This window comes from Ovis canadensis, chromosome 11, assembly GCF_042477335.2.
Source record: "Ovis canadensis isolate MfBH-ARS-UI-01 breed Bighorn chromosome 11, ARS-UI_OviCan_v2, whole genome shotgun sequence".
NCBI lineage: Eukaryota > Metazoa > Chordata > Mammalia > Artiodactyla > Bovidae > Ovis > Ovis canadensis.
This window is the reverse complement of record NC_091255.1, coordinates 69825445-69894611: the sequence shown is the minus strand read 5'-3', so window position 1 is coordinate 69894611 and position 69167 is coordinate 69825445. Positions and strand designations below refer to the sequence as shown.

General features: G+C 51.9%; 2 protein-coding genes across 2 annotated transcripts; one reads left to right on the top strand and one right to left on the bottom strand.

Annotated features, from left to right (window-relative positions):
* Positions 1 to 3579: 3579 nt before the first annotated feature.
* Positions 3580 to 6113, bottom strand: LOC138414596 (WW domain-binding protein 11-like). Its single transcript, XM_069542353.1, has 3 exons — positions 5520 to 6113; positions 5053 to 5125; positions 3580 to 4335 (listed from the first exon to the last, which is right to left on the bottom strand). Exons 1-3 carry the CDS (start codon positions 5938 to 5940, stop codon positions 4329 to 4331), a joined length of 501 nt encoding a protein of 166 aa, XP_069398454.1. The 5' UTR covers positions 5941 to 6113; the 3' UTR covers positions 3580 to 4328.
* A 22694-nt stretch (positions 6114 to 28807) lies between these two features.
* On the top strand, positions 28808 to 62262 carry GNA13 (G protein subunit alpha 13). Its single transcript, XM_069542352.1, has 4 exons — positions 28808 to 29404; positions 31807 to 32033; positions 55346 to 55396; positions 56768 to 62262. Exons 1-4 carry the CDS (start codon positions 29122 to 29124, stop codon positions 57338 to 57340), a joined length of 1134 nt encoding a protein of 377 aa, XP_069398453.1. The 5' UTR covers positions 28808 to 29121; the 3' UTR covers positions 57341 to 62262.
* Positions 62263 to 69167: the final 6905 nt, after the last annotated feature.

Here is a 69167-nt window from a genome sequence, read left to right as displayed (position 1 = left end):
CCTGGCCTGCTGTGTGCAGCCTCCTCCTGCAGTGTAGAGCCCTGGCCTCCTGTGAGATCTGTCCTGCGTGTGACCCTGGCCTCCTGTATGGGACCCTGTCCTACTGTGTGTGACCCTGTCCTACTGTGAGACCTTGTCCTACTGGAGACCCTGTCCTGTGTGTGACCCTGCCCTACTGTGTGACCCTGTCCTGGAGACCCTGTCCTCCTGTGAGACCCTGTCCTGCGTGTGACCCTGGCCTCCTGTATGGGACCCTGTCCTACTGTGTGTGACCCTGTCCTACTGTGAGACCTTGTCCTACTGGAGACCCTGTCCTGTGTGTGACCCTGTCCTACTGGAGACCCTGTCCTCCTATGAGACCCTGTACTGCGTGTGACCCTGGCCTCCTGTATGGGACCCTGTCCTACTGTGTGTGACCCTGTCCTACTGTGAGACCTTGTCCTACTGGAGACCCTGTCCTGTGTGTGACCCTGCCCTACTGTGTGACCCTGTCCTACTGGAGACCCTGTCCTCCTGTGAGACCCTGTCCTGCGTGTGACCCTGGCCTCCTGTATGGGACCCTGTCCTACTGTGTGTGACCCTGTCCTACTGTGAGACCTTGTCCTACTGGAGACCCTGTCCTGTGTGTGACCCTGTCCTACTGGAGACCCTGTCCTCCTATGAGACCCTGTCCTGCGTGTGACCCTGGCCTCCTGTATGGGACCCTGTCCTACTGTGTGTGACCCTGTCCTACTGTGAGACCTTGTCCTACTGGAGACCCTGTCCTGTGTGTGACCCTGTCCTACTGGAGACCCTGTCCTCCTATGAGACCCTGTCCTGCGTGTGACCCTGGCCTCCTGTATGGGACCCTGTCCTACTGTGTGTGACCCTGTCCTACTGTGAGACCTTGTCCTACTGGAGACCCTGTCCTGTGTGTGACCCTGTCCTACTGGAGACCCTGTCCTCCTATGAGACCCTGTCCTGCGTGTGACCCTGGCCTCCTGTATGGGACCCTGTCCTACTGTGTGTGACCCTGTCCTACTGTGACACCTTGTCCTACTGGAGACCCTGTCCTCCAGTGTGACCCTGTCCTATGTATGACCCTGGCCTCCTGTATGGGACCCTGTCCTACTGTGTGTGACCCTGCCCTACTGTGTGTGACCCTGTCCTACTGGAGACCCTGTCCTCCTGTGAGACCCTGTCCTGCATGTGACCCTGGCCTCCTGTATGGGACCCTGCCCTACTGTGTGTGACCCTGCCCTACTGTGTGACCCTGTCCTACTGGAGACCCTGTCCTCCTGTGAGACCCTGTCCTGCATGTGACCCTGGCCTCCTGTATGGGACCCTGTCCTACTGTGTGTGACCCTGACCTACTGTGTGTGACCCTGTCCTACTGTGACACCTTGTCCTACTGGAGACCCTGTCCTCCTGTGAGACCCTGTCCTGTGTGTGACCCTGGCCTCCTGTATGGGACCCTGTCCTACTGTGTGTGACCCTGGCCTCCTGTATGGGACCCTGTCCTACTGTGTGTGACCCTGCCCTACTGTGTGTGACCCTGTCCTACTGGAGACCCTGTCCTCCTGTGAGACCCTGTCCTGCATGTGACCCTGGCCTCCTGTATGGGACCCTGTCCTACTGTGTGTGACCCTGACCTACTGTGTGTGACCCTGTCCTACTGTGACACCTTGTCCTACTGGAGACCCTGTCCTCCTGTGAGACCCTGTCCTGTGTGTGACCCTGGCCTCCTGTATGGGACCCTGTCCTACTGTGTGTGACCCTGGTCTCCTGTATGGGACCCTGTCCTACTGTGTGTGACCCTGGCCTCCTGTATGGGACCCTGTCCTACTGTGTGTGACCCTGTCCTACTGTGAGACCTTGTCCTACTGGACACCCTGTCCTGTGTGTGACCCTGCCCTACTGTGTGACCCTGTCCTACTGGAGACCCTGTCCTCCTGTGAGACCCTGTCCTGCGTGTGACCCTGGCCTCCTGTATGGGACCCTGTCCTACTGTGTGTGACCCTGTCCTACTGTGAGACCTTGTCCTACTGGAGACCCTGTCCTGTGTGTGACCCTGGCCTCCTGTATGGGACCCTGTCCTACTGTGTGTGACCCTGCCCTCCTGTGAGACCCTGTCCTGCGTGTGACCCTGGCCTCCTGTATGGGACCCTGTCCTACTGTGTGTGACCCTGCCCTACTGTGTGTGACCCTGCCCTACTGTGTGACCCTGTCCTATTGGAGACCCTGTCCTCCTGTGAGACCCTGTCCTGCATGTGACCCTGGCCTCCTGTATGGGACCCTGTCCTACTGTGTGTGACCCTGTCCTCCTGTGAGACCCTGTCCTGCGTGTGACCCTGTCCTCCTGGCCTCCTGTATAGGACCCTGTCCTACTGTGTGTGACCCTGTCCTACTGTGAGACCCTGTCCTACTGTGACACCTTGCCCTACGGTGTCATCCTGGCCTGTATGGGACCCTGTCCTGTATGGGACCCTGTCCTACTGTGTGTGACCCTGCCCTACTGTGTGACCCTGTCCTCCTGGAGACCCTGTCCTGTGTGTGACCCTGTCCTCCTGTCATCCTGGCCTCCTGTGTGTGACCCTGTCCTCCTGTGTGTGACCCTGTCCTGTGTGACCCTGTCCTGTGTGTGACCCTGTCCTGTGTGACCCTGCCCTACTGAGAGACCTTGCCCTACTGTGTCATCCTGGCCTCTGTGGGACTCTGTCCTCCTGTGTGACCCTGTCCTCCTGTGTGTGACCCTATCCTGTGTGTGACCCTGCCCTCCTGTGTGACCCTGTCCTGTGTGTGACCCTGTCCTCCTGTGTGTGACCCTATCCTGTGTGTGACCCTGTCCTCCTGTGTGACTCTGTCCTCCTGTGTGACCCTGTCCTGCATGTGACCCTGTCCTCCTGTGTGACCCTGTCCTCCTGTGTGACCCTGTCCTCCTGTGAGACCTTGCCCTACTGTGTCATCCTGGCCTCCTCTCTGGGACCCTGCCGTGCTGCGTGTGACTCCTGTGGCACGCATTTTTCAGTGAACCAGCTTTGCCTTCTCTGACACTGTAAGACTGCATTGGGGAGTATTTCACATAAAGAAGCTTTCACGCGGTGTGTTCCTGAGGGGACAATAAAAGACGGACAAGTAGGTTTGGGAACCGAGCTCCAGTCTCTTGCCACAGTTATTGAAAGAATATTAAACTGTTCTGAGAAGCTCTGCAGTAATGGAGCTCAGCTGACTTTGTTTAGCCGGGTGGTTTTCAAGCATTTGACCTCAGAGACTTGTGGGTAACACCCTGTGAATAGCCACCCCTCTCCCCACCACCAACCGTGGGTTTTTTCCCAGAACACACTTTTGGGGGACGCTGACACAAATCATTCACCGGAGCACAGACCTGTGCAAGAGTCACTCTCACTTCTCAAACGACATTTTGGAGCCCCTGTTCTGAAAGTCATCGGACTGGATTTCCGTAAGGATGGGTTCAGTTTCACAGATGATTGAGAAATCAGTCCGTAAATAATGAAGTTCTACAAGCCGTTAACATTTGCAAAAGGAAGCGAACCCTTGCCCTTCCTCCTACATAGATCATGAATAGATACCGTCTCAATATCATTGAGCCAGTGTTATCAATGTATTATTTATAAAACATAGAAACAATTACATGGAAAAAATACAAATTGTTCCAAGTGGGAATTCAACAGTTCAGGGCTTCTTAATGACAAACCTAGGAAATTTGTTCAAGGACCTACTCTAGTAAAACATGAGTAGCATTTCCTCCGCTAAATAGAAGGTTGAGAAACACTCAAGTGTGTTGTCTGTGTGCGTGAAGTAATAGTCACTGGAAACTTGCCCTCACATTGCAGAAGAGAGTCCGGTACAAGGCGCATCTTCAGCCTTACTCATGATGGGGTAGTTGCCGAAGCAACGACAGAATCTCTTAATGAGGCCGTTTGGGCCCAAACCTTATCAAGGGGAGCTTTGAAGTGACGTGCTATTAATAGTATGTTACTAAACTTGCAATTTCAAGCAAGACCTGTCAAAGGACGACAGTAACAAGACATGGCAGTGTCCTTGTTCCAGTGTCTGCTCTTCCATCCTGTAGGGCCAGAAACCTACACAGTTCCCACAGAGATAACCAGGCTCCAGAGGACACGCCAATGCCAACCAAACTCTAAAGGAACCACTGAAATGATTCCCTTTAAAAAGTTCTAGTCAGTGACTTCCCAGGTGGTCCAGTGGCTTAAAGCTCTGCATTCCCAATACAGGGGCCTGGGTTCCATTCCTGGTCAGGGAGCTAGATCCCACATGCCTCCACTAAAGAGTTCCTATGCACAGCTAGAAGATTCTGCATGCCACAACTAAGACCTGGAAATAAATATTAAAAAGTTATCAATCCGAAGTGCAAAAAAGATCACATATATATATATATATGACTGACGCCTAGGATCTCAGAACGTTCTTGATCTCCTTTTCTTAAACAGAAACTGTCCACCAACAGAAAACCTACCTAGACTTTTAAGCTCTCCACAGAGGCTGTTGCTGTGGCCTTCCTCCGGGCCCCCATCATCTCCGTGCCCTGCGTGCACCCCTCCTGAAGACCCCTTCCACAACACATGGACACGCAGACACACAGAGATGACTAGACCACAGCTTCCCAGCTGTTAACAAGAGGTCACCATTGGCCTGTCTGACCCCTCAGGCAGGCCTGGCACTACCACTCTCAGATTCCAGCTCATTGAGCTGTGACCGCAAATGTTTCCAGGAATCCAGACAGTCACCAAAAATATCAGAAGGGATGGTTTCAACATCTCTCCCACCCCGCACTGCTCACAATGCTTCTCACGTTAGGTGGCTGGCACTCTCCACGGAGATCTCAGCCAGGGGAAGCTCCCACCAACCAGAGAGGGCTCCCTGCAGACAAGATGCATCCCCTGCATCTTCATTCTGCCTCTCCTGGGCCCAGCAGAGCCCGATGCAGCGTCCTTCGGTCTAACATTCAAGGCTCTCTTCTCCGCGGTCCTCCCCACCTCCTGGAGTAGAATCTGAAGCCCCTTCCCACCAAACACTGTATTATGTTCCTACCGTTGTAAGGAGACTGTTGTATCACACCGACAGTTCTTCCAGTGTTGGTCCTCACTCGCCTCAGTCTCCTTGCCTGTAAAATGGGGACAGTAGTCAAACCTATCTTTCTAGTGTCCGGTGGCCAGTCTAATGCGCAGAAGTGGCCGTAGGGGCTGGGGGCCCGATCCAGGGAAAGAAAGCGGAATGCCAGGTGCACTCCTGTGCAGGTTCCCCCCGTGGGTCACTGGGGTCACTGGAAGCTTCTAGGAGCAAGTGTGGAGTGTAGACACCCTCAGGACAGTCGGTCCCACGTAGTCCAATATGGACCATGAAGGGGCGTGGAAGCTGAGATACTGCGGTTACTAAGACTACAAGGGACGCCCCCCACCCCACGAGGCCCGCCCCCAGCCCTGCCCACGTCCCCGCCGGCACTTCCGCGAGGTGGTCCCCGCGCTCCTCCCGGGCCCGGCTGATGGCACCGCGCTCACCTTCCGCAGAAACGCCATCCTCGGCCTGCACTGCTGGCCTTGGTGTCGGATGGTCATCCTGGCCCCCGGGACTCAGAACCGGGACGCACGGGACGGAAGGGAAAGCCCCCGGAGAGCGAGCCCGCGGCCCCGAGCCCAGGCGGAGCGAGGCTGCCCGCCGAGCTCCGACCCGCGCCCCCGGGAACCCGAATCCGCGCCGGCCGATCAGCGCGCTGCACCCGCCCGGCGAGCGCTGCGCTGGCGGCCACCTGGCGCCAGGGGGCGGTGGCGGGCCGGCGGGCCGGGGGCGCCGCAGATGAGGTGCGCCCGGGGAGCCAGGATGCTCCGTGGTCCCGGGCGCCCGCATGCACTGTGGTCCAGGGCGAGCTTGGACCCAGCACCAAGGCCCGAGGGCGTGAACAGTGCGCCCCGGCACTTGCATCCCTAGCTGGGCTGCCACCAGCTCCCTGCATGGGCCTTAGCAAGCTGCTTGAACTTTCTGAGCGTCTGTCTCCTCATCTCGCTGGAAAAAAGTGAGTGGATGGAAAGTGACGCTGTCTGTGTGTCGGGCGCTGCGAGGACAGAATGGATAACCCGGTGAACCGGCAGTGGAGTGGGGTTAGCGGGGAGGAATGCAGCTCCCCTGCCAGGTGGACTGGCTCTGAACTCCCAGTGTGCTCAAGCCGGTTATGTAACCTTTCTCTGCTTCGTTCTCCCCATCTCAGCGGTGACATTGCTGCTCCCTCCTTGTGAGCTTTTCTTGGGGAGGGGGAATTTTGTTTTTGGTTTTAGGATACCTGAGCTAATGCATGTGAAAAGCATTTAGCAAATACCATATGTGGAATCTAAAAGAGTGATACTAATGAACTGATTTACTAAACAGAGACCGTCTCACAGACACAGAAAACAAAGATGGTTATCAAAAGGGAGAGGGAGGGGGAGGGATAAAATTAGGAATGTGGAATTAACACGCACGCACACACGCACACATATGCTATGTCTGACTCTTTGCGACCCCATAAACTGTCGCCCTCCACAGGCTCCTTTGTCCGTGGGATTCTTCAGGCAAGAATACTGAACTGGGTTGCCATTTTCTCCTCCAGGGGATCTTCCCAACTCAGGGACCAAACCCTCATCTCCTGCATTGCTGGTGGATTCTTTACTGCTGCGCCACCAGGAAGCCCACACTCATTGTTCAGCCACTAAGTCAAGTCCAGCTCTTTGTGACCCCATGTACCACAGCACACCAGGCTCCTCTGTCCTCTGCTGTCTCCGGGAGTTTGCTCAGATTCACGTCCTTTGAGTCAGTGATGCCATCCAACCATCTCATCTTCTGCCGCCCCTTCTCCTGCCCTCAATCTTTCCCAGCATCAAGGTCTGTTCCAAAGAGTCAGCTCTTCACATCAGGTGACTAAAGTATTGGAGCCTCAGCTTCAGCATCAATCCTTCCAATGCATATTCAGGGTTGATTTCCTTTAGGATTGACTGGTTTGATCTCTTTGCAGTCCAAGGGACTCTCAAGAGTCTTCTCCAACACCACAGTTCAAAGGCATCAGTTCTTCGGCACTCAACCTTTTCTATGGTTCAACTCTCACATCCATGCATGATTACTGGAAAAACCATAGCTTTGACTATATGAACCTTTGTTGGCAAAGTAATGACTCTGCTTTTTAATACACTGTCTTGGTTTGTCATAGCTTTTCTTCCAAGGAGCAAGTGTCTTTTAATTTCATGGCTGCAGTCACCATCCACAGTGACTTTGGAGCCCAAGAAAATTAAATCTGACACTGTTCCCATTATTTGCCATGGGACAAATAATGGGACATGACATTATTTGTCTATTTGCCATGATGTGATGGGACCAGATGCCATGATCTTCATTTTTGAATGTTGAGTTTTAAGCCAGATTTTTCACTCTCCTCTTTCACCTACTTCAAGAGGCTCTTTAGTTCCTCTTCACTTTCTGCCATAACGGTGGTGTCATCTGCATATCTGAGGTTGTTGATATTTCTCCCAGCAATCTTGATTCCAGCTTCTGCTTCATCCAGCCCAGCATTTCATGTGATGTACTCTGAATAGAAGTTAAATAAGCAGAGTGACAACATACAGCCTTGACGTACTCCTTTCCCATTTTGAACCAGCCCATCGTTCCATGTCAGGTTCTCACTGTTGCTTCCAGACCTGCAAACCGGTTTCTCAGGAGCCAGGTCAGGTGCTCTGGCACTCCCATCTCTTCAAGAATTTCCCACAGTTTGTTGTGACCCACACAAAGGCTTTAGCGTAGTCAATGAAGCAGAAATAGATGTTTTGCTGGAATTCCCTTGCTGTTTCTATGATCCAGTGGATGTTGGCAATTTGATCTCTGGTTCCTCTGCCTTTTCTAAATCCAGGTTGTATATCTGGAAGTTCTCAGTTCATGTACTGTTGAAGCCTCGCTTGAAGAATTTTTGAGCATTACCTTGCTAGGATGTGAAATGAGCACACCTGTGCAGTAGTTTGAATTCTCTGGCGTTGCCTTTCTTTGGGATTGGATTGAAAACTGATCTTTTTCAGTCCTGTGGCCACTGCTGAGTTTTCCAAATTTGGTGGCGTATTGAGTACAATACTTTAACAACACCATCTTTTAGGATTTGAAATAGCTCAGCTGGGATTCTATCAGCTCCACTAGCTTTGTTTGTAGTAATGCTTCCTAAGGCCCACCTGACTTCGCACTCCAGGATGTCTGGCTCTAGGTGAGTGACCACACCATCGTGGTTATCCCAGGTCACACTACTATATATAAATAAAATAGATGATCAACAAGGACCTGCTGTATACAGCAGAGAGTGTTAATGAGGGCTTCCTAGGCGGCGCAAGAGCAAATAATCTGCCGGCCAATGCAAGAGACGCAAGAGACTCAAGTTCGATCCCTGGGGCAGGAAGATCCCCTGGAGCAGCAATGGCAACCCACTCCAGTATTCGTGCCTGGAAAACTCCTTGACAGAGGAGCCTGGCTGGCTACGGTTCCTGGGGTCGCAAAGAGAGGCTATACTCAGTAATCTATAATAACCCAAATGGGAAATAATCTGAAAAAGAATGGACATATCTCTTTATACGTATAACTGGATCACTTTGCTGTAGACCTGAAACTAACACAATACTGTAAGTCAACTATACTCCAATATAAAATTTAACAATGTTTTTAAAACACTTAGAACTGTGACTGACAAGTGGTGACTGTCAGATAAACCACAGTTTGGGGGAACTGTTAAAAGTTACCATCTCTAGTGGCTCCATTGCACCCATGGGCTGAGTCCTGTATCTTTCCAGAATAATGTGAGGACTCTTGGAGCAGTCAATGGAGGTGAGAGAATGGGATCTGAAGTCAGATTATGTGGGCTCACATCGCCACACTGCTACTTACCAACCAACGAACTGTATGAGTCCGAGAAAGTTCCTTAACCCCTCTGTGAAATGGGAATGGCACAGTGACTGCCTACGTGATAGACAGGATGCAAATCGGCAGGTGCCAGTTGTGGCTGTTACTAATATTAGTGTCATTGGTGATAGACAGGGAGGCCTGGCGTGCTGCGATTCATGGGGTCGCAGAGTCGGACACGACTGAGCGACTGAACTGAACTGAAAGATGGTATAACAGAAAGAGCACGAAATGAATTAAAGCAGTGTCACCTGACAGCCACTGCCCTCCCCCCATCCTCAGTGTCTTCATCTGTAAAGGGGCGACTCGAGCCCCCAGTTTCCGACAGGGTGAGCCCTCCCAGGTCCAGCAGCAGCGTTCCGTGAAAAACGGGGCCTTGCCTAGAGCTGGGCAGCTGCCGTCAGAGGCGCAGTCAACAAACCAGGCTCTAGATAAACGGCTTCCAGTCCCAGCGGAACAGCAGAGTTCCTGCCAAGCTGCTCTGGCATCTCAGCTCCAGGCTGAAGTGCTAGAATAGGGCTGGTTGACTCATCGGGAGATGACTTGGCTGAAAGCCAGCAGATGTGACGTCAGCCCGGCCAGGCAGCCGCCAGGGAGCATAACGAGGGCGGGAAAGCCCCGCTTCAGCCGGGCTCCCAGACTCACGGGGGTGGGGAGAGCAGCCGATTGCAGAATCTCATAACTGGCGAACCTGTTTCCCCACTCTTTCATTTTTCGCCTTAGGCTTTCTGTTTTCTCAATTAGGTTAGATGGTGACTTGTCTATTAGGAGATTGTGTGTAGTTTCCTTGAGAATCAGATTTTATTGAAAGACTGTTACGATCATCTGGTCACTGGATATTTCTGCTGTTTAACTTACTTAACAGCTGTGAGCGGGCTCTGTCGACTGGGAGAGAAGCTTAGGTGCGCAGAGTGGCCACCTGAGGCACTGTGTGTCGCCTGCCAGCCTGAAGACGTTCACGGTCCTCTGGCACTCTCTAAGGTGACCTTGCTCGGATGACAAACTGAACAGATTACTACTCCAACAAGGATCTCGCCAAGCAGCCTCATTTCCCAGGTGAAGGGGACAAGGTAGGGTGGGAAGAAGGAACGTAATTAGGACTCAAGGCACCTGGATGCTGATTCCAAACCTACCGTTGACCCACTGGGCACATCAGGCAAGACTCGTCACCTCAGGAAATCCCAGCCCCCGGTCAGAGTTGCTCAGTGCTCCCCAGAGTCCGCTCTTCAACCTTCTCAAACTTTAATGCACATAGCAGTCCCCCAGGGATCTTGTAAAAATGCAGATTCTGACTCAACAGCTTGGGGTGAGACTGTGCTAACCACTAGACCACCAGGGAACCCCTTCCTTGTCTTGAGTTCTAATTTACAGCTTACCATTTTATATTAAGGCTTCCCTGGTGGCTCGGATGCTGAAAAATCCACCTGCAATGCGAGAGACCTGAATTGGATCGCTGGTTTGGGAAGATCCCCTGGAGGAGGGCGTGGCAACCCACTCCAGTATTCTTGCCTGGAGAATCCCCATGGACAGAGGAGCCTGGCGGGCTACAGTCCAGGGGGTCACAAAGAGTTGGACACAACTGAGCGACTAAGCGCACACGCATTTTGTATTAAGCGTCTCCTGTGCGCCTCACTGATCCAACTGTGAAAGAGGCATAACGTGAAAGTGAAAGTCGCTCGGTCGTGTCCAGCTCTTTGCAGCTGACCCCATGAACTGTAGCCCGCCAGGATCCTCTGTCCATGGAATTCTCCAGGCCAGAATACTGGGGTGGGTAGCCTTTCCTTTTTCCAGGGGATCTTCCCAACCCAGAGATGGAACCCAGGTCTCCCTCGTTGCAGGAGGATTGTTTACCGTCTCAGCCACCAGGGAAGCCCTAAAAGAGGAAAGGCATAAACGAACCAAGAGTGTGGACAAGCACTAGACCACACGGACCCGTGTCCAGACGGCCACATCCCCAGCTCCTCCTTAGTCCCCACTTGCATGTTGCAGGATTCTCCCAACGGCATCCTATTAAAAATCGTGATGACCTGGCCGAGGACAGTCACGACATAATGCTCGCACTTCCAAAGATGCCAAAGAAAACAGTGGCCAGTACATTACGAAATAACACCTGCCTCCAGAAATTCTTGCCAGTCTGAGCTTCCACCGGTGTGCTTTCAAATGCCCACGTTGAATCGGCATCTCTGGGCAAATCTACAGTGTGAGGGTTTCCAGCGGTTACCAGAAGTCATTACAGGAACAAATCACGTGGATTTCTTTTCGAAAAAATTCTGACTTGACCCCAAACTACTGTCAAGACAGTGTCTATTCTGTCTAACAAACACCACAAAAGAAATCTCCTTCCAAGTTTAGTTCCATGAAGATGGAAATCACAGCATATCCTTTTCCCTGGTCAAAAAGAGATGCGTACCCAGGCATTTCCCACCCTGAGCAGCAGAACAAATCTGGCATCAGGCTCTCTTGCAAGAACTGGAATGAATGTTCAATTTTTCATGTTTTTTTCTCCAATCTGTCTTCCTATTTGAATTCATGTATGATTGGTTTCATTCTCTAGGTTTTGGTCCGCCACAAGTCCTTTTTGGAATGACTTGGGATGGAAATAAATTGTATTTGAATAGCGAATGGGAGTTGACTTGATGAATTGGACAAGGTGGGGGGAGAAAGGAAAACCTGTGCAGTCAAAGTGGTCTTCAGGATAAGTGACTATATTCATCCAAATGTTTGTGGAACCTACATTGTTTTATTTTAGTCCAAGATGCATGAGAGAAGGAGAATAGTGTGGTGAAAATACATTGGAGTTTGATGAAACTTTGCTTTCCTTGCAAGACAATTGATTAAATCACGCCTGTCTATCGAAACCGATCAGCTCAGTTCAGAAGTAACAGGACGTCTTGTTTCTCAACCTGAGTTGCAACTCCATGGCTTCCAGGTGAGTGAGTGAGTGAGTGAGTGAGTCGGGAATGGAAGCGTAGGAACACGGGAATGTGGCTTCAGGAACTCCACGTAAATGATCTTAGCCGAGCGAGACCTCCCAGTCGCCTCCAGGATGCCCCTCTATGATAAGGAATGATTCCCCTCCATCTTCTCCAACCTAAGGAGAAGAGCTCCTGCAGTGAGTCCGGGGCACACACTTCCCAGAAACACCTGCTGGAAATGATCAGAGGCAAATAGGACCATGTTGTCCCATCCTCTGTTCCCCAGAAGAGAGACTCTCCCGATGAGTCAAACCGGCCCTATTCTAGCACTTCAGCCTGGAGCTGAGATGTCAGAGCAGCTTGTTCCCCTGTAAATATATGCTCACTACTGAAAATATAGAAATAGAAGCGAATTTTTGAACTTTGCATGTAGTCTGGGAAAAGAAGTTTGAGTGAGTTGAAGTGGGATGGAGGAGGGAAAGAAGTGGACTGGAGCCCCTGGATTTAATATAGGGAAGGCCCTTTTCTAAAGGTTTTTGTTTTTTTTTAATGTGGACTATTTTAAAGTCTTTATTGACTTTAGTTACAATATTGTTGTTTAGTTACAATATTGACTTTAGTTACAATAGTGTTACAATATTCTGTTTTAAGTTTGTTTTTTTTGGCCTTGAGGCCTGTGGGATCCTAGCTCCCCGACCAGGGATCAAACCCACAACCCCTTTGTCGGAGGGCGAAGTCTGAACCACTGGACCGCCAGGGAAATCCCAAGTGTGTTTTCAAGAGTTAGTCCTCATGTCACATGGATGCCCTTCCCACCCGCTCCGTGTTCAAGAGAGAACCTGTACACCGCCGGAGGCCTGGCCCAGAACTAGGAAGGAGCGGAGATGAGATTCCAACCCAGCAGGCCAGGTCCGAAGTCCAGAGGAACCGCCGCGGGGCTCTGCGACTCCCCCCGCGAAGCGCCTGTGGAACACAGACGAGGCGGAGCGGGGGAGCTGAAGGCCGCTCCCACCCCGACCTCCCACCCCGACTCTGCCCTCTGCTCCCTCAGGAGGTGACTCATCCCACGGGCAAGCCCTTTCCCCCCAAGCCGGGGCTTCCCACAGGCAGCATCGCTCCAGCGCTGCCCGCCCTGAGAAGCCCTGCCCTGGGCCAGCCGGGAGATCCCGTCTCCTTCCGGCTTCCGCAGGCCCGCGGGACCCTCAGACTAAGCTCAGGTTTCCAGCCACGCCCTGATCAGGGAGAAAAGCTCTGTCTCCCCGTCCTTCTAACTGATGCTCCGAGTCAGGGACTTTCCAAGGTTCCCGCCCTGTTTCCTTCCGGCTCTGGTCTTCCCGGGAAGAGCCCCTCCGGAGGGCTCAGGAAGCTGACCGACGGCAGGAAGTGAAGACAGAAGGCGCACCTGCGAGGGCCCGTTTCACGGCCACCGCCAGTTTCACTTTCTTTATTTAGACGGGGAACTTCGGTCCCCCCCACCCCGCTCCCCCCACCCCCACCCCTCGCCTCTCTGCCCTCTCCCCGCCCCCTCTCTCCCCGGGAACGTGAGCAGCACCTTGACCTCGGGGGCAGCAGTCCTATCCCCCTGCCTCCTCGCTCCTTGGGTAGGCAGCTTTTCTGGGACCAAAGCCAAGGCTGCCCTGCAGACACCAACCTTTTTTTTTAATCCAAACTCAGGAGAATTTATCTTCCGCAGGGACTGCCAGCATCCCTCCCGCAAAGGCCTTCTGTGGCTCCCTACTGCCTCCCGGGAGAAAACGGCGCCCCTCCCCTGAAACCCCAAGGCCACGGGGATCTGAGCTCATTTTCTAGCCAGCGCTGCCCCCTCACCCTCCCGAACCACCCTCCTCGTTCAGCGCAGGGGGCGGCTTTGAGTCATGTTGGACCTGCGGTCGGCTCTGGCCTCCCCCCGCCCGGGTCTGACCTCGGCGGCCCCCAAGCCCCCCGCCTCCCCCCCCCCCCGCCCCCGAGCGCTTCCTTCCTCCTCTGGGCTGGCCCGCGCCCGCGTGCGGCACACAGCTCCCAGGGGCCCGGGTCCCCGCTGCACTATGGGCGTCCCCGGGGGAGCGCGGGGGCCGGGACAGCTTCCTGTCACCCCCCTTCCGGCCCCTGCATCGCACACTCTCCACCCCCATGGGACCCTCTTTCTAAACGAGCTGCCCCCTGCCCCCCAAGAACTCCAAGCAGCCGCCCCCGCAGGACCTGCCGCTGCGCACCCCGCCCCCGGCCCAGAGCAGAGGACCCCCCACCCGCCCGGGCTGGAAGCCCCGCTCCCCTGGGGCGCCCCCACCCCCGCCGCTCCGCTTCCTCGCACTGCCAGGTGTCTCCCCCGCGGGCAGGCTCTCGTCCTCGTCGTGAGTGACTGCAGAGCCCGCGTGCTGTGCCCCCCTTCCCAGCTTCACAGCCCCCGGGGCCCCTGCGGCCCCCGCGTCGGCCGCCCCCGCCCGGCCGCGCCGGACCCTGTCCTCACGAGCAACGCGCGCCCTTCGGAGTCTGGAGTCCGGCTCGGGCCTGCGAGCCGGCTTCGCCCCTCCGCTCTCCCCGCCCCCCCAATGCCCCCCACCGCTCTCTCCCCACCAACCCGCCCCAGTAACGGCCCCCGGCTCTCTCCCCGCCCCCTAAAGCCATCCCGGCTCTCCCGGCTCGCCCCGCTCCCCTAACCCCCCCCCCCCCCGCTCTCTCCCCGCCCCCCATCCCCCCCCCGCTCTCTCCCCGCCCCCCATCCCCCCCCGCTCTCTCCCCGCCCCCCATCCCCCCCCGCTCTCTCCCCGCCCCCATGCCCCCCCCCGCTCTCTCCCCGCCCCCATGCCCCCCACCGCTCTCTCCCCGCCCCCATGCCCCCCACCGCTCTCTCCCCGCCCCCCAATGCCCCCCCCGCTCTCTCCCCGCCCCCCATCCCCCCCCGCTCTCTCCCCGCCCCCCAATGCCCCCCGCTCTCTCCCCGCCCCCCATGCCCCCCCGCTCTCTCCCCGCCCCCCAATGCCCCCCACCGCTCTCTCCCCGCCCCCCAATGCCCCCCGCTCTCTCCCCGCCCCCCATGCCCCCCCCGCTCTCTCCCCGCCCCCATGCCCCCCCCCGCTCTCTCCCCGCCCCCCAATGCCCCCCCCCCCGCTCTCTCCCCGCCCCCATGCCCCCCACCGCTCTCTCCCCGCCCCCCAATGCCTCCCATCGCTCTCTCCCCGCCCCCCTGACGCCCCCCATCGCTCTCTCCCCGCCCCTCTGACGCCCCTCCGGCCCTCCCACCACCACTCCGCCCCCTGACGCAGCCCCCAGCCCCGCTCTCCCTGGCCCCTGCCGCGGCGGGGCGTGCGTTCCTCTTGCTCCGAGTCACCCAGTGCCGGTGCTGTGCGCACGGAGCTCTTGGGGCTCAGACAGCCGTGGAGGCCTCGCCACCGTCGGACCTTCAGGCAGAGAGAGGCTCCGGGGCCCTGCTGGGTTCTTGTGTTCCCAAGGGTGCCTCACGGCTCCCAGGAGAGAAGCCGGCTGGGCTTCCCTTCCCCTTCTGTCTTTCCAGAAGCCCCTGGAACAGACGTGAAGCACCTCTCTCCGCGCCGCCTGGCACCCTGCTTCCAGAGGCCGGCGGGTTAACACTGGCAGCCCTGAGCTCCGACCAGCCCCCCTAGCCCCCACCCCGGCCTCGGGTTATACAGCCCGTCCCCGTCCTTGCCGTCAGCGGTCTGCTCCTGCCCCTCCCCGCACTTTCGGGAGGTTGGGAAGGAGCACTTGAGAAGCAATGGCTGAGCAGGTCCCCGCTGGGGGCCCCTAAAGGACACGCAGGGCCTGGCTCAAGCCGGGCTCCCTGCAGCGGCCCGGGCCACCAGGATCCAGTTTTTCAGGAGACACACCCCCTCTTTTCCCCCAAGCTCCCCCCTCCTGGGCCCCCAGGCCCCGAGGCAGGACTGGGAGGGAGCGGAGGTCGAGATGAGCAGTTGAGCTTTCCAGTGACCCCGCTGTCAGAGCGTCGGAGCCAGCGTCTGCCAGGTAGATGGAAGGTGCTCCCCACGTCCCCCGGCCGAGGCGGGAGAGGAGGGCCCGGATGGGCAGGACCGAGGCGTGGAGCATCAGGGAACACCAGCGGCTACAGGTCAAACCCAGGCACAGGCTATGCAGGGCCCTTGTCTCTCTCCGTCACTCGATGAGACAGCTCCATGCCAGTGCAAGCAAGGCCATGGGAGGTCAAGGCAACGCCAGGAAGTGGACTCTAATAGCTTCCTTATATCAGGGTTGGAAGCTCGAGTTGATAAGGAAGTTGGGATCAAGTGCCCCAGCTGGAAGAGGCCTCTGCAAAGGAAACCTTGCGGTAGCAGATAGTCTATTTCCACCGTGCTCCGGCAGGGCCTGCAGCTTATACTGACCACATCCTCGGGCCGCCCGGCCTAGAAAGAAATCTACATCTGCTGCCCAGCCAGCACCCGGGGGAAGTGCCTGTGAGCCCAGAGCTGCTTGATGTGCCCGGGGGCGGGGCCACGCTGCACACGCCACCCTGACTATGGACCCACTGCGCTGGGCAGGGCACGACCATCACTTAGGGTCGCCTTCGTGTCCTGCACAGAGCTACCTGCTCAGCTCCTCCAGCTAGGTCTACTCATCAAGACAATTGAAAGGAAAAAATGCTTGTGAATCAGTGTGAGGTCCCCACGTGCCCCAACGTGAAGTGGAATGTGCTGCAGCCCCCAGGGTGCCCCATGCTGCTGGGTGGGATGGCCGGAGTCAGGCATTTCCTGATTTCAGTCAGCATCACCCCTTGAGTGAGACCTTGATGAGTGCCCCTGATGGCTCAGAGTTTCAGTCTACCCATCCGGGAAATGGGAACAGGGCTCACCCAACACAGAGCAAGAGCTCCCGGACCACAAACTTCCAGCAGCATCCTGATCTTTCCCCGAATGTTATTCCCCAGCCCAGAATGCTCACCTTCCCTTCCCTACCTTCCCCTTCTTTTCTTTCACAATAACTCAAATACCATCCACCTGATTTCCAAGGCCACACCTGAGTTCCCAGGCTGGTGGACTTGCTCGAACACATCAGTTGTCCCTGTTCCTGACTTAGCACCGTGATGGCTGGTTGACCAGCTGGCCTCATCCACTTCGCCCTCCCTGCAATGTCCCTCCCTTCTAAGCCTACAACACAGGGCAAAGTGCCCGGCCCACACAGACGCTCCCCACACGTCCAGGCCGGGCAGTGCTGGGCTGGTACCGCGGGCCGTAGGTCGGTCCCTCCCTGTACGTCAGCCACCACGGGCTGGCTTTTGACCTGGACGGTCTGCAGAAGGAGACAGGTCACAGTGACTCAGGCCGCTGGAGGATTAGCGGAGCTGGGGCAAGGGGGAGGCCCGCTGGTGGGTGGGGCAGCTCTCCCTTCCAGCAGAGTCTGCCCCCCTCCAATCCAGCAGAGCCCGAAGTCCCGTTAGAAGCCGTGCCTTTCCCCGGGGAAGCTATGAGGGGGATTGAAAAGCCAGCCAGGGAGCCGTCAGAGCTTGACTTTCCCTTCAACTTCTGATGTCTCCAGCCTGGACCCAGCACCTCCAGGAGTTCGATAGATTTAAGGAGTGTTCTTCACAATCTCAGAGGCTCTGGGCAAAGTCTAGGGTCACTGGTGTGATTCAGAGGGTGGGGTAGATGTCATAAATTACACATTTGTCTTAAAATACACAGGCATGCGTGCGCGCACACACACACACACACACACACACGGGCGTGCACGCGCGCACACACGTCTCCTGGGCCTGCATTCAGTCCTTAGGAGAGGAGCTTTCTGACGGACAGAGGCACCCTGGCTCCTTAAGCCTTTCCGGGTCGACCCAGTCTTCCAGACCGGCAGCCCCCACGCCTCCCAGCACCTCTGCCTCTGTCCTTGCCCTCACTAAAGAGCCAGCCTGGCGAGCTACAGTCCGTGGGGTCGCAAGAGTCGGACAGGACTTAGCGACTAAACAACAACATGGTTTGTATTTTTTTAACCTTCATATTTATGTAACAAAACCACTAACCATTTTCAATCCCCCGATGCACAGCGGCACATGCTACATTACGTGACACCTACATGGGGCCAGCCAGGCGCTCTGCCAGGTGCTCAGTTACCGTCACACTGAACCCTCTCAGCAGCCCAGTGACGCGCCGGCAGAATCAGCTCCACTCTTCAGATGAGAGAAACGAAGCTCTGGTGTCTGCTGGCTAAGGCTGCCCGCTCCCAACGCAGGGGCCCGGGTTCCATCCCTGGTCAGTGAGCCAGAGTCTATAGGCCACGACCAAGACCCAGGGCAGTGAATAAATACATAAGTAATTTCTTAAGAAAAAGAAATGAAGCTGAGGGAGTTTGTGTGTGTGTGTGTGTGTGTGTTTTGTTTTCGGGATTCACATGGTAGATGCTGGGAAAGATTGAGGGCAGGAGGAGAAGGAGGCGAGAGGATGAGATGTTTGGACGGCATCACCCACTCAGTGGACATGAGTGTGAGCAAACTCCGGGAGATGGTGAAGGACAGGGGAGCCTGGTGTGCTGCAGCCCATGGGGGTGGGGCGGCAGCTCGGATTGGATCCCACTCGCGCCCAACTCTCCCTGCCGCTCTCAGCGACCCAGCCTGAGCCTGACAGGACTGGGCAGCGGCTGAGAGGGGTGACAGCTCAAATTCTGTTTTCTCCCGGCCCTCGGGCATCCGGAGAGTCCTGCCTGCCCTGTGGGGGTGGCCACGTGACTGATCGCAGTGAGTGATGGCGCGGCCCAGTCGCCCGTGGCAGGCACACCCCCCGGCTAGCTCAGGTCACCTGAGAGCCCCTCACGGGTGGTGTCCGGCTGTGCCAAGTTAGCGGAGCATCCCGCGGGGTCTGGACCCTGGTTCTGCGTCGCGAGGCAGGGCCACAAGGGCCTCTGGTCACCGCACACACGCCCCTCCAGGCCTGCGGGGCTGCAGATGCAGCTGGCAGCTGCCAGAAACACAGGGAGACGTCCGGGAGCAGGCAGATGGTGACTACTCATTCCAATGGCACACTCAGTGAGTCTTTACCATGTGACATGGGATTCCCATGGGCTCAGTGGTCAGGAATCCGCCTGCCAATGCAAGAGCCGAAGATCTGATCCCTGGGTCGGGAATAACCCCCGGAGAAGGAGACAGCAACCCACTCCAGTATTCTTGACTGGAGAACCCCCATGGACAGAGGAACCTGGCGGGTACAGTCCGTGGGGTCGCAGAGAGTCGCACACAGCTGAGCTCAGCACACGAGCAGGCGCCATGCTGGATGCTGAAGGCACCTTGAGCTGGCTGTGGTTCTGGCCTCGGGACCGGAATTCGGGGCAGTGGGGGAGGGAGGGGAAGCTACCGCCTGCTGTGAACCATGAAGTGAGGGGCGTGCAGGGTGGGGCGGGAGAATGCTGGGGGACCTCAGAGGCTGGGAACCTCGATCAGCCTGGGGGGTGGGGGAGGGAGGAAGGGAGGGAAATCTGCGACAGGGTGGGGAGGTGGGGAGGGAGATGGGGGCAGGGGTGGAGGTCCGGGAAGGAAAGGAGTGAGATAGAGGGCTAGGGCCTGGGAAATACAGCAGGGAGACCCTGGCTGTTCTCTACCACCGCGGGCCAAATGAGACAAATGGCCAGCACTGGACCGGGATGGCGTGAAATTCACCAGGAGCAATGTCTCCCTAGGAAAACGCTTTCATCCCGGGCGACTTCCCAGGCTGTCCAGTGGTCAGGGCTCCAAGCTTCCACCTCGGGGAGCACAGGTTCCATCTCCTGTCTGGGAACTAAGATCTCACATTGTTCGATGTGGCAGAAAGGTAAAAATCACCATCATTATCATCATCAAACTCCCATTTTACAGACAGGAAAAGCGAGGCACGCTACGTTCAGTGAGTTCTCCCCAGGGTCCCGCACCTCGCTCCTTTCCTTCTCTGGGAAAGGAAATGACCAGCAGACGATTTGATCTGCTTCACAGGGTTAAACCAGAGAAGCAGGTGACGTCAACTCATTGCTTAAAGGGCTTTTCCCATCACCAGCCGTGTACAAGCAAAGAAAGGGCAAACAAGCAGTGCAAAACTGCTGGCAGCCGAGGAAACGCTTCCTCTTGCTCTTACCCCCTCCTCATCCTCTGGCGTGGGGTGGCGGCCCGGCCAACCCTCCCAGGGCCGGGAGGAAGGCAGTAACTACAGAGACAGAGAAGGCCTTCGTGGCTCAGCTTCCAGACCTCTGCCGCTGTGACGCTGACTCAGCAGCTGGTGTCTCGCTGAGTCCTGCCGGGAGCCAGCCTGTTCTTTCCCTTAGTGGCTGACACAGGAGTCTGGAGACAGAGCGTAGATGGCATTATTCACCCTGGGGAGCCAGGCTGCCACGGCCTGACAAAGGCCCCGGGGACCGCTTCTCGGCGCCCCTGGGTGAGCCCTGACCACATGATGGTCAGCATCCTGGGAGGTACAGAGGCAAAGGCCAGTCTCGGCGTGCCATGCTACACCTGGCTGCTAGCGAGTCAGGAGCACGGTTCACAGAAGCAGCAGGCCCGGGCCTGCCAGTCCATGTTCTGAAGAAGAAAAAACTGGATTGGGAGCAGACGGTGTGCAGACACAGGTGTCAGCTGAGACCCCGCACACGTCAGCTTCTCCAGAGAAACAGAACCTACGTTCAGTTCAGTTGCTCAGTCGTGTCCAACTCTTTGCGACCCCATGAATCAGAGCACACCAGGCCTCCATGTCCATCACCAACTCCCGGAGTTCACCTAAACTCATGTCCATCAAGTTGGTGATGCCATCCAGCCATCTCATCCTCGGTTGTCCCCTTCTCCTCCTGCCCTCAATCCCTCCCAGCATCAGAGTCTTTTCCAATGAGTCAACTCTTTGCATGAGGTGGCCAAAGTACTGGAGTTTCAGCTTTAGCATCGGTCCTTCCAATGAACACTCAGGACTGATCTCCTTTAGAATGGACTGGTTGCATCTTCTTGCAATCCAAGGGACTCTCAAGAGTCTTCTCCAACACCACAGTTCAAAAGCATCAATTCTTCAGAGCTCAGCTTTCTTCACAGTCCAACTCTCACGTCCATACATGACCACTGGAAAAACCACAGTTTTGACTAGATGGACCTTTGTTGGCAAAGTAATGGCTCTGCTTTTGAATATGCTATCTAGGTTGGTCATAACTTTCCTTCCAAGGAGTAAGTGTCTTTTAATATCATGGCTGCAGTCACCATCTGCAGTGATTTTGGAGCCCCCAAAAATAAAGTTGAAAAAACAAGAGAGTTCCAGAAAAACATCCATTTCTGCTTTATTGACTATGCCAAAGCCTTTGACTGTGTGGATCACAAGAAACTGTGGAAAATTCTGAAAGAGATGAGAATACCAGACCACCTAACCTGCCTCTTGAGAAATCTGTATGCAGGTCAGGAAGCAGGTTAGAACTGGACATGGAACAACAGACTGGTTCCAAATAGGAAAAGGAGGACATCAAGGCTGTATATTGTCACCCTGCTTATTTAACTTCTGTGCAGAGTACATCATGAGAAACGCTGGACTGGAAGAAGCATAAGCTGGAATCAAGTTTGCCGGGAGAAATATCAATAACCTCAGATATGCAGATGACACCACCCTTATGGCAGAAAGTGAAGAGGAGCTAAAAAGCCTCTTGATGAAAGTGAAAGAAGACAGTGAAAAAGTTGGCTTAAAGCTCAACATTCAGAAGATCATGGCATCCGGTCCAATCACTCCATGGGAAATAGATGGGGAAACACTGGAAACAGTGTCAGACTTTATATTTTTGGGCTCCAAATTCACTGCAGATGGTGACTGCAGCCATGAAATTAAAAGACGCTTACTCCTTGGAAGGAAACTTATGACCAACCTAGATAGCATATTCAAAAGCAGAGCCATTACTTTGCCAACAAAGGTCCATCTAGTCAAAACTGTGGTTTTTCCAGTGGTCATGTATGGACGTGAGAGTTGGACTGTGAAGAAAGCTGAGCACTGAAGAATTGATGCATTTGAACTGTGGTGTTGGAGAAGACTCTTGAGAGTCCCTTGAACAGCAAGGAGATCCAACCAGTCCATTCTGAAGAAGATCAGCCCTGGGATTTCTTTGGAAGGAATGATGCTACAGCTGAAATTCCAGTACTTTGGCCACCTCATGAGAAGAGTTGACTCACTGGAAAAGACTGATGCTGGGAGGGATTGGGGGCAGGAGGAGAAGGGGACGACAGAGGATGAGATGGCTGGATGGCACCACTGACTCGATGGACGTGAGTCTGAGTGAACTCCGGGAGATGGTGATGAACAGGGAGGCCTGGCCTGCTGCAATTCATGGGGTCGCAAAGAATCGGACACGACTGAGCAACTGAACTGATCTGAACTGAAAAATAATCTGTTTCCCCTGTTTCCCCATCTATTTCCCATGAAGTGATGGGACCAGATGCCATGATCACAGTTTTCCAAATGTGGAGCTTTAAGCCAACTTTTTCACTGTCTTCTTTCAGTTTCATCAAGAGGCTTTTTAGCTCCTCTTCACTTTCTGCCATAAGGGTGGTGTCATCTGCATATCTGAGGTTATTGATATTTCTCCCGGCAATCTTGATTCCAGCTTGTGCTTCTTCCAGTCCAGCGTTTCTCCTGATGTACTCTGCACAGAAGTTAAATAAGCAGGGTAACAATATACAGCCTTGACGTACTCCTTTTCCTGTTTGGAACCAGTCTGTTGTTCCATGTCCAGTTCTAACTGTTGCTTCCTGGCCTGCACACAGATTTCTCAAGAGGCAGGTCAGGTGGTCTGGTATTCCCATCTCTTTCAGAATTTTCCACAGTTTCTTGTGATCCACACAGTCAAAGGCTTTGGCATAGTCCATAAAGCAGAAATAGATGTTTTTCTGGAACTCTCTTGCTTTTTCCATGATCCAGCAGATGTTGGCAATTTGATCTCTGGTTCCTCTGCCTTTTCTAAAACCAGCTTGAACATCTGGAAGTTCACGGTTCATGTGTTGCTGAAGCCTGGCTTGGAGAATTTTGAGCATTACTTTACTAGCGTGTGAGATGAGTGCAATTGTGCGGCAGTTTGAGCATTCTTTGGCATTGCCTTTCTTTCGGATTGGAATGAAAACTGACTTTTTCCAGTCCTGTGGCCACTGCTGAGTTTTCCAAATTTGCTGGCATATTGAGTGCAGCACTTTCACAGCATCATCTTTCAGGATTTGAAACAGCTCAACTGGAATTCCATCACCTCCACTAGCTTGGTTCGTAGTGATGCTTTCTGAGGCCCACTTGACTTCACATTCCAGGATGTCTGGCTCTAGGTGAGTGATCACACCATTGTGATTATCTTGGTCATGAAGATCTTTTTTGTACAGTTCTGTGTATTCTTGCCACCTCTTCTTAATATCTTCTGCTTCTGTTAGGTCCAGACCATTTCTGTCCTTTATTGAGCCCATCTTTGCATGAACCTACATTAGAGAAGCTTTACTGGTATCGGCAAGGTGCGGGCCATTTACAGGCAGCACAACGTAAAAAGCTAACCTCACCTTCAGAAGCGGTAAGGGAAGAGGAGGCATGCTGAGCAGGATGTTCTGAGCTTCCCAGAAAGAATCTGATTTCCAAGCAAAGCCTCGTGTTCACGGTCACATAAAAAGACTTCCCACAAACACAACCAGGGCACTGAGCAAGCGAGGTGAGAGGGTTTCTCCGAGGACGGGTGTGTGTCTTTGCGAGGCAGGCTTCTGACTCCAGAGAAGCTGAGAGGTCACGACTGCCCAACAGCAGCCCATGGATCTTCCTTAGAGGCTGAGAAAAACACAGCCAGTAATTAAAGTCACGTTCTCCTTCAATAACACCAGCAGCAAAAACCACCACAAAGGCAATCCCACATGCTGGGTTTCATACAAAACTCTCCATATGAGAGGCTTATCCTGGTAAGGGCACCATCGCGTTTCGTAACAAAGAAAGTTGCCTCTTCATACCAGACTCACGTGAAGGGACCATCTGGGGTTTCCGTCACCATGTAAATATGGCTGCAAAGCCAGCCTCCTCTTTTCTTGTTTTCACCTCAGTCACCCAGAACAGTTTACAAACCAGAGTCTGAGCTCCAGTGCAGAGCATCTGACTGTGCTAGATTCAGCCTGCAAGCTGGTAAACTTTGAGGTGGCATTTAGCCCAAAAGGGGCTGGAAAAACAGACTGTGTAACCAACCAACAAATAACTTCACTTGCTCCTTAAATGCGATCTGCGTTCACCCGGGCACCCAGGGAACTACCTCTTTCTGGTGACTCAGAAAGGGCCCTGGATTTAGAGTCAAAAGGAGGTGCTTTTGGTTCTGCTCTGCCCCTGCCCCCGGACAGTCAGAGGGAGGCTACGAGTCTTCAGGCCTCTCTTCCCCCGGCTTCCTCCTGCTCAGGGAGTGAGCTTAACACTGGGTGCTCCCTCAGCCTATTGTGAGCAGAGAATGAGATAATGTAGGTCAAAGAGCTTTGGGGCATTTAAAACATCACACACACACACACACACACACACACACAGCTCAGATCTGTATTCTGGGAAGACTAGGGAATTCCCTTCCTTTCCTAGCACAGAAAGGAAGACACGAAAAACCCACGCCTGTTTTATCTGAAAAAAAGAAGCAGAATCCACCTGTTATAATAACACTGGTGATGAGACTGAAGAGTCAAGTAGAGAAAACCCTGGGTGTGTTGCCGTCTTTATCAGAAAATTAACCCACGGCTTCCCCATCCAGTAACGTGACTGATTTTTAAATAAACACATTTAAATGGGTGTTGTCCCATCCTGAAGAGTGAGTAGTCACCTTGGCAGGCCAAGCACTTATTTAAATTATGTTTCCCATCGTTCCAAAATCTTTTTTTTAGAACTCCTTTTTTGGAATCGTTCCAAGTGCCTCTGGCACATTCTTTCGAACATTTCTGAGGGTGACACATTTTTGTCCTTTGTGAAAAACACTGATTTTTGTAAACAGCCCAGAGTTATCTGTCGCAGAGCCTGGTAAGTGAGCTAAGTAGTGCCACTATTTTAAAAAGTGTTAGTTGCTCAGTTGTGTCTGACTCTTTGCAGCCCCATGGACTGTAGCCTGCCAGGCTCCTATGTCCACGGGATTTCCCAGGCAAGAACACTGGAGGGGGTTGCCATTTTCTTCTCCAGGGAATCTTCCGGACCCAGGGATCAAACCGGGGTCTCCAGAATTGCAGGCGGATTCTTTACTAACTGAGCCACGAGGGAAGCCCACACTTCAGAAAACTGACTCTAAGACAGCACACCTGTCTTTCTCTCAGTTCCAACAGAAAGTTACAAATAGCTGGGCTGCCCTGGAGGTTCTGCGGTTGGGACTCAGCGCTTCCACCACAGGGAGCACGGGTCCCATCCCAGGCCGGGGAACTAAGACCCCACAAGCCGTGGAGCGGCCAAGGAGGAAAAGAACAGAACAGACAGATTAAGGAATCGACAGTATTGCTAGACAGGGCCTGATCCTTCATACGGTGACATTAGAGTAGAAAAGTCGCGTGGAAATGTGTTTCTACTGTTAGTCACACCTTGGTTATTTATCTAGCAAGACTGTTTGCCACTAGACTTCGAGTTTCCAGTAAGAACAGCGCCACACTACAACTAATTAACCATTTAACTGTGCAATCTTTTTATCACAGCTCCTCCTCGGGCTATCTGAACCCCTCATCTACCCATGGATTAACCGGCTAATTCAGATGTTTCTGATGGATTCACATCTGTGTCTATCGGAAATACAGTAGCCAGCAGATCCAATTTCAAGCAACAGACTCTATATTCCCTTAAAAACTTTAGATTCTCTTGTCAGTTATGAAACAATGTCTGAAAATTATAATATTCACTAATATCATTACAATGTGACTTGGAAGCAATAGCTAGATTTGCTTTTGGTGCACATAATTTTAATTGTTCGAGTTACTTTAAAATAAACATAACCAGAGAATTCCCTGGCTATTCGGTGGTTAGGACTCAGCTCTTTCACTGCCAAGAGCCTGAGTTCAATCCCTGCTCAGAGAACTAAGATCCCACAAGCTGCATGGCCAAAAAGGAAAAAAACTCATACTCACAGTTTCATTCACTGAACATCGTATACTGTGGGTCTGCAATGGTAGATGACTGCGGTGACTTTTGTTTTATGGAAGCTATTGTTTTCCCTACCTCGTTTTATTGTGGTGAAATTTACATAACATTAAATTCATCAGTCGACTGTTTTAAAGTGTGTGATTTGGGGGCATTTAGTAGATTCCCAGGGGCTTCCCCATGGCTCAGTGGGCGAAGAATCCGCCTGCAGGGCAGGAGACACGGGTTCTGCCCTGGGATGCGGAGGATCCCCTGGAGGAGGAAATGGCAGCCCACTCCAGCATTCTTTCCTGGAGAATCCCATGGACAGAGGAGCCTGGTGGGCTACAGTCCATGGGGTCACAGAGAGTCCGACCTGACTGAGCACGCCCTATGCGTACAGGACGTATATAATATATTCCCAAAATTCTGTGAGTGAACCATCACCACTGTCTAATTCTCAAACATCTTCATCACCCGGAAAGAAAGCCTACGCTCTTGAAGAACAGCCTGTGTGTGCCTGTTCTTTCTGCCTACTGCTGGCAAGTGCTAATCTGTTGTTTCTATGGATCTGTCTCTTCTAGACATTTCCTATAAATGGAGCTTACACCGTGTGGACTTTTATGACCAGCTTTTCCACACAGCGTCACGTTTTCAGGGTTTATCCACGCTGTAGCGCGTGTCAGTGCTTCTATCCTTTTAATGCCTGAATAATTGAACTGCATCGATACACCACACTGTTCATCCATCCATCCATCGAGGGATACATGAGTTGTTCACCCCTTTGGGCTGTTCTGAACAGTGCCGCCATGAACATAGGTGTACACTTTTCCCTTTGAACACCTGTTTTCAATTCTTTGTGGGTATATACCTAGGAATGAAATTGCTGGGTCATATGGCAATCCTAAGTGTAACTTTCTGAGGAACCATCAAACCTCTAGCTCTTTTTTTTTTTTAGATTTCTTTAAAAATGTGTACCATTTCTTTTGAAGTCTTTGTTACAATGTTGTTTCTGATTCAGGCTTGGTTTTTTGGCCAAGAGGCATGTGGGATCCTAGCTTCCCGACCAGGGATTGAACCTGGGCCCACTGCAGTGGGAGGTGAAGTTTTGACCAACAGACTGCCAGGGAAGTCCCTCCAGTGCATTTTAAAAGTAATCCCTTTATTTATCTATTCGATTTTGATGGCCCCTGGGTCTCCATCGCGGCGCACGGGCTTTTCTCCACCTTGCATTTCTCACTTCGAGGCTTCTCACTTCAGAGCATGGGCGCAGGACCCCGTGTACCCACTAGCTGTAGCACACGGGGCTCAGTTGCTCTGCGGCACGTGGGATCTTCCCAGACCAGGAACCGAACCCTGTGGCCCCTGCATCAGCAGGATTCTTATCTACTATATCACCAGCTCATTTTAATGCTAGCTCTTTCAAGGTGGCTTGACAACCACACAGAAGCTATTGGACGACTGCAGTGTGACCCCAGGCAGGGCCCAAAGAGGTCTCTTTTTTTTTTCTGAAGCGCTGAGGCGGGCTGCAGGGTTTGATACGAGTCAAGCTTGTTCAACGCGGTTACAGGCAGGGCTCTGGACACCTTCCTCTGCTGTTCTACATGTCACAGCATGAACTGGCAGGGCGGGAAAGCCTTCCTGCCTGAAGAGGGATCCTTGGTGCTTCAATTATGCTGTGAGCACTCCCGGAAAAGGAAGAAAAAGGATGCCAACTATCTAATTGATAGGTTCCTCTCTTCCTGTTTTTGTGGCATTCAGATTAGCATTCGGAGTCCAAGCAGACACGCTGCTTGGGGGCCAGCGCTATACCCTGTCCTGGGCAGAGGTCTGTCCTTTCAAGGGTGGAGAACCAAGCTTCCCAAACAGTAGCTGAAGCTGCAGAGAGCTCTTCCAACCTGGGTGGACTTTTACTATCTATTTTGCCTAGAGGCACGGCCTAGTGATACTGGAGGGGAACCTACCCTACTTTGTGTAGGGCAGCTTGTCCACATGACGGGCTTGGCCAGGACGACAGGAGATAATCCTACCACAGGTATTGCTTACTGCAGCCAATTTACTGAGTCATGGGGCTCCTCAGCCATTAACCCAATCCGGTCAGCAAACTGATTAGCACTTATTTTTTGTCTAAACATGTTCTTGAGCCTCTCGGGGCACTGACTTTGCTACCTCGTTGCCTGACACACACACAAGCTTCTGAGCCCCGGAAGCCCCAGGCAAGGCTCTTGGAAGGAGCTGGACTGTCACAGAGACCAGCCCAGAGGGCTTTTTCCACTTGAAACTAGGGCGCGGAGAGAGAAGTTGGCTTCCGGGGTCCTTGCGAGGGGTCTCGCTGCCAGCCCAGGTGTCACTTGTGGCCCCGCAGCCCTGCAGGTGTCCGGGCCCGAGTCTTGGCCGGTCACATCCTCTGCAGTCCGGCAGGAAACCTAACCTCCGCCGGCTCCGGTCCTCGGTCTGTCTGCTTATCCGCTTCCTCTGGGGAACAGCCGCGTCGGTGTCCGGTGCGGGGGGATTTTCGGGCTGACTTCGCCCGTGCAGACGTGGGCGTCAGCCCGCGTGCGGACCGCGTCCGGGAGGCACCCACAGCCCGCCTCGGTGCCTCCCCGGCCCGTCCTCCGCAAGCAGCGTCTTGGCAGGGTCTGGGCTGGGGGGGCCACTCCGGCTCCGACCCCGGGCCCGGGAGGGCGGGGCGTCAAGGGGCCCACTGGAAGGAAACGCACCGAAGCCGCAAACGCCCGCTCTCTGCTTGAACAACTTTGCAGCCAAGGGCCTCGGCGGCCGGTGGCGGGCACTGGGAGCAAAGGGCAGACCTGGGGGCCGCGCTCCGGCCCCCTGGATGCCCGGAAGTAGCCGCGCGCCCCGAGGTGGGTGCGGCTCCCTCCAGGGAAGCAGGAGGCGCAGCCGAGGAGCGGGCCACGTGACCGCCGCGCCCCACCCGGGCGCCCCGCCCCGCCCCGCGCGCGCGCCCGGCGGAGCTCGCGGGCTCGCGAGAGAACGCGAGTCTGCGGGCGCGGCGTGCGTGCGCGTCCCCGCCGGGCGGCGGGCGCGCGCACGCCCCGGGGCCGCCGCCCCGCCGGGCCCGCCCTCCCGCCCTCCCTCCGCGGCGCGCCCGGCCCGCCCTGCCCGGCCCGCCCTGCGAGTCAGACCGCCGGCTCCCGCCCTCCGCCGGCGCGCCCGGGCCGCCGCGGCGCCCCCCCGCCCCGCCCTCGAGCCGCCGAGCCGGAGCCGGAGCCGCGCGCCGAGCGGCCGGAGAAGCCGCAGGGCCCCGCCGAGGCGGCAAGATGGCGGACTTCCTGCCGTCGCGGTCCGTGCTGTCCGTGTGCTTCCCGGGCTGCGTGCTGACGAGCGGCGAGGCCGAGCAGCAGCGCAAGTCCAAGGAGATCGACAAGTGCCTGTCGCGGGAGAAGACCTACGTGAAGCGCCTGGTGAAGATCCTGCTGCTGGGCGCGGGCGAGAGCGGCAAGTCCACTTTTCTCAAGCAGATGCGCATCATCCACGGGCAGGACTTCGACCAGCGCGCGCGCGAGGAGTTCCGCCCCACCATCTACAGCAACGTGATCAAAGGTGGGGGGCCGGGGAGCGGGGGGCCGCGGCGGCCGGGGGGCCCGGGCGGCGGCGCCGGGCACCGCCCTCCTCTCCGGAGCCCCCGGCCGGGCGCGCGGGAAGGGGGCGCGGCCCGGGCCCCCCCCCCCCACCCCGCCTCTGGCCTCGGCCGCCGCCGGAGGGAGGCACCCCGGGGTGCAGGCTGGCCTCTCCCCCGGGCGAGCCAGCCCACCCCGCGCCCGGGCGCTGCCCGCCCGGCCTCGCGCCCCGGGTGGCGGGTGGCCGAGTCACATGGGGTCGGGGCTACTCCCAGCTCCCGGGCCGCGGAGCTCCGGAACCTTGTGCCCGAGACTCTGGTCAAGGGCGAAGGGTGACAGGCTCCTGGCCCGTTGGGGGCACGGATGTGAAACTCGAGGGTGTCCTGTTTGCTCTGCTGCCGTCAGGAAAGCGCACCATGCAGTCGGCCTAAAAAAGTTTTAGCATCAGTGGTTTTTCGCCCCAGTGTCACGGTCGGGCAGGATGTGTGCCTGTCATCACCGAGCACCTTGCACCCTCCTCCTGGTGCTGACTGCGGTGGGGGGAGCGTCTCCTGCTTAAACGGGGTTGTGTGTGGGTACAGAGGTCTAGGGCCTGAGACCGTGCAGGCTGAGTCAATGAATCAGTGTCGGCTTGGGTCATAGGTTCTGCTGCTGTTCGTGGGTATTTTTAAAACTAGAGTTGATCTTTGTTCTCAAGTGAAAAACGCACAGGAATTTTAGTTCTGGGCTTTCAAACAAATGGGGGAGATTTTACTTTTGTCATTTGAGCTATAATTAGCACTCTTTTTAGTGTCCAGCTGTTTTCTACTTTTTTATAAAAGGCATTTTGGCAGAATTCAGATACAGCGCCTGATTCTTCAGGTGCCTGAGGGTGCTCTCTGGCGTCTGGATAGCAGTTTATCTAAGGGTTGGTAATGTCAAGCCTTTCCAAGCAGCGTTTTTTTTAAGGGGGGATTTTGTTGAGGAAGTACTTAAGTTACTCTTTCGAGTCACTTTTTTTTTTTTCCCCCCTCCCAGGATGGAGTGGAGGAAAACTGCTTGGGGTGCAGGGAATGGAGAGGGGGAGCTTTGTGGGGGTAACGATGAGGGAGGGGCAGGACATCAGGAGCTCACAGACCACAGCCAGCCCTGGGAGTTCTGCAGTAAGCTGTAAAAAGAGGCTGACTTTATCCTTTCTTCAGGTTTAGTACAAAATTAATCTAAGGTCTCTCTCAAGGCCCAAGACTCTCTGTAGTCAGCCCTTAACCGAAGATACCTTTGTATCTGATGCAGCTGATCGTAAGGGGTTCTGTTAATGAGTCAGTTCAGTTCAGTTCAGTCGCTCAGTCGTGTCCAACTCTTTGCGACCCCATGAATCCCCACACGCCAGGCCTCCCTGTCCATCACCAACTCCTGGAGTTCACTCAGACTCGCGTCCATCGAGTCAGTGATGCCATCCAGCCATCTCATCCTCTGTCGCCCCCTCTCCTCCTGCCCCCAACCCCTCCCAGCATGAGACCAGCTGTTGACTGAGAGCTAGGTAGATACCTGGCTCTTGTTTAACACCTGGTTCCTCTTGTACACTGGCTCCTAAGTGTGACCTACTTCGAGTGCTGATGAGATGAAGTCACTAGCCATCTGCGTTTTCTGAGTTGATGTGATCAGAAAATTGACAGCCAAATGGTTTTTCAGTCATCGAAACAAATGACCTGACAGTCACGTGACTGTTAGCAGGGACTAAAGGTGACAGTGTGGTGTTAGAAATAATGGGTTTGGAATAGCCTCTGGGAGTTGAAATCTCTGCTTCCACATCTTTTGTGCGGTTGGTCTTCCTCCTTTTAGGGAAGCCTCACGCCACCCTGAGCCTCACCCCGATTGGAAGCTTGCGGGGGGAGAAGTGTCTGAGCTCTGAGCGAGGTCCTGGAAGCCGTGGGTTGGGCTGGGCAGGGTGCTCAGGGACCGGGAGAACACAGGGCGCTGAGTCTCCTCTTGGCGTCTCATAAAAGTCTCTGAGAGACTCAGAGCCTTGGTTGCAGATCTTCAGAGCCTGGACGTCAGGTCATGCCATGGAGTTTCTTCTTCCTTTGCTGGTCTTGGTTGTCTTGCGACTCCCTTCTGCCCAGGAATTATTTTATTAATTAGAACACGTTAAAATCCTACAAAAGAAGCACTTGTGTTAATTGTGTTTGCTTTTCAAGGTTCTAATTTTATGCCTGAACAATTGTGAGTTTTCATTTTTCTTTTTTTTACGCTCTGAGAAGTTACTTCTGTTTGTTTTGATGTCGGTCTCCATGTTTTGGGGCCGCTGGGCCTAGAGTTCTCAAGAGGCTTAAGGAAAGAATACGAGATCGAATCTCTGAGAGTGTCTAATGACTCCCGTCACACTTTCTTTTTTCTTAAACAAAGGTATGAGGGTGCTGGTAGATGCCCGAGAGAAACTCCACATTCCTTGGGGGGATAACTCAAACCAGCTCAATGGAGACAAGCTGATGGCATTCGATACCCGGACGCCCCTGACCGCCCAGGGAATTGTGGAAACGCAAGTTTTCTTACAGTACCTTCCTGCTATAAGAGCATTATGGGCAGACAGTGGCATACAGAATGCCTACGACCGGCGTCGAGAGTTTCAGCTGGTAAGAGATTTTTCTTTTTAATGTTGTGGTTTTATTTTAACAGCATTTATTACCATCTGATTGTAACACACCTTTTTCACTGCCTTCCACAATATGATGTATGTATCCAAAATTTTAGCCTCAGAAATGTGGATAGTTTTCTAGATGAGCTTGATAAACTAACCAAGGTAAAAATAAGGCAGACCCCCAATGGGTTTGATGAAGCTGTTATATTGAGTAATTAGTTGGTCATTTTTCTTTTTCCAGGGTAAGATCATAATGAGCTTCTCAGGCATTTTCATCTAATTTTTTCTCCTTTTAAAAATAATTTCATCTCAGTTATAGCAGCAGTATTGATCTTTCTAAAAACTGACTTTTTATTTTTGAATTAAGAGTTCAGTAACTTAATTGTTCAAGTATGCTCTTTAGCCATTAGAGGTATTTAATTCACAATTCATCAGTAGAGGTTAAAATTCTTAATGTTTAACAGTCAATGAGCTTTTTATAGATTTGCATGCTATGCTTTTTAAAAGCTTCTAAGCACATTTTACAAAATGTTCCTCCTTAAAATAACATGATGTTTTTTGTAATTCTCTTTTTCACGGGAAACAATTTATTTTGTATTTATTATTTCTACTTTGTTTTACACAAGACTGTAAAAGTTTGTAGCTATTACACAGCATTGAAGAGAGGGTGGAAGATAAGGTTTTGATCTAGTTTAAAGGTAAAAAATAATAATCGAAATAAATTACAAAGCACTTGATAAAAAAAAAATCTGATTGTGAATGTGTTGATTGTATTTGGGGTTTTATTTGCCAAAGACCAGAAAGATCCCAGGAATGATAGCCATCTTTCCTGTATGCAGTTTGGAGGGAGTTCAGATGTAAAGTAAGTTTTACTGTAATGTGATCAAAATAAAGTGACAGTTAAAAGTAAAACTGCTCAGAAGCTTCTTTGACGATGGCACGGTGTAAGACAGTTCACACATCTGGGTGTGGCTGCAGAGCGATTGCAGCCAGCAGTCCTTGCTGTTACAGTTCGTACTCAGCAGCAGCCTTGGCCACCAGAAGTTCTCGGAAAGGGTTCGTGGCAGCTTTTGGTGAAGCTGAGACCTGCGTCTCTGCTTTGTCTGCACGGTGGCCTCCGTGTGTGCCGCTCGGCCCAGCACTTGACTGTGTCCCGTCTGGCTCGGTTCTCTTCCTTGTTGTGTGTATTTTTTTAACTTGATGCATTAGTAAGCGGCAGAGGCGGTCCTACATCCTTGTTGAAGTTGAGTAGCTGGAAGCATGGTGTGTTGAAAGTTATGAATTTGACTTGACAAGGAGCCTCCATCCAACGCCTGGACTCGGGGTTCATTTCTGTCTCTCACACGCCCCTCCTCAGCTTCCTGTACCCTCCCTGCTGTGGTTTCGTGCGGGTTAGGCTCCTTTCTTCTAAATTCATTTTCTCAACAAGCCCCGCGTCTCACCGTGCCCTTCGTCAGGAGGTGGTCCATCCTTGCAGGTCGGGGAAGAAGCGTCTCTGTGGAACAGCACACTCTGCATGTTGGTCCAGAGAGTGGCCAGCCTGCCACCCTGCACAGGCCTCTGGGGAAGCGCCTCGAGTCCGCTTAGGTGAGGACGGGCCTCCCTGGCGCCCCTCGCGTTGGAACGTTCACCTCCGACAGTCTCGTGGCCATCACTGTTGAGAAGATATTCCTGAGAATTTACTTGCCGTTAAGAACAGACTGTTAAACCGCTCAGGCTGAGGACCTGCAGATGGTTGGCTTGAGCCAGCTGATGCGTTCAGAGCAGAGACAGCCTCCGGGACAAGGAGAGGCAAGTTCACGATGAGGAGGAGGCGCAGGGAGCGAGGGGCAGGGAGAGGCCTGGTTAGGCTCCTGGGAACGGGTCCTTCCTGCCTGCCCCGCACTGTTGATGGTGCCTGGCACAGCTGGTCGGTACTGGGTCGTTGCGTGAAATTAATGGCTCCCATACTTTGGGAAGCTCCGTGGTGCCTGGCACGTGGCTGACACTGGGAAGTCACTTTGCTTCTTTAAAATTTCCCCCAAGGCCTCTCTGTTCGTTCTCCCATCTGCACACACAAAGCCCGAGTCCTGTGTTTTCTGGAGCTTTCTTGCCTCCTCCGCTCCGCCCCTCCTTCCCACGGGCCCGGTGTCTCCTCCCTGGACCTCAGGTACCTTGTCCAGACCTGGCCGGGTTTGCTGGGAAGCTCTGCTCAGCTCCGCTGCTTCTGAAACACAGGGCCACCTCTTCCATGAGCCTGGATGCTGAGGGGCTCGCCGGTGACGCCCCACAGCCCGCGCCTGCTCAGACCCCGCGCGCCGAGGGCTTCTGCCCACGGCCGCCCTCAGCAGGCCCGCTGCCCGGCTCCTTCACGCCCGTACCGTTCATCCGGGCTCCCCTTCACAGAACAGGGTGGACGCAACTCCCTGCAGGCCTGGGCCCTCTCCATGGGCTCAGCTGGAACCCGAGGAACAGAGCAGTTTCTGCGACGACCCCCTCGTCACCTGGGGAGCCTGGGAGGGCGCCTGGTCGGTGCAGTGTCTGTGGCAGGCCCACGCGAGGGTGAGGGCTGGCGTGTCCGGCGCCGAGCGCCCTGCGAGCGGCCTCGCCTGGTCCTCCCGCGGGACCCGCAGCAGCCCGGCCTGCCTGCCGGTACCCGCCTGGGCCGCCCTCCCTCTGAGGCAGCGTCCCCTTTGGGCGGCCTTCTGTTTGGGCTCGCTCTCGCTGCCACAGGGTCTGGCACTTTCTTATTTCCTTATTTTGTTAGGTGACCTGAATTATAATGCTCTTCTTTCTGGGAAACACGGGTGTTTCTGTATGTTGTTGCCGTGTTAGTCGGTCAGTTGCGTCCAACTCTTGGCGACCCCGTGGACTGCAGCTCGCCAGGCTTCTCTTCCATGGGGTTCTCTGTGTGCTGGTTTGCTAGTTTTTCAGGAGATGGGAAGTTCTTGTATTATGGAATCGATTTTTCTTTTTTGTTGTGTTTAACCGTGTAGTATATTCTTGAATCTTGGATAGGAAAAGTAAACATCAGGGGAAATGAGAGGATTTAGCAGCTAAAGTAACGAAAATAACCTTTTTGTTTTTGACTACCACTTGATTATTAAGCTAATTAATGCAAATTTAAATGCAAAAAAATGGGGGCAATTTCTAAGCTCTTGACCACTTTTTTGCTTAAGAGGAATAACTGCCCTTGAGTCAGTTTTTGGGCCGAGGGTAGGGGAGTGATAGCATAGCATAGGTTTTTAGTTTTTAGCTGTTTGTTTGTTAGTAATAACTTTGGGTGCAAACATGACTGTTTTCTTTCTCTAGCTCCCAAAGGCAAACATTTCCTTTTCTGGTTAGTATCATTGTGAGTGAGCTAAATGCTTTACTGTGGAAAAGAAAAGTCTAAAGGGTCACGTTGTTACAGCTTACATTGTCTTTTTCTCCTTCCTCTGAACTCGCACACTGAGGACAGTGCACCCTGAGAGGGGTCTCTTAGTGTCTCAGTTAAATGTCTGTAACCCTCTGCCTGGGGCATGCCTTCGCCGTAGCCTGCCACTGCACTGGAGAGATACCCTCTCTAGAAAAACAAGGTGACCGTAGCTAGGGAACTCGCTGAGATGGCTCCAGAGATGGGAGTCAGAGGTTGGAGAAACTAACAGCACGGCTAGGCGTCACTGGGGTGTGCAATACACAGTTGCTTATTCAGGAGCCTAAGCAAAGCGTGCAGGCCTCCTTACACAGGGCCAGAGAGTGTGTGACCCTGGGGGCGTGCTCCTGGGTCTCTGCACACACACTGCGCTGTCAGCGTTAGCGCGGCTTCCTGTGACGGGCGGTCTTGCCTTTGCGACTCCCGCAACTGAAACTGCCTCCTGTGTTGTGAGGTGCCTTGAGCTTGACGTGGTTTCTCCTGCTCCAGGGGTGCAGCTGGTGCTTGAGGACGGCTTCACCTCTCCAGGCTGATGAGCTAGTCTTTCTTAGGACCGAGCTTCCTGCAGTCTGGGTGATAGAAACTGTTTGGCCTCAGGCGGGGGCCTGCGAGAGGCGCGGAGAGCTCAGTGTAAACTAGGAGCTTCCTTCAGGCTGAGACGTTTCTTGCTGGCGCTGCAGCGTGGATTCGAGGCGCTGTGGGGAGAGAGGCCTTCGTTTGTTCTGTAGCACCGATCAGGGTTTGCTCTCAAGGGAGAAGCGCTGGTTTCAGTTGTGAACTATTTTAGAAAATAGTTGGAGGATTTGGTCCATTTTCTTTACGAAATGAAATCAGTAAAGGACTTTGACTTCAAGTCGCTAAAAATCTACTGAGGGTAGGCTTAGGGTGAAATATTTCAGTGTGTATTACAAGGGCTATATGTAGCATTAGAATTTGTAGAGATTTTTTAATTTAGGTCTCTGTAGAATTTGTGTTTATTTTTTCGGTGAACTTGTTCAGATGTCAGAATGGTTATATTTTATCTAAGGCTTGGAAACCCACAGCTGTCTGCTGTTTACGTTGGAAACAGAGAGGCTGGTCTGGCACGTGCTTATAGCTTCAGTGTGACTTAGTGAGAGTGTGTGTGAGAGGCAGACACAGGGATCCCTGGTGGCTCAGCTGGCAAAGAATCTGCCCACCATGCAGGGAGACCCCGGTTCGATCTCTGGATTGGGAAGATCCCCTGGAGAAGGGAATGGCTACCCACTCCAGGATTCTTGTCTGAAGAATTCCGTGGACAGAGGAGCCTGGCGGGCTGCAGTCCACGGGGTCTCAGAGCCAGAGACGACTGAGGGACGACTGCACACTGCGTGTGACACGCACACGCGTTCTGAGTGTCGCTCCTGGTGCGTCATGTCAAGTTGACGTGCTCGTGTGTAGGTCACTGTACTTTAGGTAGAAGCTGGGCTTGCCGTGGGTGACCTGAGCTCTGGTGCTGAAGAGTAGCACCCTGTGTTGCTGTGTGTGTCGTGCCTGTTACTGCTCTTCTTGACTGGAGGGTAGCCCTCACTCGGGAGAAGGGCTGGGAGCTCGCCTGTAAGGAAAGCAAAGCGGCCCCGGGGCCCCGTGCGCTGCGGGGTCCTGCCTCACCTTTGACAGAGAGGCGGCCCAACCGCTGTGCCGTGTCTCGTCCTGTTGGCCCACGGCAGGCACCGGTCTGTCCGGAAAACTCAAGTGCTGCTGACTAATTACATGACGTTTTAGTTCCTTACATTTTGCAAAAATGGCTTTGTGCTTTTCAGAGCACATTAATTACTTCTATCACGTGCATCGTCACTGAATCCTTACGTAAAAGAACACACACAGTGTGGGCCCTGGTCCTGCTCTCACAGGTGAACAGACTCGGAGGCCCCGCGGCCGTGCCTTCCCGCCCGGGGTGGCCGCGGTGACAGGGAGGGCCTGGCGCCCAGTGTCACCTCCTGTCCGGGGGCCGCCCCGGCCTCGGGTGCTCCCTGCCCTCGGCCAGCACTCCCCGGGGCCGTCCTGGCGCCTTGTTCTGAGCGCGGGTCCTCTCGGACGGGAGCACCGCCCTCGGGCACAGGGCTGCTCGCGTGCTCTGAGCTCCCCTAACGCCCCGCGCCACTGCTCTGCTGCTGTGTTGCCGTGTGTGTGATGCTGGTGGCAGTAACCCCAGAGGCGCTGGCAAACTTACTAGCTTCAAGAGGCACAGTTTGTCCCATCCAGCGGGCGTCATGGTGAAGGCTGCTGGGACGTTCTCCGCCTTGGAAGCTAGCTTTGGTGATTGTCACCTGATGTTTCATCAGTGAACATGGTTTTAATATACCCTGAAGAGTAGGGTTATTCCAGTTGAGCTGTTTCAAATCCTGAAAGATGATGCTGTGAAAGTGCTGCACTCAGTATGCCAGCAAATTTGGAAAACTCAGCAGTAGCCACAGGACTGGAAAAGGTCAGTGTTCATTCCAATCCCAAAGAAAGGCAGTGCCAAAGAATGCTCAAACTACTGCACAATCGCACTCATCTCACACACTAGTAAAGTAATGCTCAAAATTCTCCGAGTCAGGCTTCAGCAATACGTGAACCGTGAACTTCCTGATGTTCAAGCTGGTTTTAGAAAAGGCAGAGGAACCAGAGATCAAATTGCCAACATCTGTTGGATCATCGAAAAAGCAAGAGAGTTCCAAAAAAACATCTGTTTCTGCTTTATTGACATGCCAAAGCCTTTGACTGTGTGGATCACAATAAACTGTGGAAAATTCTGAAAGAGATGGGAATACCAGGCCACCTGACCTGCCTCTTGAGAAATCTGTATGCAGGTCAGGAAGCAACAGTTAGAACTGGACATGGAACAACAGACTGGTTCCAAATAGGAAAAGGAGTCCATCAAGGCTGTATATTGTCACCCTGCTTATTTAACTTATATGCAGAGTACATCATGAGAAACGCTGGACTGGAAGAAACACAAGCTGGAATCAAGATTGCCGGGAGAAATATCAATAACCTCAGATATGCAGATGACACCACCCTTATGGCAGAAAGTGAAGAGGAGCTAAAAAGCCTCTTGATGAAAGTGAAAGAGGAGAGTGAAAAAGTTGGCTTAAAGCTCAACATTCAGAAAACGAAGATCATGGCATCTGGTTCCATCACTTCATGGGAAATAGATGGGGAAACGGTGGAAACAGTGTCAGACTTTATTTTCTGGGGCTCCAAAATCACTGCAGATGGTGACTGCAGCCGTGAAATTAAAAGACGCTTACTCCTTGGAAGGAAGGTTATGACCAACCTAGATAGCATATTCAAAAGCAGAGGCATTACTTTGCCAACAAAGGTCCTTCTAGTCAAGGCTATGGTTTTTCCAGTGGTCATATATGGATGTGAGAGTTGGGCTGTGAAGAAAGCTGAGCTCTGAAGAATTGATGCTTTTGAACTGTGGTGTTGGAGAAGACTCTTGAGAGTCCCTTGGACTGCAAGGAGATCCAACCAGTCCATCCTAAAGGAGATCAGCCTTGGGTGTTCATTGGAAGGAATGATGCTAAAGCTGAAATTCCAGTACTTTGGCCACCTCATGTGAAGAGTTGACTCATTGGAAAAGACCCTGATGCTGGGAGGGATTAGGGGCAGGAGGAGAAGGGGACTACCAAGGATGAGATGACTGCATGGCATCACTAACTTGATGGACATGAGTTTGGGTGAACTCTGGGAGTTGGTGATGGACAGGGAGGCCTGGCGTGCTGCGATTCATGGGGTCGCAAAGAGTCGGACACACCTGAGCGGCTGAACTGAAGAGTGGAAGCTCAGTGGCAGCCAGTCATCTGAACGCAGGCGCACAGTCTCCTAGGGGAGGGACGTGGGAACTTGGCACGCGCGTGTGCGCAGTTGCTCGGCGCTGTTCTGGGGTTGGAGGGTGTCAGGCGCTTTCGTTCTGTTACGTTTATGAGCCCCTTCACCACGTTTCTCACGTAGCTGCCACAGACTGCATTCTGCTTATGAGCATTTCCGATTCAGATGACAGTTTGTTGCGAATTTTTCCTCCAATTATAAAGTACCTGTTTCTGGAAATTAGCAGTGATTTTTGTTGTGTGGCCCTTTCCTAGCCATGTGATACAGTTCTTCAGTCTGTGTTGTGGACATTTTTTTTTTTTTACAAGATGCTTTTTTTGAAGAGCTTTTGTTACATCCACATTATTAGAATGGGCTGATACGGATCAAGGAAATAGTTTTGTTTTGAAACTGGACTTTAGTGGCCTTGGCTAAATTTGCCAGTCCCTTTCAGTGATGGTAGTTGTTTATCTTAATCTTTCCAATTCAATTTCTCTTCTTTTGCAAAATGAATAGAAGCAGTTTTGAATCAGTGCAGTGGGTTACCTTTCCATCCACAGCTGCTGTGCGTGGCTGCGGAATCCTTCAGTGGAACGACTCTTGTCGCCTTTGTTTTGGTTTTGGTCTAAGTCAGAAGCCTTGCACCGTTGGTTTTGGTGCGTGGAACTTTACTTTGTATCTTCCAATCAAGTTAGAAAGCACCCGTGCCTGCATCTGTTGATCCATTTCGCAAACTGGAAAGCATTTTCATGGGCACTGTACAGTGTGGTGTGGTTTCCGGCTGTGCCACGGGGTGAAGTGGACTTGAAGGCCACACGGAGCTGGCGTCCTGGCTGCGCCTCTCCTGTGTGAGCCCTGCAAGGCCCCCAGCCTATCTGACTTCCTCTTTCTTCCACTGTGAAGTGGGGACGATTCTGAGACTATTAGGGGTTGCAGGGATTCCATGAGCTCAGATCATCCACGTAAATAAAGCCTGTGGCCCAGTGCCTGACACCCACTGACCATGATACCACCATTGGCTGTTAACAGTCCTGCCACATCCCCAGGCTGTAAGTCGCTTTCTACAGTATAAAGCACTGTCAGCCTTGATTTGACTCTCTGAGCTTGATTTCCAGTGTGAAAATCCTGCGTTGTAACCAGTGCAGAAGAGTCCTCCACTCTCATCAGACCCCGTGGTCTCTGGCGGCGGCAGCACCACGGAGGGCGTGAGGTGTTCATTGCTGTGTTGCTTCTTGTTTCCTTTCCAGCGTCCCTGCGCTTGATTTTCAGATTGAGAGCTCGAGATGTGGTTCTTGACGTTTGCACGCGCGCGTGCTTGGTTGATTCAGCTGTGTCTGACCGTTTCCCCCCGCCCCCATGGACTGTGGCTGTGGATTCGCAGGCAAGGGTACTGGAGTGGGTTGCCATTCCCTTCTCCAGGGGATCTTCCCAACCCAGGGATGGAACCTGGGTCTCCTGCGCTGCATGAGATGCATAGCCGGAATTGTTTAATTGTTTGGAGAATGTGCTCCGCGAACGCTTCAGGTGTGTGGTCTGCGCTGGCCCGAGCCCGGAACTTCTCCAGCACCGCCGCCCCCAGCCTGCTGCGCACAGAGACCCCCTTCCCTTTCTGCCATTCCCTGGAGGAGATGTTGTCGGCGTTCATCTTAAGGAGGGTGTTTGGGGTTTTCCAACCTAGAAAAATTCGTTTTATTGATAAAACACAGAATCTCTGGTTTTTTTTCTTTAAAGTTTCATGTCACTTTCTGAGAGATTTCATAACTCCTGACCATTTTGTTAAAAAAATACCAACTAGAAACATTAATAGAGTAATGGAGCAAAATAAACTCCACATTTGCAAACAGAGCTCTCTCGTTGCCAGCCCTGCCTCTCCCAGATAGGCTGGTGTCGCGGGTTCTTCCACCGAGGCAGCTGCGTCAGCCTCTTCCTGGGGTGTGTGTCTTCTCTTTTCTAGAAAATTCAGCAAGAGGTGCTGGGAAGTGAGTACTGTCGCGGGCTGAGAGGCTTTCCCTTTCCCTTTCAGTATCCTGCTTACCACTTTTTATCCCCGAGTGATCTCTTCAAGCTGGTTTCCTGGTACGTGGGATGAACCGCCTCAGCAGGAACCGTGCGGCGAGTCTGCGCTCTAACGTCGCGCGGTGCGCGCCGAGGCTTCTGGCCGTGGAGCGCAGTGGTTCGCACTTACCGACGTTAAGTAAAAGGAAACCCCGGGGCGGCGCCGGCCGTGAGCGGTGGCGCCAGCTTCGCCGGTGTCTGGGGAGCGGCTCAGAGCGGTGCCCGGCTGGCGGGCCCCACAGGTGAGCGGAGGCGCACGCCACGCCAGGCGGGCACGGGGCTCTTCAGGTGTGAGGTGGCTTCTCAGGGCATTTTCTGTTAATTTTTTTAAAACCTTAATAGTCAAATGCTCTGTATTTACAAAGCTGCAAATACTGTATATCCTCATTGAAGTATGTTCATAAAAGGACTGTGATTGAGGCTGTGAAGTTAAAATACTGCATTGCAAATGATTTGCCGTTTTCAAATGATACTAATTTGTCACATTTGCAGTAAAACTTTGTTAGCTGCAGCTTCAAAAATGACGGGGATGTTGGATTGTTGTCGTATACATTATATGCGTTTTGACCCTGCGCTAGGGTGAGGAGTATCATACTTAATTGTTTTCTTAACTTTTAAATTGTTATGATCTAATATTGCAATCAACTTTAAGACTGGTGTTGCAATCTAGTGAGAAGCCAAGGTCCCCACCTCTTGTATTTTGCACATTTGACCTTAATGTAAGATAGCTTTATTTTGAAAAGAGTTATATAAAAAAAAATTCATCCTGTATAACTTCATTCTCTGTATAGGAATATACATGAACATATCCATTTGATATTTTTATGTGTAAGTGTTTTATACTCTCTGCAGATGTGACGGTTTAGCCTTACTTTTAGAGTATCCATTTTTCATCATGATAATCTGAATTCTTTTCAGATGTGTGAACTGAAGAGCAAGTGTAAGAGGACAAGAAGGCCTTATGTAGCACTTTTCAGGAGATGAGTTAAACCTTAAAGAAACCATGTCAGCTGCCAGCTTTCAGCAGCTGTTCGAGGACATGGTCCTGGCCACCCACCAAGCAGTCAGGCACTTTTTAGCAGGCTGAGTACTTGCTAGTGAATCGAATGAAAGTAATCTTTGTTCGCATCAATTTTAGATGCTATTCGGAGGAACCCACATTAAAAAGCAAAGAAGTGGATAGCCACACACGTGATAAATGCTCTGGAGGAAAAGGACAGCGACAAGAGCAGGAGGGTGGTCACAAGAGGCGAGGGTGAGGTTGAGACCCCAGGGATGGAAAGGTGAGGGAAGAGTTGAGCCCGACAGGCAGGAGGAGGACCACGTGTGCGGGGTCTGGGGGTGGGCACCCGGGAAGGAGCAGCCAGCCAACGCCCGTCTGAAGCCTGTGCGCCATCCCGGAGCCTGGCCCTGCTTAACCTGTGGGCATGGCTCACGATCCAGCGATGGGGCGTGGCGCCCAGGAGCTCCCCCTCCTCACCAGGCGTGTGTGGGGCAGCTGCCACGCCGTGTCCTGGGATGGGCAGGCCCTGGGGACCGGGCACCCACCTGCTGGCCTGCCATCACAGAGCTCGGGGTCCAGTGAGGGGCAGGTGAGTCCCCTGCGGTGCTGCTGGTGACCCAGTGAACGGTATCGAGCGCTGATCTGTAGCCTCCCTGCCACGAGCGTGCGGAACCGGCGCATGTTTGCCAGCTCAGGAAGGACCCAGGCGCGCAGGCCCTTTGAGGGTAAGGTCATGGCTAGTGTGGGTGAGTGGGGTCACGGTGGGATCCTGACTGTGGTGCCCCCTGCCTCCCTTAAGAGCACAGCCAACCCAGCAGTGACTGTGGGCGCTGGGAGCTGTGGCCACGCCCAGCAGGGTGTGAGACAGGCCACCTGCCCGCGTCCGCGCCTTCTGGCCTGCCTGACTGGAGCTGGGGGTGGCTCCCTACTACTCAGGCCGGCTTCTCTGCTGTCCCGAGTGTGGGGCGCTGGATTGAAGAGCAAACTGGGAATGGAGTGACCCGGGTTTTCCTCTCACCTGCAGTGCGCTCTCAGGCGTAGAAAGACTTGGTTAATTAATGTCGACTGTTGCATGTGTTTGGGCCTTGCGGATTGCTAGGGGCAGCACCATACGGCTGTGCAGAGGCCCCCCGGGTCACAGTGCACTCCCGCCTGTGGGCTCCTCCGTTCAGACGGCAGGGGAATTGAAACTTGATTTGGGAAGTTATGTCTTCGTTGGAAAACTGCATATTCCAACATAATATGCAGTTTTTGTTTTGTTTTTCTCAGCAGTTAAGGATGTTTCTTTCTGAACTCACAACAGTTCTTTGTATGCTATTGGGATTGTATATGATTGGTCCTTTCCCAAAAAGTTTTTAATTTTGAGGACTTTTTCAGGGTTCAGGACTCTTAAGCTTCTTAGTGTTGTCATTATCTGAAAACAAGGTGGTTGGTTTTTGTTTTTATTTTATTTTCTGAGGGAATTACTTGTAATAGGCTCCAGAATCCAAAATAGCATTTTTTTCTAATGTAGATTTTAAAGCACGTCTGTGCCCACAGTAGGCACCGTCTGGTCAGCCGCTGAGCCTCCGTCTGTGTTGGTTCGTTGCTGTGTTTTCTTCCAGTCTTCGGGTACAGTGTTGCCTGTTGAGTTAAACTCCCCTGTACTTTCTGTACAGAATTCATATCCTCTTCATTTAATGTTGTACCATTAGCATTTACTGGAAGGAGGTGATTTTCTCAGGACCGGTACGGTGTTAAAGTGGATGTGGATTTCTGATGTGCACGGCCAGCTCCTTCCAGCAGCCACACGGGAGTGTCTTGTGAAGCGTGGTGGTGGTGACGGGTCGTCCTGTCGTGATGCTGCCCTGGTGAGAGGGTCGCACACGACGTCCAAGCTCACCCACCTCTTAGGACTGCCTCCTGCCACACTCCGAAAATGTGCATTTGATTTTTCAGGGAGTGAGGTTTTATAAGGAAATACTGTCTGCCACTCTGAAGCCTGCATTTTAAAGAAGGGGCTGTAATTCTTTTATAGGCTTTTGAAAATAATTGATACTTTAGAAGTGAAGTTGCTCAGTCGTGTGTGACTCTCTGCAATCCTATGGACATTATCCACCAGGCTCTCCCGTCCATGGGATTCTCCAGGCAGGAACACTGGAGTTGGTGCCATTCTCTTCTCCAGGGGATGTTCCCGACCCAGGGATCAAACCCAGGTCTCCCGCATTGCAGGCAGACACTTTACCCTGTGAGCCACCAGGGAAGTCCCAGTTGAAACTTTAAGATAACAAAACTGAACACCATATAAGTGTAAGACATGTGCATTTATAACTTATTAAACCTACGGCCAAACTGTCTTTTTCTGTCTCTCCAGGATGAAGCATTTTAATAAAGTCCTTCATTTTTTGGTAACATCTGTAGTAGAATTATTAAGCTCCGTTTACATTTTGTGTTATATGAATATTGGAATTTGCTGGGACTACAGGAATACTGTTATAAACTAAGATCATTAGCTTTAAGTCATTTGGGTGATAAGTCTAATTAGAAAACCTGATATTAAAAGATTGTATTTGTGAGCAGTGGCAAGAAAGTGTCAGTTTATAAAGTAAAGCGCTAACTTCTTTCCCAAAGTCTTATTACTAGTTGTGTGTACCACTTTGTTTTTCTAGCTTATATGCAAGAGAAAGCTGAAGCTGTTTAAATTAGAGGTATTCTTTCGAAAATTCTGCTTAGGTTCTTATAACCTAGCTTATACAGAGGTATTTAATTTGAAAAAAATGTTTGGGTGCTTTTTAATATGACCGACTAATTTTGGCTCTTTTGAGTGGTGCACATAGAAGATGCTCATGGGATATTTGTAAGCGCATTCAGCTGGACTCCACTTAACTTAGACCTATCCACGGAGCAAGGGAAGAGTCCTTGTATTTCTTTGAATGTAAATAAACACAGTCTTTCTCCCTGTGAACCACGCACCAGGCGTGAGTGGTGGCACTTTGAAGGATACTTTGGCGGTGAAGGTGAGGCAGCCGCCCTTACCAAACTCGTGCTGTGCATCACTGCAGTGCCCGGCGATGTTTTCTCCAGAGAAAAATGAATAAAGTCATTAAAAAAAAAAGAGTCGGTCATCTCGAAGATAAGGAGCAGTAAAGTGGGTCCTTTGTGGAGACCAGGCAGAAGGAGCTGTCTGGAAGGGCAGGGGAAGGAAGGAAGTGAGCTGCGGGAGGTGGGAGCCAGGCACAGGAGCGCACCATGCCCACTGGCGCGGGGAGCTCGCCAGCCTCAGCACCGCCTCTTTCTTCAAAATAAAAACTATGGGGGAGACACCCTGGGGCCCATCCAGCAAGAAGTATTGCCTCCTGCCTTTACTACCAGCCACACCCTTAGACTGGAATGAGAAGTCCCGACTCATTGACCAGCTTTAACCTCAAACGCTTCCATTTTGTTCCTTGTTTATGTTTGGCATTTGACTCTTGCTGTAAACCTTATGGATAAGCAAATGCCAGGTGGAGAGGCTTATGCTGCACAGAGTCTATTCATAGACTATTTAAAGTCTCCTCTAAAGTCTATTTAGATGTGGCTTCACCAGGATATTTGCAGGGCTGAAATTACCAGTGTATACAAATATGAATTACTGATTTAAAAAAAAACCTTCTAGGTCACTTTTAAAGGCAAGTCAATAAGTTTCCTATTGAGTAGATGTTCTTTGAACAGACATATGGTGAAGCCTGCTAAATGAGTATTCAGGAAACATGTCTACCTGGCCTAGTTTGAGGATTGTAAGACGGATGGAAAGTAAAGGCGCGTTATAGGTGTACAGAAACACCTTCCAATGACAGGCGGGGCACCACCGCCTGGCAGGCCAGCTCACAGCTGGGATCAGTGTAAGAAGGAAAGAGCTTTGTCATTTTCTCTCACCTCTTGATTCTGTTTCCTCTTTGAAATACTCCAGACTTGGCGGGTGGAAGGGCTTGAACTGCACAGCAGGCGTGAGAGCCGCTGCGCCGCTGGGCTTGGCTGTTGGGGGCGCAGGCCTCTGCTTTGTAGTTCACTGCTCCTCAGGACGCATGCGCTGTCACGGTGCTTGCCTCGTGGCCGCTCTCTACGTAAAGAAGAGCTGGATGTTGACTCGCGTTACCTCATTGTTTTCAGAATCACGCATATGCTTAGATCTCAGAGGAAAACTTCTCACTGCTTAATTATCCTGATGATTCAGGTTTTCTTTGAATTCTAGTATTTCTTGTACTACCATATTTACTCATAAAAACTATTAAGTAGTGCTAGTCTCATAACTGGGGCTTCGCTGGAGGCTCAGTGGTAAACAGTCCACCTCCCAAAGCAGGAGACGAAGGTTTGATCCTTGGGTCAGGAAGATCCCCTGAAGAAGGAAATGGCAACCCACTCCAGTATTCTTCCCTGGGAAATTGCATGAACAGAGGAGCCTGGTGGTCTACAGCCTGTGGGGTTGCAAAGAGGCATACTTGGTGACTAAAGAGCAACAGCAGTCTCGTAACTAGAAGGGCGTCAACACATTAAAATGGGATGCTTCCATTAAGAAGCACTTACATTTTTCTAATTGACTTTCAGTTCAGTTCAGTCACTCAGTCGTGTCCGACTCTTTGCGACCCCATGAATCGCAGCACGCCCGGCCTCCCTGTCCATCACCATCTCCCAGAGTTCACTCAGACTCACGTCCATCGAGTTAGTGATGCCATCCAGCCATCTCATCCTCGGTCGTCCCCTTCTCCTCCTGCCCCCAATCCCTCCCAGCATCAGAGTCTTTTCCAGTGAGTCAACTCTTCTCATGAGGTGGCCAAAGTACTGGAGTTTCAGCTTTAGCATCATTCCTTCCAAAGAAATCCCAGGGCTGATCTTCAGAATGGACTGGTTGGATCTCCTTGCAGTCCAAGGGACTCTCAAGAGTCTTCTCCAACACCGCAGTTCAAAAGCATCAATTCTTCGGCTCTCAGCCTTCTTCACAGTCCAACTCTCACATCCATACATGACCACAGGAAAAACCACAGCCTTGACTAGACAGACCTTAGTCGGCAAAGTAATGTCTCTGCTTTTGAATATGCTGTCTAGGTTGGTCATAACTTTTCTTCCAAGCAGTAAGCGTAAGAATTGACTTTATTCACAGTGAATTTTCTACCATTTATGAGACATACCTAATCAGCCTGCAGTTAGTTCTAGACATTTTACAAGATTAAGCATTTTAGTAACAAGCTAAAATCCGCTGCAGTACTTACAGTTCACATTTGATTGAATTTTATCAGCTCTTTTCTTTCTAAAGTGTAATTTTTACCAGTTTACCTGGTAAAAAGATAGACTGCTCTTGAACAGATTGCTTTGGTTTATTTACCTGTCATGCTAAGTTCAGGTGTGTGTTGAAGAAGCAAATTAATTTTATAACAAATTGAGGTTTTCAGTTCCTTAGGGCCCTGCTGCTAAAATATTCGTAGCAGTTCTGATAGTTGTTCTTGTCTGCGCTTTTTTAGCTGCTTACTTGATTACAGCTGTAGCACCAGTTTCATTGACTTGTAACCACGGGAGGCTCTGGGAGCTTACCTTTGAAGGCTGTGGGCTGTGTGGGACGTTTGAAAACGGGCTCTCGGGGCACGGAGAGGAAAGTGGCCGGAGCTGCAGTAACACAGGCAGTAAAGCGCCTCTGAGCCACCGCGCCAGTCTTCAGAAAGAGAGCTCTGCTCGCGGGCTTAGTTCCGTCTTCAGGTCACAGTTCAGATACGGCAAAGGAAGGCCTGATGCTTTTCCTGTGAAACCTAGTGCAACTCAAGTAAATGTTGCTTGAAATCTACTTTGGTCATAAGATAAAGCTAAATAAGTTTCTAATATAGATTCTTAATATTCTTGGCATTTTCACAAAGCTTTTTAAAAACCCTAGCTGGTTTGGTATCAGTCACTCAGTCGTGTCCGACTCTTTGCGACCCCATGAGTCGCAGCACGACAGGCCTCCCTGTCCATCACCATCTCCCTGAGTTCACTCAGACTCACGTCCATCAAGTCCGTGATGCCATCCAGCCATCTCATCCTCTGTCATCCCCCTTCTCCTCCTGCCCCCAATCCCTCCCAGCATCAGAGTCTTTTCCAATGAGTCAACTCTTTGTATGATGTGGCCAAAGTACTGGAGTTTCAGCTTCAGCATCATTCCTTCCAGAGAACACCCAGGGCTGATCTCCTTCAGAGTGGACTGGTTGTATCTCCTTGCAGTCCAAGGGACGCTCAAGAGTCTTCTTCAACACCACAGTTCAAAAGCATCAATTCTTCAGAGCTCAGCCTTCTTCACAGTCCAACTCTCACATCCATACATGACCACAGGAAAAACCATAGCCTTGACTAGACGGACCTTTGTTGGCAAATCGGTATCAAAAGATAAAATTAATATGAGGGACTTCCTGGTGGTCCAGTAGTTAAGACTGCGCTCCCAGTGCAGGGGCCTGGGTTCGATCCCTGGTGGGGGAACTAGATTCCAGAGCCTGCATGTTAAGATCCAACATATCTAAATGAATAAATAAAAATAATTTTTTAAAAAGAAGATAATATGAAATCCAGTTTTGAATAAAATATTCAATATGTCCAGACCTGAACTGATACTGGCATTGGCTCCTCAGAATCACTTCTTGTGGGACTTGTTAAAATTTTGATTTGGTGGAACTGTGCTAGGCCTAGGGAATCTTTGTTGTTAAGGAGGACCCTCTTCAAAAATTCCTGTCACAGGCTCAATGGTATGATATTTTAGCCTTCACATGCCAAAGGACAAAATCAAGGGCATTTTGTAGGTATTTGTGTTAACAAAGAGAGAATTCAAACTTCCACAGCCTTTTTATTGAAGAAATCCGTAATAGTAAGTTGCACACCGTGTTTCTTAGTGCAGGTTTACTGATGAGAGTTAGAGTCTTCTGGAAGGGAACAGCGTGTTGCTTACGGGAGGCCTCTGCTGTCGCCAGAATCAGGGGCGGGTGCTCACCGTTTGTGTGGATCTGGAGCGAGGCCGCGCATCCCACCCACGGACGGTGGTGCGGTCGGGCCTGTGGTCCTAGCAGGAGAGACCCGGGAGAGTTCCGTGGGATCCTCTCCGTGTCTGCCTCTGGGCATGGCCTTTACGTTGCAGCTTTGCTGTCGCCATAGCTGAGTGGATTTTGAAGTATGGATGCATTTTTTTTAACACTTGCATTTTGGTCTGAAAGATGTTGCTAGAACTATGTTTTATTTTAGAAATATCCGTCTGCTGTATGTTTGCATGAAATGGAGGCCCACTGTTTTAACTTGACAGCAGAGAACATGTTTTAAGTGGTTGGACATTGCTTGTAATTCCAGGAATGCTGATTGTCAGTGATTTTTGCATGCATGTGCGTGCTCAGTCATGTCTGACTCTCTGTGACCCCAGGGACTGTAGCCCGCCAGGCTCCTCTGTCCGTGGGATTTTCCAGGCAAGAGTACTGGAGTGGGATGCCATTTTCTTCTCCAAGGGATCTTCCCCACCCAGGGATTGAACCCTCATCTCCTGCATTGGTGGGTGGATTCTTCACCACTGAACCACCTGGGAAGCCCCTACCTACATAATGTATTTTGCCTTTAGGTTTGGATTGAACTTACTGGGAAGTGTAGTCAAGTCTTACCCAAAGCTGATTTTGAAAAGCCGTTCATTGTTCTGTTTTAGTGGTTGAAGGTGGGTTCTTGTTGTAGAAAAAATTGGTTTCATCCATTAGTTCAAAAATCTCACTGAAAATTTACATCTGCTGAGACATGGGACTGGTGTAATAGGGCAGGTCAGCGTACTCAGCTTTTCTTGGTGACCCAGCTTGTGGGCCTGGTGACAGTCCCATCCGTGAGAGTGGATTAAATCTTTCCTTAACAGCGCTGGTTCTGTAAGACAGTGTAGACCTCAGGTGTTGCCTGCAGAGTCCGTGCTGGTGAAGAGTCGGGGGGTGGTTTAGTCGCTCAGTGGTCTCTGACTGTTGTGACCCACGGACTGCAGCCCTCTGGGCTCCTCTGTCCGAGGGATTCTCCAGACAAGAACACTGGAGTGGGTTGCCATTCCCTTCTCCAGGGGAATCTTCCCGAAGAAGCTGGTGTGACCGTTTCCACAGTCTGAAGTGGCCTTTCCTGCCCCACGCCCTTGGCCGCTGGCGGTCGCGCCGCAGGCTGCGCCCTCTGGCCCGCAGCTCGTCCGCGCAGACGGCTCGCTCGGGCTCCGTCGTCGGGCGGTTCGCGCTTGGCGCCGACCCCTTGAGGAAACCAGCGCTGGGCGGTGCGGGCCGTGCTCCCGCGGCAACCGGAGGCCCGCCGGCCCTCAGCTGCAGCGCCGTTTCCCTTTTTGCCTGGTGGGAAGAAGTCCTGTGATGCGCTGTTCCGCGTAACCTGTCGGCGCTCCTGCCTGGCTCTCCGCGCGGCGGCGTTCCGTTCCGAGGGCTCGCTCTGGCGCCGTGGTGCCCGGCGCCGTCCGCCCGCGGTGCGTGTGGCGCCCGCGCCCACTGGCTCTGCCCGCGGAGACGGCGTTCCTGACGCGGGCCCGCTGCCCAGGGGCGACGTCGAGGCGGCTGCTCGCGCAGGCTCGGCCCGCGCGCTGCGCGAGCTGTGGCCGACGGGCTGGCCTCCGCGTCGGCGCGGCGCGGGCCCGCGGGCCTCACCCGTCGGCTCCGGGGGCGCCGTCAGGCCCGGCCTCGCCAGCAGCGGAGCCTGTCGTGTGAGGAGCGCCGCGGCCCGGCCGCCCTGCCCCGGGGGCGCCGAGCCGGCCGCCGGGGGGAGCTCGCCGCCGGCTTTCGGACAGAGAGAAGCCCTAGGGGGTGGCCTCAAACGTCGTAGATGTGAACAGTCGTCCACGGAACCGGCTTTTCTTTGGAAGTTGAGGAAGTTGTCTTCAGTGATACAGCGCACACCGAGGCGAGTGAAGACGGCGCCTCAGTCATAACCGAAGAAGAGCGAGTCCCGAGCCCCGCGCCGTCAGCCCCCCGCGGACGGAGCAGCGCGCGCGGCGAGTCCCCGCGGAGGCGCCCGCTCCAGGCGTCGCGGGCCGCGGGGGCGGGAGAGCAGGCCTTCCCTTTAAAGCAGCCGCGCAAACTGAAGCCGCCGCTCGGGCACAAGTTCGGTGACTATCCGCGGGACCAGGGGACTTCCTCGCTTTACCGACCGTTAGATGGAGGCTCAGCGGAGTTGAGGGGCTTGCCAGCTCGCTCAGCGCTGAGGAGAGGCCTCGAATCAAAGGTGACGTGAGACGGGGAAGACTCCGATCACCTCGGAAGTGGTCCGGGCACAGGACTGCGGGGGTCGGCCGGTTCTTCACGGGTGGTTCCCGAGCCTGGGGGAGCCGAGGGCCCGCGGGGCGTGCTGGGGGCGGCGTGGGGCCTGCGCTCTCCCCGGGGCGCTCGCCCAGACAGAGGCTCCTGAGAACAGGGTGCCGCCGCTCCTTTCCCGTGTCCTTCGTGGTTCCGTGGCGAGTAACACACATTTTATATGTATCTTAAGAAATGTTTGTTTGTTGAGCTGCTCCGGATCTTAGTTGCCCGTTTGAACTTTGGTTTCGGCATGAGAGCTCGAGTTCCCTGACCAGGGATCAAACCCGGCCCCTGCCGAGGGAGCGCGGAGTCTCAGCCACGGACCACCGGCGAGGTCCTTCTTTATCTTTTAATTTGTTTTGTTTTGATTTTGATGTTGCAAAAATAGATTTTTCTCTGTTGTTTCCCCAGTGGAGGTCTTTAAAGCTCCTGTAGGGAATTTCTCGAGTTAGCAAATTCAGAAGAGTGTTCACCCTCTGTAGCTTGTGTGTGCACACCGCACGTGTGTGTTTAAACTTGTATTGTCTCAGGGCAGGTTTGGGGGAAAACTTCATGCCTTAACAGCCAGCGGCCTCCATTATCACCACACCACGTGCAGTGAAAGGTCATTGAGGTTATTAAGATTATCATTCCTACTTGCAGTCATATCACCTGTGATACAAAAGATAAGTTAACATCACTTTTCTTGACTGAGGAGTTATTTTAAACCAAAACATGTTTTTCATAGGAATACTATTTTAAAGCATTTCTTGTCCTTGAATAGATACTGGCCAAATGTTAGGGGAGAAGGCAAAAGGCACCTTATTTAGGACTTAAAATGTTAGTGATAATCCGCACACTGAAATGTGTGAAAATGAATTAAAACGTTTTTATTTAGATTTTGAACACTGTTGAGTGCACAAAGGGCTTTGTAGATGATACTGATGCAACTGTCTGCAGTGGAAGTTGAAACTTGTTAACGGACCATGTGCGTGTTTGTATAATTTCATCACGTGATTTTGGTGAGGTTATGAGTTCCCAATAAACAAAGGCACATTCTGAGACCTCCCCCCTCTTAGGGAATGCAGTTAAATCAGGAAGTTTCAGTGAAATTTAAAATATTTCTTTGTGTTTGTATAATAATACCAAGAGGAGACCAAATGGGGGTGATTTTCCTGTTTTGAGAAGAGAATATAGTCACTCAGAACTGCCAAGTTACCTTGTCCACATTTTAAAACACAAAAACCAAAACCTGTGTACTGCAGAGTTAATCTTACCATGAACCCCCAAGTCCACATTTATTAACGGAAGTAGGAATTTTCTGGATTACGGGTAGATACTGCGTGCTGTGTGATCGCCGTCGTGTTTTGCAGCGAAACACTTGAGTAGTTTCACCCAGGAGGAGAAGTCAAGACCGCAGAGTCCTGTGGCAGCTCAGGTCGGCTCTGCTGCCGCGGGCGTGCTGGGGCCAAGCTCACAGGGGGCCTGTGGCCCGTCGCTTTGTAATCATCTGCCTCAGTTTAGCAGTTAAGTGTTAGTCATCCCCGACTCGCTTCAACCCCACAGACTGTAGCCCGCCAGGCTCCTGTCACGGGATTCTCCAGACAGTGAGACCCGAGTGGGTAGCCATTTTCTGCTCCAAGGGATCTTCTCGACTCAGGGATTGAACCTGGGTCTCCCGCATTGCAGTTCTCCAGGTGTGGTCCCTGGGCCACAGGGATTCCAGAAAGCCTTTAAAAGGAGGCTTCACGTTCTGCACTCTTTGTGGTGTCCCTGGAATGTCCTCTCCCGTCGCCGGGTGGACGCACGCCAACAGCCCCGAGCGGCATGGCTGCCGCTGCTGGAGCCTCTGCGCAGGGTGAGCCCCAGACACGCCACTCAGCGTCCTCAGCTGGAAACACGCACCAGTGAACCAGTGAAGTCGCTCAGTCATGTCCAACTCTCTGCAACCCCATGAACTATAGCCTGCCAGGCTCCTCTGTCCACAGAATTCTCCAGGCAAGAGCACTGGAGTGAGTTGCCATTTCCTTCTCCAGGGGATCTTCCTGACCCAGGGATCGAACCCAAGTCTCCCGCATTGCAGGCAGATGCTTTCCTGTCTGAGCCTCCAGGGAAGCCCCAAGGAAAACACCCACCAGGCTCCCCTAAGACTGTCCTTGACCGAGCAGTAAAGACTGTTTCAGATCTCCACGGGAAGAGCTCTGGACAGACCAGTCTCTGGGAAGCGCCTTGGTGACTGGCCGTGTTGTGTCCGAGTTCACTGTATTTTTCATGGAACACCATTTTTCCTTGATATAGGCAACCAACTTACTCACACTTGGGCATTTGATGCGCCTTTTTTTTTTTTTTTTAAGAAAATGAAATTATTAGCCCACCAATTTGAGGAAAATAAGTTTGTTGACACTGATAAAACTTGAGCTTTCAACTACAAATCAGAATTTAGGAAAGCTTGCGTCTGCTTGCCACCGTGAGCTTGTCGACTTCCCGAGCCATAAGGCTTGTTATGAGAGTGTGATGGCAGTGAATGTGATTTTCTCTATGTTATGTCTTGTACACTTGATGCCTGCTATATTCCAGGGCTTGATGCTACAAAATTGTTGGGGGGGTAAAAGACCCATTCCAAGTACAAAGTAGGCTTTTAGTAAGCTGTCATTTGTCAAATTCTGGTGTAGAAACAAAAATACCTACAATTGCAGAGGCTATTAAGATACTCCGTTTCCGGTGGCCAGACCTGCTTAACTGGCTGCAGCTGAAGTCCCCTGTGGTGACAGGGCGGGTGTAGGAGCAGTCGAATGTCTCACTGTCTTTACTAAGTTTGCGTGAATGAGTTTATTATTGGTATTTTTGAATGAATTAATGAGTAAAATATTTGTTAAGCTGCCTCATTTTACTTTCTAACATGGTATTATAGCTGTAATCCACTTAAACAAAGTCTCTTTGGGGTCCTAAAAAATCTTAACTGTGTAAAGGGAATCCAGAGACTAAAATTTTGAGATCTGCAAGCTTTAAGGCCTCATGACTCAGAGTGTGGCCCCAGAAGTCACCTGATTGCAGAAACTGCCTACAGACAAGACCTCCCGCCGACTGTTCTGCATCAGGGAGGTACTGCCTTCTGGAGCCAGACCTGGGGAGCAGCTTCCGGCAGACAAGCGCGGGGCTGCAGAGACCCAGCGGGGGCTGAGCCCACAGCCTTCTCTGCATGGGTGCTCCCCACTCACCTGTCTGTCTGCTGTTCAAGGATTTCCTTGAGGAAGGTGTTCCCATACGCTTGAGGTGTCTAACACTGCCTGAAATCTAGGAGCAGTGTGATCCTAGAGAGTGTAGGCACTGGGGCTCAGGGCTCGGGGGCGTCTGTCTGGGCTCGCCTGTCCCTTCAGCGGTCCCTGCCTCATCCACGCTTTGCTCCTGTCTCAGAAGACGACCAGCTTGAGATGGGAGGCACAAACAAGTCACCCCACTGGGACTGCAGTCACACGTTCATCTCGAAAGCAGCTTGCACCTTTCTCTCAGGTCTTCCCTGGGCACTTGCAGCTGCGTGGGGATGCCTACGTGGAGTCCTCTTTGGGGGGTGGTTGCAGGGGATGCTCGTGCAGAGACTGAGAGACTCCAGGGCTTTGGCGGAGGCCGGCATTTCATACGCGTTTAGTGGGGTCAGCTGCTCCGTCTGAAGTTGGTGACTAAACAGAGTATGTTTGGATTAAGTGTACAACCAGACAGTTTAACATAAACTGTTGTAGCAAAGTCTTCCATTTCTCAGAGCTAATAACGATTTATTTTCTTCTTGTTTTCAGGGTGAATCTGTAAAATATTTCCTGGATAACTTGGATAAGCTCGGAGAACCAGTAAGTTTTCAGGCAGTGTTTATGTTTACTGTCGTTAGAAAGTAGTAGCCAGGATGAGGAAATTTGGAGAAATTGTGCACTGAGCTATTTCCGTTTTCCTCGTGGCTGTATTCGGATTGTTCCTGCTTCATTTTTCCCTCCCTCTCCTCTCCCGACCGCTGCCATTTCCACGAGGAATGCCCTGCCTACGGTTTCATGAAAGTAAAACCCTTTACAGAAAGAACTTTAGGCTCGAAAAGAAGACGGCACAAGAGCAAGTCCGCGCGCAGGCTTTGCTCTTCTGTAAGCGGAGGCAGAACACAGTGCCCACTGAGCTCAGAACTTTCCGGCAGCAGTTTTCCCATTCGGGACCCCCGTCTGCAGGGTGGGAGGGTAGGAAGCTGGATTCTCGAGGCTGTGACGCGGGCGAGTCACCCTTGCCGAGGGAGCCACCGGCTGGACTGTCCGGCGGTGCATCCCCCGTGGCCCCGAGCGGCAGGGGCTGGCGCTGGCTGCTCTCCACACCGGGCTCAGGCAGAGGCCTCCCTGGAGGAGGCGTCACGCTGCTCAGAAGGCCCCTGAGGGCTGCTGCCCTGGTGCCTCGCCAGTCCTGACCCTCCTTGTTTAACCCTGAACGTAAATCGGAAGGAGAGCAGGATGAGCCCTGTTGTGGGTAGGAAGCAGCCCCGTATCCAGCTGTGTGGAGAAGGACCTCCTTTTGCTCTCGCAGGACACGCCTTGCATTTTCCCTTGTATGTTGCTCAACGGCACTTGTCCCCCCTGCACTCGGGACGTGTCTCCCCAGGCGCGGGTGTCCTCTGGGCGGTCTCTGTAGGCCCCTGTGTTTGTCTCTTTTGTCTGCTCCATCCACATAAGTGAGACTGTGTGTGAAGACCTACCTCACCGACACTCTTCCATCAGGTTAGATTGTAGTCAGCCTTAAAAAAAAGTTAGGTACCAGCCAAGTGGAGAGAAGCTTTGGTGGATAAACTCAGCTTTTGAGAGTTATTTCGTGGTTTCCAACTGGCCTGTTCTGACTTGGCCTTTCCATGCAGCCTTCCTTGAGCACACTGCTCATGGCCCCTCCTCTGCTTTAAGGCTCCACTGCTTGCGTTACAGTTGTTGATTCACGTGAGGTTGGCTGGTCTTTCCCCCTCTGTCCTTGAAGGCAGGGACCCTGTGTCTTGGTTCTGAAGAGCTGAGTTCTTGCTGCTTAGCGACAGGGCCTGGCGCCTCGTCGACACTCAGCAAATGCCCTGCAGCCTGCCAGACTCCGCTGCCCTCCACTGTCTCCCAAGTTCGCTCAGAGTCATGTGCAGACCAGTTAATGGCACACTCCACTTTCTCATTATTCCTGAATCGCTGAGCAGGAAACACTTTCCTTTTTTCCAGGAGTACATTCCCTCCCAGCAAGACATCCTGCTCGCCAGAAGGCCCACCAAAGGCATCCATGAGTACGACTTTGAAATCAAGAACGTGCCTTTCAAAATGGTCGACGTGGGCGGCCAGCGGTCAGAGCGGAAGCGCTGGTTCGAGTGCTTCGACAGCGTGACGTCCATACTGTTCCTCGTCTCCTCCAGCGAGTTTGACCAGGTGCTCATGGAGGACCGCCTGACCAACCGCCTGACCGAGTCGCTGAACATTTTTGAAACCATCGTCAATAACCGGGTTTTCAGCAATGTCTCCATAATTCTCTTCTTGAACAAGACAGATTTGCTTGAGGAGAAAGTGCAAATTGTGAGCATCAAAGACTATTTCCTAGAGTTTGAAGGGGACCCCCACTGCTTAAGAGACGTCCAGAAATTCCTGGTGGAGTGCTTCCGCAGCAAGCGCCGGGACCAGCAGCAGAAGCCCCTGTACCACCACTTCACCACCGCCATCAACACCGAGAACATCCGCCTGGTGTTCCGCGACGTCAAGGACACCATCCTGCACGACAACCTCAAGCAGCTGATGCTCCAGTGACGCCCCAAGGGCCCGCCGCCTTCCCGCCTTCCTGTTTTCTGTTCGTTTTATTTTTAAAATAGAAGTTTACAGCAGGAATTAGAACAGTCTTGATTCTGGGTTTAACTCCTTGGAAATCTCAGTCCTCTTCCGGCGACTCTGGCCCCTGGCGGAGGGCTGCCCTCGGCCGACGCCCGTGGGCGCAGCTCCGGCCTCCGTGGACGGGCCCTCCTCCCGCCAGGCCTCAGACACGCTGTCCTTCCGGCTTTGACCCTTCCCCTTCTCAAACAGTGCTCCTGTGGTGCCAAGCATGGCAGGCGCCCTTAGCGCCGCAGGGCGAGCCCGAGGCCGAGCGCGCAGGCCCTGGACCGCGCGGGGCGCCGCGGTCGCCGCATGTGGCAGCTGCGCCTGTGCCCAGCCTCGGTGGGCTGGTGGGGAAGGAGGGCCGCTGGGGAAGTTTGCTCTGAGCAGCGGCGGTCCGTAGACCTCCCCGGCTTCGGCCTTCACGTTCTTCTGATTGCTCGTGTCCCCAGCAGTTCTGAGTTTTCTGTGGCTCCTGAAGGCAGTGCTCGGCGTGTGTCTCAGTTCACATAAGGGTGTCTCCTCTGGCGCGGGTGGAAGCTCCCGTGTGGTTCAGGGTGCACAGGCGCGTGCCGTTCCCAGTGTTTTGATCAGAAGCCAAAAGAGTGGAGGGCAGGCTGCCTTTCCCATACTGAGACCTGTCCTCCAGGTGCCATGCAGGAAACACTGGCCGTCGCAGCAGCTAGGAAGCGCAGCCTGGCAGCAGAGCTTTCTGAGTAAACCCAGCCCTTCCTGAGGAGAGTTCGTGTTACTCTCAGACTTTGAGCCCCCGGCTCAGACACGGCAGGTCCCACAGTGGGAATCCCTGTCGCACCATCATGGACGTGGTTCGTTCACGCTCCTTCTGTTCCCGTCAGCTCCAGAGGGCAGCATTTAGGAGGGGTTTTGGGTTTTTTGGAGCTTGCCAAGGGCAATGTTTTCCTGTCAGACTGTCCAGGAAGCCGTTGCTTGAGGTTCTCGTTCCTTCTCGGTGTGTCTCTTCGGAGGCTGTATGTGTTGGCAGCACTGTTGTTCGTGGAATTCCAGCTCTCCTGAGGTGCGTTTGGAAGGTTCAAGGATTCTCTCAAGAATGAGGAGTCGTGTTCAGTTCCTGCTGAAAGATGGTTACGTGTGACCTCCCCCACCACGCCCCCAATTAGAACGCACCCCAGGGAGCTCTGCCGTTAACAGACGCACCCTCTGAGCGCCTCAGAGTGGCTGGGTTTCGGCATTAAGAGGCCCGCCCTGTGGGTTATGTGTGGTGTTGCAGTCGGGTAGAGGAACAGGTGTACAAGGTGAGTTTGGAGAGTCTGGTGGTTTTTCTCCCTTTCCTGAAAACTGTGATTGACTGTGACACCTGCCCCTTCACTGCACAGCTGACTGTGTTCTCAGGTGTTTATAGGCGAGCAGTCCTTGAAAGGCTGGTCAGAGTTCTGGATCCCCCAGCCCTCCCCGGTCGGGCTCTGGGTCTGTGTCGTGGGTGGGTTAGGCTAGGACTCTGCTGGGACCTGACCAGCGCTTGTCGGGCGCCTGACTTTCCTCGCATTTGAAGCTCCTCCATCGCTGCCCCCATAGCTGCCTGTGTGTCCGTGTCCTGGTGATGCTGTGCTGCTGACGTGAGCCCCGCCCTGTGACACAGGCGTCCATGGAGCAGGGCTCGCGCGTGTCTGAGCTCTGTGTCCAGTGCTGCTCACTAAACACAAGTGTGTTGTTTAACCTGCAGAGTGAACCATTTCAGGGCACAGCACGTGTGTGTTACACGGAGACTTGGGTGGAGATCTGTGCGTCAGTTTATCAGGAGGTGGTGTTTCACTCCAGTGAGGGCTAAAGTCAGTTCCGGGTGTGTGCAGTGAGGAGGGATGGTCTCAATCAGGTCCTTGTTCAGATCTCTGATACAAGCCGCACACACTGCCCAGCAAAGCAGAAGTCCCCATTTTGACCACCACAGTCAGATGTTAGAGCACCAAAGAAATGGCATACTATTCTGAGCATTTGAGATTCCTTTCCTGATGGGTGTGGAGTCTCAGAGTCAACTTTCTTTTAAAGTAAAACCTTGAGTATATTCTGAGGCAGTAAATTACTCATACAGGCTTGCTGGTTCAGTCTGAAGGCTTTAGTCACATGTTTTATGTACTGTATATTTAAACCATGTGAAAGAGTCCTGTACCTGTATCATGAAAACCAGATCTGTTTAAAATACACTGTGTGAAGGGGAGATGGAGATTCGGGGCCAAGCTGCCAGGGTGCCTGCTCCCCCACCCCAGTCTCTAAAAATGTAATTTGAATTTAAAATTCTCCACTGTATTTAACTTTCTAAGTCTTCATGGTTACACTTTGGAGTAAACTGTGCCTAATTCTCCATTACATTCTGTTCTTAGGTCTGAACGTCTTGTTTAATTCTTAAGAAATGTCACACAAGTGTCTTCATTGACCTTGAAGAACCTTACAGTATACAGAGTTGCCTTATAAAGCAAAGAACACCTCAAATTTTGCTTTTTTTTTCTTAAATAGGGAAGAGTTTTTGTCAGATATTTTTTCTGAAGATCCAAATAATTTAAAGGCATGCCTCTGCCACTTAAATATTATTTTTAACAACCCACATCATTGCTTGCTGCCAAGTGCTGTATTAAAATGGAATCTTTAGTTGTGTTGTCTGGAACGGGCACCTGATAGCTGGGGCACAAGAGCAGCCGAAGAAGGTGTCACGGAAGCCGCACCACGAGTCCGCCACACGCCGAAGGTCCTCTGGTTAGGCTCTGGTGAGGTTGCCGAGGGAAGTCCTTGTTCAGTGGTTAGTATAAAGCAGGAAGTCAGATTCCCCCACCCCAGGAGTGATTAGAAGTGTTGATTTACATGCACAGAAATCATGGGGTCCATAATTGTTTGTAAGCAGAAATGAGTAAATCTTAACTTCCAGCATCTGCCCAAATACTTGTATTTATGCTTTTGGTAGGATGTTATTTTCAGCATTAGTACAAATATCCGGTTATGCCTTATTTATATGAAGAATAAAGTTACCAAGTCATGTTCTGCAATGTTCTGAAATTCAAATCACTGTGAGAGAAACCCTCAAATTGGTGCTTTCATTATATAATGAGACATTGCGGCAAAGCCCCAAACCAAGCCATCTGAAACAAGATTCTCTCCTTGCAATCTGTAGAAGTGTTACTTCTGTACATGTATTGAGAAGGCTGCGAATCAGTGTTAACTCTCCATTTCCTGTTTGAACCCGTGAAATCATGCCTGTAAATCTCAGTCACGTTTGTAATAATCTCCCTAATAAACCTAGAGAAAGCCACTCCGTTACCTTTTTATTTCTTTTAATGAAAGAAAGTTTTAGTTGAGGGATCAAAAGCACAGCTTCTGCATGTCTTTTTTTTTTTTTTTTCCAGTTGAAAATCTGGCTTTATCTGTCTTTCGCATCATTTCAGCATGCAGAGTTACGTTACTCACAGGGGGTCTGTCCACAGGTCTGTGCTGCTGGACTAAACGTGCTGCTTTTTCCTCCCTTCGTTCTTGTGATAGGATCCAGACTGGCTTTTCAGTGTAGTAAACACGAGGAAGGGAGGGAGTGTGTGAGTGAGTCTCCACGTTCCAGATAAACAGGAAGCATTCCCATTATTTTATGGTACGAGGTTAGGGCTTCATAAGTTTATAGAGAGTAAAAAGTGAAGTGAAGTTGCTCAGTCGTGTCCGACTCTTTGCAACCCCATGGACCGAGGAGCCTGGTACCTCAGTCCATGGGATTTTCCAGGCAAGAGTACTGGAGTGGGGTGCCATTTCCTTCTCCAGGGGATCTTCCCGACCCAGGGATGGAACCCGGGTCTCCTGCATCGGAGGCAGACGCTTTACCGTCTGAGCCCCCAGGGAAGCCCAGTAGATAGTAAAGTCAAGTCTAAACCTGGACACTTGTAATCAAGTTGAACTTCGTGGGTTTTTCAGACACCATCAGCTTGCTGCTGGCCTTAGCAGATGAGTGACTGTTCACAGAGCTTGCAGTACACACTAGCGTTCTTCTGTCTGTACTTGAATGTAGTTAGCATGAAGAGCTCATCCTCGCAGCGTCTAGGTCTAAGCGTCTGATTTCCAATGGCAGGGCTTACATGGAACAAAAAATGTCAGTGGTAGGGCAGTGATTGCTGGGTTGGCCAGAGGTTTTGCGACCTTTCCGAAATGGCATCAGCTCTGATAGTGATGAAGGTTGCAGATGGACGGAAGCAGGGCCCCAGGAGGCAGTGCGATGGTCGTCCGAGAGTCTCCTGATAGAAGGATGCACCTTACGCAGCCTCTGATCTGGGCTTTCTCTGGAAATCCTGTCTGTAGCACTTCTTGCCACAGTTAAGTGTTGTGTTCATCCTCAGTCATGCCTGTTGAGGGGTTAATTCCTGGAAAGGACCTGTAACTGCAGCAGACTATACCGTTTACCCTTTCTTTACCTCTTACTTGAAAGTAGAATTGCAAAATGTTGAAATGGCTTTTCCCTGCTACTCCAGCGTGGTGGAGCTCATTTACCACAGAAGCCTTATCAAAAAGTCTTATTTTGTAACAACCTGGTAGATACTGTACCTAACAACATGATTTGTATTAGCTCTGTATCAAAGTATTCGCGGCTTCAGATTTTTTAACATCTCTCTGTTTGTAACTCCGAGAACTGAGCACATCATCTGGTCATTGTTGTACATTTTTTTTTCTGTCAGTGTTTTAGGATTGGCAATAAATTATCTCTACAGGAGGTCTGAAAATGGAAAGAATGACTTGATAAAATGAATTCCTAGCCATCAAGGCTTTTTAGTTTTGTACATATTTTGCAAAAATTTTGCCTCTTGCTATTAATATTTGCTTTGTAAAAATTACTGACGTTTAATAAACATTTATAAACTGTTCCATACTATGATGTTATTTAAACTAACTCTTTGATTCATGTCAAGAGTAAAGCAGATACTTAACGTCTGAAAGAAGCTCCACCCAGTAGCTGGAACCTCAGAAATCTTGCTTCTGGCAGATCTCTGGTGAAACTCTGACTTAAGTTAGTCAGTAAATGTTTCCTCACTGAAGAAGGGATGTGGACTTCAAGGAAGTTCCCACACACTCGTTTTGCTGTGGCAGCCGGGAGCAGGAAACGCCGCCTTTTCTCTCTGCTGCTCTTAGAATCTCTGAAGTTGTGCACAGGTGTCTGAGCTCACAGTTTGCCCTTCTGCAGGTCTAACACTGTTAGGTCTTTTGAAGCTGAAATGGCGTTTTAAGAGCAAACTGATAGGATACCACTCCTTTTATTGTTTCAAGGAACACTATAATTTACCGAAAAATTGCAAAAAGAGCAGTTTCCTAAAACTCCGCACTGTGGGTGATAGTTTTCCCCGGGTAACATCTTGAACTGTCCTGGTTGATGTCATCTTGCGTTACACGCATGTCCCATCATAGTGCATGTGTTAAAATTAATGAACCAGTGTTGATACTTTATTCTTAACTAAACCTGTACTTCATTCAGATCTTGGTTTTTCCCTGCTGCCCCTTTCTGTTCGGAGTCCGTCCACCCAGGACACCATCTTAGGATGATGTGCCCTGTCTGTCTGGGCTCCTCTGGGCCGTCACAGCCTCGCAGACCCCCCTCACTCTGGTGGCCTCGGCGGTTTGAGGAGGGATGCTGGCCGGCGTTGAGTCGGCCGTCCCTCTTTCGGGAGCAGCCTGGTGTCCTCCTCGTGATTAGACGGGGCTCTGTGTCCGGGACCTCAGAGGTGAAGTCGCGCTCGTGCAGGGACGCCAGTCGTCCTTTCGCTTTGCAGCTTCAGCTCAATTAGAAGTCGTTTGTCGATGACTGGGTCTGTGTACTCCTCTCCTTAACTGCTGCTGCAGGATTTTTGTTCCCCGGAGCAGAGTAAAGGGGCTTTTCCTACCATGGGGACTGCAGATCAGGTGTGAACTGCAATTCGTGGTGATGGCTGTAATCCAGGGCTCGTTGGTTCCAGGCGTTTCTGGCAAAAATTGTGCCCAAGGACTCAATATTTACTGTGTGATTTCCCTGATAACCGCAAGGAAAATTGAGAAAAATCTGGAGGTACTTCCAAATCTACAAATACCTACCAATCTGTAGGCTGCAAACAGGCTTTCTTTGTGAAATTTAAGATCTTTTAAAATTGAAACTAAACTCACTTGTGCATTTGAATTGCCCAAAGCAAACCCAGAGGTCTTAAAAAAAAAAAAGAAAATCCCACAACCTTTCTTCTTCTGTTGTTGGAACAAGAGAATGATCATTTGTCAATAGAGACGGCTAAAAACCTGTTGTCCAGGAGAGTGCTGGGCACCGTGGACATGGCTGATTGGCAGTCACGTCGCCATGGCAAAATGGCCTGCTCCGCAGCCCAGAATGTGGGTTTCTGAAAGAGAAAAGAGACTTCTGTCCCTTGAGAATGCAGGAAACTCGCAGTTGGGTTAAACCAGAAGTTTGTTTGGGTGACAGGAAATTTGGCAAACCCTGGAAAAAACAAAAAGGCTTGGGCACTGTTTTAAAAGCCATACTATTTAACTTTCCCTTGGGAGTGAGTGGGGCCCCTGGCAGACAGAGCTGCAGCTGGAGCAAGGAGGGGCAGAAACACTGCCACGACCCCCCGAGCGTCCTTATCTTCACACCCACCACGACGACGAGAGGCTCCCGCGGGGCTCCATCCGAGGGCACCTCGGGGCAGAGGCCCCAGGGAGGCAGGAGGCTGTTCCCACCAGGATGAGCGACTATGCGCAGTGTTGCTTGGTCTCCTCCCCATGAAGTTACATGAAAGGAAGACAAGCAGGGAAGCCTCTCTAAGAGTTGATTGTTTTGTCAGCCGACTTCACGGCCACTTTAGATTTGGGCTGGACTTCCCGCCCGTCAAACGTGGGAGAAGGGAGAGAGCAAACTCCTAAGATGCTACGAGGCCCGACACTGTCGACCTCGGGAGAGGAGCGGTGTGCGTGCTCTCTTCTGTTCTCCGTGGAAAATCCCAGTTCTTGTCAGCTTTGTGAGAATTCACTCGCTGGTTTCGTTTTACGCCAGAGTGAGTCCACTGAAACGATCTTGAGAAAGAGACCATCACAGCACCCAGGCTCTGCAGACAGGAAAGTGTGTGGTGTCCAGGCCGTCCCTGCATTTCTGTAGTGGGTGGTAGTTCTGGGGGACGATGCAATGAGTCAGTGTCACAGAGGGTGAGGGTCTTCTCAGGTGGTCCAGCAGGGACGATGCCACACTGCCAATGCAGGGGGCGTGGGTTCCATCTCTGGTCGGGGAACTAGAGCTGGCGTGCCACCACGAAGATCCTGCACGCCACAGCTAAGACCCAGCATGGGCAAATAAATATATACATTTTTGAAAGAGGGGTGGCTGCCCGGTTTCACGGCAATAATGACCCTCGGTGTGGCACACGTGCCCTAGATGCGCCCCTTTCTTTACTCGTCGACACTCTGTTCTGCGCTGTGCTGGGTCTTTGCTGCTGCGGTGAGTGAGGACTACTCTCTGGAGGTGGAGCACGGGCTCTGGAGCACAGGAGCACTCTGTGGAGCACTCTCCGGAGCACTTCACAGATCAGAAGTCAAGCCTGTGTCTCCTGCTTGGGCAGGCAAGCTCTTTACCTCTGAGCCACCGGGGAAGCCCCAGCACAGCCCTTTCTAAAGCACAGGAAACAACTGCTCAAACCTCCGCCCAACATTCAAGGCATCAACCTCCCTCTCCAGCCAGCCTGCCCCTCCTGCTTCCTTCATTCCAGCTGAACCACGCGGCTGTTTGCTGGACGCCTCTCCCCTGGTTCTCTCTGCTACAGGCAAAATCCTGCTAAGGGCTTCCCTTGTAGCTCAGCGGTTAAGAATTCACCAGGCCTTGCAGGAGACGTGGGTTCCACCCCTCGGTCGAATTTATGCTCTTGAACTGTGATGCTGGAGAAGACTCTTGAGAGTCCCTTGGACAGCGAGGAGAGCCAACCAATCCATCCTAAAGGAAATCCACTCTGAATATTCATTGGAAGGACTGATGCTGAAGCTGAAGCTCCAATACTTTGGCCACCTGATGCAAAGAGCTGACTCACTGGAAAGACCCTGATGCTGGGGAAGATTGAAGGCAGGAAGAAAAGGGGACAACAGAGGATGAGGTGGTTGGATGGCATCACCGACTCAACGGACAAGAATTTGAGCAAGCTCTGGGAGACAGTCAGTGATAGACGAGCCTGGCGTGCTGCAGTCCATGGCATCACAAAGAGTTGGACATGACTTACGACTGAACAACAGCAAATCTCACACACTCTTTGAGGCTGCAAGAGAGGGAGACGGCAGGACAGCTTCCACCCCAGGCTGCAGCTGTCTCAGGGCAGTTCCTGTGGAGCCGCTGACGTCCACACTGAGCTCTTCTGCTCGGTGGTGATGCGAACCCAACATTATTACATGCATGCTTTCACGGTGCACCCGTCTGACATGTCTGACTCCCCAAGAGGCACAACACAGGGTCCCCTTCTTAGAAGACTTGCTGCCCCGTTGGGACGGAGACTGAGGGGAACCAGCCTGAGGGGTGAAGAGAGCTCAGCCCGCCCTTGGGGACAAGCGGCCCGTCAGTGGATGGCCGCTAACTTAGAGTGGCCTGGTTAGACTGACTGTCAGGGGATAAGGAGCTCGAGCTCCAGGGCTCCCATGTTCTTTGCTACTCCCAGATTCTTGAAAGCCTTCTGGAATATTCCGACTTGCAACAAAAATAGTCCATAGTGTAATATAGGATTTTGGTCTATAATACAAAATTCCTATGATAAGGTCTTCAAGTTTTCCTGAAAAAAAAAAAAAAACAACAGGATTTTTTTTTGGGAAAATTATAACTACATGTCTCTGAAGACTCTAGGGGTAACTCAACAGATTTTTGGAAAATTTATCATCACTGCCCCCCACCACCAGGGTGTTGTCATGTTTTCCTGCCCTCTTTTCCTCATGGAGAATGTCCTTGTAATAGGCCACAGATATTCCAGTGTGTTGTCTTTCTGAGGTGCTGAAAGTTAGGTTCTGAGGTCCTCAAAAACTCACTGGAGCATTCAGGTATATGAAAGTCAGATTCACTCATTGTCTGGTCATTATCTCAGTTCAACCTGCAGTAAAAAGTACTCTAGTAGGAACTGAAGTCCGTACAGCCACTGTGGAAAGCAGTATGGAGGTTCCTCGTAAAACTAAAAATGATTCAGCCAGCCCACTCCTGGGCCTGTATCTAGAGAAAACTATGATTCAAAAAGATACGTGTATCCCAGTGTTCATAACAGCACTGTTTACAATTGCCAGGACGTGGAAACAACCAAAAGATGCGTCGACAGAGGAAAGGCTAAGAAGTCTGGCCCATAGACACAGTGGGGCATCACTCTGCCATAAAAGAGACCGAAAGGATGCCATTTGCAGCAACGTGGACGGACCGAGAGATGAGCATAATGAATGAACCGAGTCAGACAGAGACAAGCACCATGATATCACTTACATGTGGAATCCAGAATATTACAGATGAACCCACCTAGGAAGCAGGAACAGACTGACACTTGTGGTGGCCAAGGGGGAGGGGCTGGGGGCTTCGGGAAGCGATGGAACGGGAGATTGGGGTTAGCAGATGTAAGCTCCTGTATTTATTAATACAGTGGATAGACTACAAGGTCTTACTGTATAGCATAGGAAAGTACATTCAATATCCTAGATTAAACCATAATGGAAAAGAACATTTTTAATATGTGTACATGCATGCTAAGTCCCTGCAGTCATACCTGACTCTTTGTAACCCCATGGACTGTAGCCCACCAGGCTCCTCTGTCCATGGGGTTTCCCAGGCGAGAATACTGGAGTGGGTTGCCATTTCCTCCTCCAGGGGATCTTCCCGACCCAGGGATGGAACCCAGGTCTCCCGCATTGCAGGCAGATTGTTTACCACTGAGCCACCAGGGAAGCCTGTGATGAGAATCCAGGAGCTCCTGGGAATCTTCTCTCCAACGCCTCTTGGTGAAGCTCTGTCTGTTGTTCAGCCGCCAAGTCGCGTCCGGCTCTTCGCAGCCCGTGGGCTGCAGCACTGCACTCTCTCACCCTTCACCGTCTCCCGGAGCTTTGCTCAAACTCTCGTCCATCGAGTCGGTGATGCCATCCAGCCATCTCATCCTCTGTCGCCCCCTTCTCTTCCTGCCCTCAGTGTTTCCCAGCATCAGGGTCTTTTCCAGTAATCTGGCTTTCCACATCAGGTGGCCAAAGTATTGGAGCTTCAGCGTCAGTCCTTGCAGTGAATATTATATTCTCGATATAAGACCAAAAACTTTTGGTTTAAAAAAAATCACCCCAATTTTACTATTCTACACAACCACTAAAAATAAATTCAGTATTTCTGTCTAGTCCATTTTCTGTATATATGATTCATTAACATGTCATTAGCTTAAGTCCCAGTGATAATTAAATAGCTGTTTATTTCACCTTGTGCTTGCCTGTATCTTTCTACTTCGACTTCTTGCCAAAGCTAGTGGGGCGAACTGTTCTTACAGAAGCAACTATGGGACTTCCCTAGTGGCCAGTGGTTAGGAGTCCTCCTGTGAATGTGGGGGACTTGGGGTCTCTCTCTGGTCCGGGAAGATCCCATATGTCTCGGAGCAGCTGAGCCCGTGCACCACAATGACTGACCCGGCACTCTGGAGCCCGGGAACCATAGCTCCTGAAGCCCGGCCGCCTGGGGCCTGCGCTGCATACGGAGAGGCTGCCGCCTTGAGAGGCCCGTGCACACACCCAGAGAGCAGCTCCGAGAGAGCCCTGTGCAGCAGTGAGGCCCAGAGCAGACAAAACAACTTAAATTAAATAAGTAATACAATTATTTAAAAGAGAAACGATGATTAAATTTCTGTTCACATGCCTACTTTGTGTTCAACTTTCTGCAAATCAGATGATTTCTGAGTCCGGGCATTTGCTTCTGAAATCATCCTATGTTCTCATAAATCCCACATCTCTATGGCCTTCCAGGTTTTCCTGAGCATCCAACCTCAGATTCTTTGTGGTACCGTTGAGCAGAACTCTTTAGAACTGACCCTGCATTCCATGTTATCGCTGGTATTCTGAAAAACATTCTCGCTTTCCGTTCGCTATCTCTAGATCTGATAGTAAATAATTTTTCACCCATTTAACAATGAAAAATAATGACTTTTTAAATTTACTTATTTATAATTGAAGGGTCATCGCTTTACAGAATTTTGTTGTTATCTGCCAAATGTCAACGTGAATCAGCCATAGGTACACATATATTTATACCGATGCATATACATTTTATTTCAACGTCATAAAATTAAATGTCAGTATCGTTTCATCGCTCTTCTGTTGGTTTGGGGGCTTCTTGTGGTGGTGAGTTCACGTGCCCAGCAGCAGGGGTGTGTCCAAGGAGGTCCTCATGGTTGTTTAGAGAAACCAGCTCTAAACTGAGAGCAGAGCTCAGAAGGGTGCTTAGTTACCAAGCTTGGGTTTTTATTCACTGGCGACTTGATACTTGTCTCTGGCACAGTAACCAAGATCTTTGTAGCAATGCCCAAATAAGAATTTGAGCTCTCAAAAAGCACATGAAAAGATGCTCAAAATCACTTAACCGTCAGGGAAATGCAAATCAAAACCACAAATGAGAACCACTTCACACTTACTAGGATGGCTGCTGCTAAGTTGCTTCCGTTGTGTCCGACTCTGCGACCCCATAGATGGCAGCCCATCAGGCTCCTCTGTCTATGGGATTCTCCAGGCAAGAATACTAGAGTGGGTTGCCATTTCCATCTCCATACTAGGATGGCTAGAATTTTTA

What these genes read in the sequence shown, in the direction of transcription:
- LOC138414596 (XM_069542353.1), bottom strand. Translation starts at nt 5,940, where the DNA reads ATGCAAGTGCCGGGGCGCACTGTTCACGCCCTCGGGCCTTGGTGCTGG. An exon ending in GGATGGCGTTTCTGCGGAAG is followed by an intron (nt 5,126 to 5,519) that starts GTGAGCGCGGTG and finishes CCCATTTTACAG; the next exon opens with GCAAGGAGACTGAGGCGAGT.
- GNA13 (XM_069542352.1), top strand. Translation starts at nt 29,122, where the DNA reads ATGGCGGACTTCCTGCCGTCGCGGTCCGTGCTGTCCGTGTGCTTCCCG. An exon ending in CTACAGCAACGTGATCAAAG is followed by an intron (nt 29,405 to 31,806) that starts GTGGGGGGCCGG and finishes TCTTAAACAAAG; the next exon opens with GTATGAGGGTGCTGGTAGAT. An exon ending in TGGATAAGCTCGGAGAACCA is followed by an intron (nt 55,397 to 56,767) that starts GTAAGTTTTCAG and finishes CCTTTTTTCCAG; the next exon opens with GAGTACATTCCCTCCCAGCA.